Source organism: Malus domestica, chromosome 17, assembly GCF_042453785.1.
Source record: "Malus domestica chromosome 17, GDT2T_hap1".
NCBI lineage: Eukaryota > Viridiplantae > Streptophyta > Magnoliopsida > Rosales > Rosaceae > Malus > Malus domestica.
In genome coordinates, this window is record NC_091677.1 from 16,371,174 (window position 1) to 16,443,262 (window position 72,089).

Here is a 72,089-nt window from a genome sequence, read left to right on the forward strand (position 1 = left end):
TTGGCATCCTTGAACTTTCCTTCATCTAGGTCCAATGTTCAAATATTAACTCAAACACCACAATTGGCAAATAAGCCACAACTTCTTTACAGCCGTCATAATCTATAATCCACCACTGGCCATGTATAAAAATTGTTGCCAAATAAGCCACATCTATAAACACAATCCTAATATTGCTGGATCCATGTACACAATTAAATATCATTCAAGGGGAAAACAGTAAACCCTAAGCCTAATTAGTCATATTGATTGATACACCCTCACCTTCACAGCTGTCATAATCCATTTTGTCATAATTTTACAAGCCTTCATCAAAATCCCCTAAACCATCATTGTAGTCTTCAATCATGACCGTTGTGCTCTCCACCGTAACCAAAATCATCACGTTGGAGTATTCTTCGATGTTAGCCATGTCACAAAACAAAATTAGAACGAGATGTGAAGAGAAAGATGATCTAAAGAGTACAATTGCAGACCAAGAAGAACAAACGCATGCACGTACGACAAAATCTGGAGAAGTTGGCATCAAATGTGGGAACTCGATTTGGAGATGAAGAAACAATTTATTGGTTATAACTGGTGAATTTGACGCACAAAAAAAAAAACGGACATAAAATGCCACATAGGTATCTCGTCTATAAAAAATAAAAAAATTAAACAATGATATAAGATAATTCATTGAGCTTAATCTTTGGTCTAAGATAATTGTTAACGTTTAATGTTTACGGTTTACGTAATTTCTTTAACCTAATCAATCGTCTGAGATAATCTTCAAATTTTTATTAGGCTTTTTATCCAAAATGGCCTCTAAGATTGGTACAACTCTTCACTTTGGTCCCTAAGAAATGGAAATGGTTCCTGAGTTTGTACATTATCAATCATTTCGGTCATTCCTTGAAAATCTCCATTAAACAAGGATAGAATGACAAAATACCCTCAATTTGGTCATTGTTTATTGAGGGTATTTTTGTCATTTTGATCATTATTTAACAATTTGTTTTGAAGAATGACCAAAATAATTAACAATAGACAAACTCAGAAATCAATATGATAGAATCTCAAGAATCATTTTAACTAGAAGCCTTTTTATTAATAAAAAAATTGTATCTAACCGTCAAGATCATTCATCGAACTTAATCAATAATTTAAGATAATTTTAAAAAATTATTAAAGGCTATCGATACATTATTTTTTAACACGGTACCGTAGAATCCTCCTTACTGATTACTGGCAATATGCAGAAATGGATTATGGATCCAAATCTCATTGATAGAAATAATAATTACAAAATTTAAGATGGAAGAATAAGTTTTGCGCATAAGGACAGGAAATCATAAGCCTCCACCCTATATATAATAGTAAACTCAAAATCTAATAAAAACTGCGAGCCAATTATATCTCTATAGCCTGAGCTCAAGCTGCTTTGAACTTTGGTCTTCTGCCCTCGAACTCGTTTGCTCGTCACTTTTGGCAGGAGATGATGCTCTCTGGTTGTTCAGTTGATATGGTGCTATTGCTGCCACCCTGAAAAATTAAAATAACCTAATTAGGTAAATATTCAACCATGCATGCATGATTTGATTCGCTTTTTGCTCAAAAATTTTCAGAAAATAAATAATTTTGGAAAGTAGCTTCACCTTTCTTTTCTCTTAGCCAAGAACTTGTGAAGCGAAGCTCTTCTAGCAATAGGCAAATCTGACGCAGCTGCTTGGGGTTGCACCTTCTGAATTTCCTGGTAATTATTTTTAGCGACAACATTCGACTGATTCCCAGAAGCCAATTTCTCCACAAACCGACCAGAACTCTTGGAGCTTCCAATTGTAGCCAAATCCATAATCTCTTTTGCCTTCTCAGCCTGCAGATCATTGAAAACCAGCACCTGCCCACCGAAAAAAATAGTCATCGGGGCAGCAGATCCAGGCTGCTGATCTCCCAAAACCGCTTCTGGGCCTTTGGTGAAGTGCTGAAACAATTCCATATTGGGTTTTGATGATGGAGTCTGAGCCGCCTGATGGGCTGGGTTCGAATCAGCAGCCTCCATGGTCGTCAGCAAGTTCATTGTTGTGGGAGGGACGACTTGCAGGGTTCTCTTCTCCCTCAAGAATTGGCTCAGCAGGTTGCATGTCTGTGAAAAATTCAACTTTTCAGCTGCCATATCTGATATCTTTTGCGACGGAAATTTTCGATGAAAAAAATTGAGAGCGAGATTTGATGAAACACCTTGGTGATCGTTGCTTAATGGTGGGATTAGAGGGGTGGGAGGAGGAGAGGAATATATATCATATATGGGGAAGTCAAGTAAGGCTGCCTCACAAATTTCTTTGAATCTTTACAACCACCATTGCCTTTGAATATAATAAGGATTTAATTGGCTAATGGGTTTCGTTTTGTTTTTTTTTATTGGGGGTTTTTCAAGCACGTTTTTTAGGCATTACAAAATTTAGAGGAAAGAACATGGAAAAAGGATAGGATGATAGGAGACAGGATTCAAACACGTGGAATAGGCGGTCAGACCTTCTATATGTTTTTTTTTACGAAAAAGCCCTTTAAATTATATTTCATAATAAAAATAAGGGTATATATTTACAACTTCGACTCTGAGTCGCGCAATAAACTCATATCTCATCTTTGAACATTGTAATGTTATACATTAATTTATGAATTAGTTACAATGTCAGAACTCCCTCTCAAGTTGTTAGTTTTCTGTTATCTATCTACATGGACATCATGAGACCACAATATTAGTGCCACATGAATAAAGATAAAAACTAAAAATATCCATTTTAAAAAAAAAAATGTGTGGATAATAATAAAAATCAATTTAAAAGATTTTTAAAATTTTACAAACCAAAAGATTTTTTTTTTTTTAAATAAAAGATTTCTGTTTGGCAACGACCTCACCGTTGAAGTGGGTCACCACTCTGTCGTCTAATACGAGCTCCGCACCACTCAGAAACACTATTTTCGCTGTCCTTAATCCAATGATCCTCTTGCCCTAAAATGACCTGACCTAATAAGAAAATCTCAATTCATTGGGTCTTTTGATACACTCAAATAGAAAGCTCAAGGGCGCAATATGCTTGGAGCAAAAACTATATGATCAAATAAATCATCCTCTCTCTCTCTTTCCTTTTTTATGCCCTCACGTCACCACACGGAAGGGACATGAGAACGTAAAAAATGGGATCCTATTAACTTGTTCAAACTTAGGATAATAAGCTCATGAGCTTAGTCTTACTTCACCGTCGAGAAACGAAAGAAAACTTCCATCTCCAATTTAACTTAAATGTGTGATTTGACCAAAATTTTGTTTTTATTGATTTTGATTGAGAAATTGTCGTCCCATTCAATCAAATTGGGATTCCCTAGATCTAACATGTATCTTAGTAGGAGGAAAAGTAACATGAAACTCATAATTCTTGACATATTTAGTTGTTCCAGCCAATATCTAGTCAACAGCTACCATCCCAGCCCACCCCACCCACGACCTCGATTTCTTCGTCACCCTAGCCAAGTGCAACTATCAGGTCGAATATGTGACCCAACTTAGTATGCATCTCCTCCTAGACTCGATTTTGAATCGAAATCCCATCTTATTCTTCATCCATTGAATCTCTGATTCAAAAGTTTTAGTTTTGTTAGAAGAAAGAACATATTATTTTGCATCAGAGGCGCTTTCATTCTTAAATCGGTTGAAATCTGATTTTGAGGAGGTTAGTAGAAGTAGGCCGATCTTGATTCGGGATAATTTGCCTCCAGCTGCTTGTGAGTTCAGTTTGATTCGCTTATTATAAAGTAATGGCCTTGGACTTGCCCAATTTGCTTGCAGCAAGGAATCTACGCTTGGGTGCGAGTAAAAGGAAGAAAATGGTGCTGAAACAGCTGCTTGGGAAGAAGTCGAGCGAAGGGTTGAAAAGCCACTAGTACAACAGTTTGGTGATATACTTATGCACTTGTAAGTAAGACATGTTAAGTCAAAATCATAATTCCATTTTATTATAGCTAGCTAATTGTGCAATTTAGCCTAAATTCATCTCTAGGTAGTAAAATAATATCGTTTTACCAAAAAAAGTACAAGACTAGGTTGTTATAGCACCATATTGTTATTGCGCTACAAATGAATGATTTATTTTCTAATTATAAGTACGGATAATGATAGGTAAACTAAAATTTTAAATCAAATTTTGTAACCAAATGATGTAATTGTTGATAATTGGAATATTACTTAAGAATTGATTAACGTGCTTATTCCTTATTTGTGATACGTCATTTGATTTGCAAATTTAGTTTGAAAATTTGATGTACATAGCATTATCTTTCTAAGTATATTGAGAAGTGGTTCCACTGAAATAAAATTAAATTTAGTTAATCAAAAGCATTTTTAATTATTTAAAAGAGATAAATCCAGAGTAAATAAATTTTACTTCAACACTAGGACCAATTCAATTACAATATAACGGTCTAGTGCGGTTCAAACCAAACCACATATAGATAACAAAAGGAATTTAAAAAAACAATGGCAATTTTTGTAGCCCTAGGAAAATGTGGGGTATATCGGTCATTTCATCACAAACAAGGGTTTGGTGGAGACGGAGAGTTCGGTTCCTCGTTTCTGTGCCGACAGCGACCGACATGTTGGGGGGACCACGTGTGACAACTGAGAGCTGGGGCTGTTCCTCTTCCTCGAGATTCGAGACTTAGGCTCTCCTCCAGCAGCACGTGATGCAAAGACAGTTTTAAATTCAATTCGGGTTTTTGCGCAGTTTAGTCAGGTTACCATAGTGGCGCATCGCGGTTGCCACGTGTCGAAATAGGACAACATTCGGCGGATGGTCGCAAACTAGTTGGTAGTCGTCCTGCTTTCCCGTCGTCACAGATTTTTCAGTGTGACCGGTACACGGAATAATACATCACATGTTACTATATAAATGGTGTGATATATGTGTAAAAAAGTTAATAACTTAAAAAATAAAATTTTTCATTACTTCTATTAAAGCACATGGTGTACCACTTATGTTCCCATCATAATGAAAAATTTCTCTACAATATGAAATTGTGATTATAATAAGATAGAAATTGCTACTTGCAATGAAAGACGACCCCGATTCTGTTTTGTCTACGAAAGCTACATGAAGAGTTCAATTTTGGCTCAAGATAAATGTTGGCAGTATTACCTAACACATGCAAGTTGGACAGAAAATGGTGTCTTCAGTGGCAAACGGGTGAGTAATGCGTAAGAACCTGCCATTGGAAAGGACAACATTAGGAAACACGTAAAATAGTTTAGAAAAAAATTTATTTAAACCCATGTAACCTTTTTTTACACTCAACTTAAATTTTAAATGTAAATTATCTTTTTTGTCCTATTGCATAATTACCATCAAGTACAAAATGAAATTTATAATAAAATTAAAATTTATCAATAAACCCACACTATAATTAAATTTTACTATCACTCATTGTTTATCCTGTGTTCATTATGACTAAAACCCTAATAGCTTTTATAGAGAAAAATAAGTTTTTTTTTTATTAATGGATGGTGATTTTTAAATTTTAAATTCTCCAAAAAAGATATGACTCGATTTATGGAAATTTTTGCTCATCTTATTTCAATTTTTTTTAGAACGTAGAAAATGAATATTTGGGTTTCAATTCTTTTTTCGTCAACAGGGCTGCACATAATTTGTTAAACTTTCTACAATAGTCGTAGTGAAAGTATTGATATACAAGACCTTTTTGTATCAAAAGTAGAATTATTTGTAATTTGTTTGGGAAATTTGGAAAAGTAACCAAATTTTGGACCTTAAATAGAATTCTAGCCCCTTTTTAAATTTATGATAATTATAACCAGAAGTTGATATGAAAGTACTAATACACCATTCAAATAAAGTTTTCTCAAAAAAAAAAAAAAGTCATCCATGGAAATTAAACAAAGCAAGATTCAATTAAGATCAGGAGATTCGAATTAGAATTGAATAAGTTCAAAGCCACCTGTGCTCCTTGAAGTTCCTTAAACAACCCAAAACCTCAATTCAATCGTACAAGAAAACAAAATCCAAAGTTCAACCTTTGGAGAAAATGAGAGAAAAAGAGAAGGGACCATCGCATTTTGGGCTTTTCACCAACGATTTGGTTTTGGAGCTGATCTTAGAAGTGGAGGTCCTAATTGAGGGGCTGAGATGTTGAAGAAGGGCAGTGGACACTGAAGTGAGTGAATACCTCGTTGTAAGCTTGGTGGTGCAAGTGCTCGAACTCAAGGATTACATCGTCATAGTTGAAAATTAGAAATTGAAGAGCAGAGGAGGAAGCTGACCGAGATTGAGAGTGGAGTCGTCTTCATGTGGAGGAGGTCGAAAAAATTTTGGGGATTTGGAACTAAACGAAGGTTGTGTGGGAGAGTATAAAAGAGGAAGAGAAGAAGGAAGATAGAGGGATCGTGTTGCATGCCATGGCTGGTTGTGCTTGGGTTGGATTTATGTGGTTTTGGATTATCGTCTAGAAATGACAAAGATGATGGTAAAAGATAGTCGAACCTTTTGTTTTTTGGTTTTTTTTTTAGAAAACTTTATTTTAAGGGTGTATTAGTATTTTCATATCAACTTTTAGTTATAATTATTAAAAATTTAAAATGATGGTTAGAATTCTATTTGGGATCCGAAATTTGGTTATTTTTCCAAATTTCCCAATTTGTTTGGCTTTGGCATATCAGAAAGCGAAAGTTGTTGCCATGCTAGTCTGTCCTCCTATACAAAACCCTTCACTTCAACTTCATATTACAATTTGTTGTCGTTCTGGTTAACATTTGTTATCCTTCTAATAAATTGCTTGGGATATTGCATGTTAGTGAGTGCAGGTTTGATGAATTTCTTTCATCAAATAAAATTCAATAATTGCAGCAGAAAAACAAACACACAAACACCGAAACACACATAAACAAAAACAGCAGCCATGAAAAATGATATAATGCTATACGCGGCTCCAGTAGAAATTTGAAACTTTACCAAAAAATCAAGTAAGATGCAGTGAAGCAAAAAATTGCAGAGAGACATTTGAAAAACAAAAAGCTCAGTTTCTAAAGAGCTCAAGGGGGAGACAAAGGACTCAAAAGTTCTTTTACTTTCAAGTTTCTTCGAGATTTTATTTTATAATGGGTGTAAAGATAAATATACTTTTTAATTGGGTTTGATAGGATACTTTTTGTAATAAGGTTTAAAGAGATATTAATTCTTTAGTTAAAAATAATATAAGTATAGAGAGTAAGTTGGATGTAGAAAGATGTTAGATGGGTTCAAATAAAATTTCCCAATAGTTTATATCTTTTATTTTTGTCCAACACGTAAAATAGTTTAATTAAATGTTTATTTGTTTGCTTCTTTGTAACCACAATACATTTAATTAAACCTATATAACCACACAACATTTCATTAAAATAGTTATATAGGTTTGTCTTTTTGTACAAACGGTAGTACCTACGCTATGGGGATGGAGACTGAGTTAAATCTTACAATGGGATTGGTTCAACTTCGCTTTTAGTGAGAATTATACCTAAAACTTCTTACTTACATGTAAAGAGGAATGTCACTAGACCATAATACTAAGTTACAGATTTACCTTTTTCTACGTAAATTACAATGTTCATTTCATGTTTTATTTGTTGGATTTGGTGTTCACGAAATTTGGTTTAACCACATAGTAGAAATACGTATTTTTATTCTCTCTTGAAAAGTCAATCATCCTAATACTCATTTGTTTTGAGTTATATGATTTCAAGAGAAACTTAAAACATTATTCTCTAGATTTTGGTCTATTGGGAACTTTGGTTGTAAACTAAAACTTAGTAAGTATTGGTCATGACTTTGTTACAATGTTGAGAGTAATGGTAATTTTAAGCAACGCCATTACAAATTTCAATCAAAGTAAAGTAATTAAAGGAACAAAAAAATGAAAGAAAATTCCAACAGAATTAGTTATAAGGATCATTACTACACATTGTAATAAGTTGAAAGAATTAATACTTAATGATGTTTAGTTCAGGGACCAAAACATTCAGAGACTATTGCTCCATTAACACTTCAATTAACCATTTCATACAACTTTTCGTTTTATTATTTAAAAAAGACGATGAGTTAGTGGCTTCATCATGGTAGTCCACCATTTCGGGGGTCATGATGACTCAAATAGGCATTTCAGCCTCTTCCTGACCATCATCGTGCGATTCACTGTTACCAAGAATCGAACCCAAGATGTGTTGTGTGTAATAGTGACTTGGACTTCGTTCTCAACTACTAAACCATCCCGTGGTGGTAAGAATTTCATACAATTTAACAACGGAAAAAACACAAACACAATAAAACATGACGTGTGTACATATTTACTTTGTCTTTTGTACATTTTAGTCCATTGGGTCTATCCGGTTGATTATCTTTGAAGTTTCTTCGAATATTCATCACCAACCATTTCTTCCTAAGAGGAAGTTTCCCGTATGCTTAGACTTAATCACTTAATCAAAAGCCTATTTCAATTTTCTAACCACACCATTTGACTGGTTTAAAGTATGATTTTTAAATTAACTCACCTTATTTTCTTCATGCATATTAAAAAAATGGATTATCCACACCATTGGACTGGTTTGAGGTATGATTTTCAATCAAAATCCTATTTCAATTTTCTAAACCCTATATATTGTGATTATTTCTTAACAAATCACATCAAAATAATGGTAACTCTACTAATGGTTGTCCACAAGCTCCTGTTTCATACAACTTCATATCCTTTCACTACAACCAAAGAGTAAATCAAGCAATTACATTGACTACTGAATGTGGATAGAGAAAATATTTTGAGAGCTTGAAGCAAAACAATCTAATCATTGTTCTAAAAATCGGCTTAGGCGGACATCTAGACCGTGAACGAACGATGAGGTTTTGGCTAAAACGTGTAGAAAGACTAGGCCTGACTACGCAGCCTAGGCAGTAGCTAGGTGGTTCATTGTTTAGGGGACTTGGATTCTCTGCCCTCCCAATTCGGTGCCCTCTCCGTGCCCTCCTGTTTTTGTGGTCACGGTTAAGCCACGTCAATATTTTATATTACTATTTTTTTTTTGTCTTATTATTTTTATAAAAAACAATATAAAATGTTAGCATGGATTAACTGTGACCACACAAAACAGGAGGGCACGAGGAGGGCACCGAAATGGGAGGGCAGAGAATCCAAGTCCTTGTTTAGGGTTCCATTGGTTTTTATTGTTTTAGTTTAATTAAGTTAAGAGTTTTTTAGGAACCTACCCAAAAAGAAACCATATTTCTCTCGCCATTTCGTATTTCTTTTCTCCATTCTCTCCGCATGATTCCATTTACATATATTGATTCATTGAATCATTGATTAATATGTGATGCAAGATTATCTCAATTTAGATTATGAATTATTGAATTATTGAATTTTGTTTTGGGTTTTGGTTTTTATCTTACTTTGTGTTGCATAGTCTCTGATAATGCCAATGTGAGGTGTATTAAAAACATAATTTTCTTTTTAAAATATTATGTGGCATAAATAGTCATTATATATTTGGGTACATAAGTTATTTAACAATACAATATGTGAAGGAAACTGTTATTAGCACTTCCTAAATCTCATTTTATACTCCTCACAAATGTATTTTTCTTTCTAATTATGAAAATTTTGTGTCAAATGAGATTTTTAAAGTGACTATAATCTCTATGTGAAACCTCTAATAAAACCCAAAAAAACAAAATTATCTAAAACTTGCAACGTAGTATGTTGTTGGATTTGGATCCCATCCAGATTCAAATTGTGAGGATTCTAAGGATCTTCACATCTTAATCATTTATCATATATAGTGCAATCAGAAATCATTTAATTTTTTTATTTAAAATTAAATACATATAATATTTAACGAAAACTACATATACGTTATACGATAAAAGATTAGAGTCTAGAGATTCTTAGAATCCCCGTAAAGTAAATTCGGAGAGAATCCTCTCACCAGTCTTTTAATTAAATGGCCTAATTTCCATGTTCATGCATGTTGATCGACATTGACAATTCGGGCCAAAGAAAAAAGAGAATATAAAACTTAAAACGTCACGTAATTCCACAGTTTTCTCTTTGCCGAGTAATTGGAATATTATGGACAGGTATTGTTATAATTCATTTGAATTATAAAACATGTATTTATGATTTTGTTGTTATAAATAAATAATATTATCTATATTACTGAGAGATGGATGTAGTCTCGTAATTGACTAATAATAATATGATTTAAATTTATCTTTGTCAAGAATCAAGTTAAAGACCTCTTACTTACAACTGAGAAGAAATACCGCTAAATCGTAATACAAAATGATTATTTTTAAAAACACATTAATTTACATATATTTATTCTTTTATTTATTAGATTTTAAAAAGACACATTAATTTTAATGTTTATTTATCTTATAACCCGAAAAGTTATCAGGCATTCTAAATACATGCAATTTTTTTTCTAAATACATAAAAAAGTTTCACCTCCTGAACGTTTGTACGTATTATTATTAAGTAGTATTATTTGGACACATATTTTTTCTTTTTGTATATTCTTCTTAATTTTTAACGTCAAATCAAACGAATTAAATAATACTAATGCTTAACAAAAAAATATAAAAAGTAAAATTTAGCAACAAAGTAGCAGCCATGCATATTATAAACGTGGTACCTTTCATATCATTGTTTAGTCTTTGTTGGAAGGTCAGGTCACCCATCACCATAAATAATGCTGAAAAGGTAAAGAAATATGTTAATTTTTTAGTTGGGAGAATGTGGTGGTAGGACAGAGAAGGATGGACTAATGGTAACGGGGAATCATTCAATTTAGAGTAGACAGGTCAAAAAAGTTGAGAGTTTGACTGTTTGAGGGCCCATGATAAATGTTTCCTTGTTTGTCTTTGTACTAGTTTTATTTATTTATTTACTTATTGGCAATTATTTAGTGCCCGTATCAGCCAGCAGGCATGAATAATTGGATACTGGTATGGTTGGTTAGTGGGAACTTGCCCGAAATTTACGTCGTCGTATATTATAGGGGTGGACTTGGTATGATTCGGTGTGATTTCGAGTAAAATTGTAACAGAAATTGAATTTTTTTTTGCAATGCAGTCCGGTGCAGTTTTGAAACCAAAACCGAAATGAAACAAAATTGCTCGGTGCGGTTTCAAATGGTTTCGATTTGGTTTTTGAGAAAAAAAATGTACAATTGAAACTATACACCTATTTACACATAAGAGGGTCATATTTTCTTCATATATTAATTAATAAACCTGCAGCAAAAACAACAACAATAATGCAGCAAAACTGCAGCAAAAACAGCTGCAAAATTGCAACAAAAAATAGCATCAAAACAACATAAAAAATGCAGCAAAACTACAGAAAAATAGCAGCAAATGACAACTACTAAAATTAAGACAACATCCAATACATCAATTAGTTTAAATCCTTACGCATCACATCTACTAAAATTCAACTTGATCACCAATCACAATACTTTACTACAACTCAATTGAAAAGTTAAGTTTGCTATAATACAACTAAAGTTCAAACTTCAAAGTTTCAAACAAAGTTCAATGTCAAAATGTCTTATGGCATTAGTACAACAAAAAATAAATAAATGATTCATGGAATTCAACAAAGTCTTGGTTTTCAACTTACTTTGCATCGTTCAAGTTTCAAGTTTTTGCCTTTCATTTTCCTTTTGGACACTTATTCTTCGAAGATTAATGAGGCATTTGAGCTTGTAAACGGCCTTGAGAAGGCACTACTTGTGAAGTTGCACCTTGTAAACGCAAAAAATGGAGGTTTTTGTGAACTAGAACCTTGAGATTGCTTTGGAGCTTGTTGTGGTTGCGGATCAAGAGTAAGAGAGGCAATGCTTGAAGTTGAATTGGCCAACTCTACAAAATACAAAACACAAAAAATATAATTGATGTTTAGTTGAAAAAAAAAAGAAAACGAAGAAAGTTCTTTTACTTCAAATGATATACTTACCTGATTCAACACTTTCATAGAATTCAATGTGGTCAATCGAAGGTGCATCATCCTTCAAAGTAATAATGTTATCGCCCCTCAACCAATTTTGCATGCATATCAAGGCCTCCACCGATTTAGGAGTTAAAGAACTCCTAAAATCCGAAATCACTCGACCACCGGTGCTAAAAGCACTCTCTGATGCCACGGTCGAAACTTGAATTGCAAGAATATCTTTTGCAATTGTGGCCAAGATAGGATACTTGTTACCATTCACCTTCCACCATACGATTCAATACTTACCCAATTTGTCTAACCATATGCAACAGTAGCACCAATCTACAACACAAGCATTAAAGAAAGTATATATGTATACATCTTTCATAATGCACAATTTGTTTAAGTTATATATCAAGATAAGCATTGTTAAGCTCCTAGCACATCTATTTCCTTAAATTATTGACAGGTCATGCACTCATACAGATTCTATCATGTGTTTAAGAATACTTGCAGATTTTAAATATACTACATTTTAATTACGATACTTGGCAAACTCCAAAGAAGACAATTTTGAACCACATCAAGGCAATATAGTACAATACAAACTGGTATGAGGATGTGAATAAATAAAGAAAACAAAATCCAAAAAGAAGCAGGTGAAGACAGTGGAGGGTGGTTCCTAAAAAAAATTAATAATTTAGAACTTAAATTGATACTTGGGTGGTTCCTAATCTAGTTCCCCTTTTGATTCACAAACCCTATCCCTAAAATTAATTATAAACCCTAACCCAGTTCCCCTTTTGAATCTTTGATTCAAACGAACCCTAACTCTAAAATTAATTTAATTAAAATTTATTAACTAAACTAACTGATACAAGTTCTAAGTTCTTACCATATTAGTTGGAATGAAGAGTGGGTGAATGATTTGCCAAGTCTGTTTTGCAAAGATTTTGATTTGCAGAGTTCAGGGCTTAAGGGGATCTGAGGATGCAATGTCACATCCCAGCCTGGGGTCCACCACATCCTGGGCCCACTCCACCACCGTAGCACGATATTGTCCGCTTTGGACCCTGACTACACCCTCACGGTTTTGTTTATGGGAACTCATACGACAACTTCCCAGTGTGTCACTTATCATGGGATTGCTCTCGCGCACTACTCGCTTAACTTCGGAGTTCCGATGGAACCCGAAGCCAGTGAGCTCCTAAAATGCCTCATGCTAGGTAGGGATGAGAATATACATATAAGGATCACTCCCCTGGGCGATGTGGGATCTTACAATCCACCCCCCTTAAGGGGCCCGACGACCTCGTAGGCACACCATGGCCAGGGTTAGGCTCTGATATCAATCTGACATGTCCCGACCCAGATATTCCCCGAATACCCGGATAGGCACATGTTGGCCAACACCTGAAGGTGACGAAAGCCATTTGTTGAATACAAGAGTAATGATTAGGAGGAAAATACACATGAATGATCATTAGAATCTAAAGGTAATAAACATAGTTTAAGGAAATGTCTAGAGTGCACATAATACGTTCAAATTTAAGATCACAAAAGGAAAGATCATTATAAGATATCACACAAATGAGTGATAGACGGTTACTGGTAGGGGAATACCTCGTATGTCGTGTTGTAGTCCTCATTTCTAAGACCTGAATGAGGGCACAAAACAAAGGTGAGTGGACCAAGTTCATAAATAAAATAATAATAAAACAGTTATCAAGATACTAATCCCCACAGTTTATATAAAAAAAACTACTAGCATAATAAGTGATAGTTTTACTGAAAACTCTAGCATGCCAAAAATATCTCAAAAGACATATCATGGAAAACAAAATATCAAACGTCTCACAGATTGTCTCGTAGCGTGATGTACTGCTAGTAACATCACTGAATAAATATAACTCCCGGCCCTATGCCAGCATCGTGGTCTCTACGCCCGTAGCCAGAGATTACCAACTCCCGGCCCAAGACAGACATAAAAGAATTGCAGACAAACACTCCAAGGATCGTGAGTTTACAATGGGCGACTTTGTATTCTTGAAGTTGTCTCCCTGGAAGGGTGTTATTCATTTTGGTAAGAGAAGGAAGCTGAGTCCTCGATATGTCGGTCCCTATCAGATTATTGAGAGAATTTGTGCAGTTGCTTATAGGTTGGAGTTACCATCGGAGTTGTCACTGATCCATAACGTTTTCCATGTTTCCATGCTTCGAAAATATGTACCAGATCCTTCTCATATCATTCAGTTAGAGCCATTGGAAGTAAATCTGGATGCTAGCTATGTAGAAGAACCAGTGGCTATCCTTGAGAGACAGGATAAGGTGTTGCGGAACAAAGTTATTCCTTTGGTAAAGTTACTGTGGAGGCCATGCAGTTGAAGAAATTTCTGTAAGGGGGTAAATTGTTACACCCACCCCTACATTTTAATTATATTTCTATTTCCTCCTTGAAACTTGTTTAAATCTATTAATTTAATCCCTTATCTCATTTAATCCTAGCCGTTGATCTAGATTCCTCATTTATCCTAAACTGCGAAGTGGCAACTCTCTAACTCTTTTCTCTTTTCTCTCTTCTCGAACCCTCCATCTCAGACGTCTCTATCTCTCTCCTCTAACATCTGCAACTCACCCTCACTATTTCTAACTTACCGAGAACATCTCCCTTACCACCCTTAAATTCAACCAAATTAGAACTCTAATATTAAGAAATCTTTCTTCACCATGACTTGGGAAACCCAATGGTGATCTTGCATGTCGGGTTTGGAGTTAGGATGATACTGCATGGAGAACACCATGGTTTCCAGTGAGCTGGGGATGGAACTTGATGTTCCAGTCCTTATTTCAACCTATCAACCCTTCCATTCAATCTCTAGTAACGTTTTCATGCCCTGCATGTTAAAGTTCAGGTCGAATTTGAGGGTTGTAATCTCTATACTATTTATGCTCTCTGTACCAGCTCTGGCAAGGAAATCAGGTGAAGTTTAACGAAATCTGAGATGGGTTCGACTTGAGTTCGCCCATTTGGTGTGCTGGTGAGCTATCTAAAACTTATGATGTGATTTTTGGGTTAAGTTTCAAAGTCAAATTGAGGCTCTAACCTCTACTGGTGCTCTGTGCGTTTTTTCCCAGAAAAAACCATGACCTTTGAGGGTTTTTTCGAACACTCACGGTCGTTCACGGTGAAGCTAGGGTATGAAAATACTCCATTCTCTTCTCTCTTCATTTTAGTACATGGTTTCGGTGTTGGATTACGTGCTCACCGTTGACCGGAGCTATAACAGCTCCTGTGTTTTTCCCCGACACCCCACATGCCATCAGGCCATTTCAAAACACCCACGGGCCTTAGCCCATATTTGGACCAGCCCAGTTTTCTTTCTTGGTTAATTGACCTGCGGGCCGTGCCTTCCATGGGCTGATTGTATGTGTGGTGTGTGTGTGTTATGTCGTGCGTGTGTGTGGGTGTGTGCGTGTACGTGTATGTGTGTATTGTGCTGTGTGTGAATGTGTGTGGTGCACATGTGTGTGTGTGTGTTTGTGATGTGTGTCCATATGTGTGTGCAGGTGTATGCTGTGCAAGCATGTGTGTATGTGTGCTGACGTGTGTGTGTGTGTGTTATGTGGGTTTGGGCTCAAGCCTAAACCACCCCTTTTGTTCCTAAATTATTCAAACCCTAAAACCCAATAGGTCCTAACCCTATTTAACCTAAACCTTAATCTGGATCCAAACCCAAGACCCATTTCCATTTCTTGAAATTCTATAGTTGGGTTGTTGTTGGGTTGTTTGATAAACTGTACATTTTTGTGTTTAGGTGCAGTTGCTAGTGGGGATTTCTTTAATCCTTTTCCGCATAACTCTGCTGCTACGGAGTAACTGTGAGTGGACCCCTTCTAAAATTTGCATAATGTTATAGTTTATTTGCATAAATGAAATGCATGCCTTACGAGTTTATGAATTGATTTTATGTTAAGCATGTTTACTGAAATGTTGATTATCGTCTCGTTATTTTGTAAAGAATTTATTGTTGGCCTATATTGAGCTATATTTTAATATATATCGTATTTTCTATCAAAACCATGAACTGGTAAACTATCTAATGGATGACGATAGGATGCTATAACATGTTTTAGAAACCCTTCTTTATAGTATAGATGATGGATGACTTTATACTATGTAGTGGTTATTTATGAGAGGCGTACCTATTTGTGCGTACCTAGTGGACACTATGCTGCCTAGGGCGAGGATCTGATGTTGGCAAATAGGCCGGGAGAAATAATACCTAGCTACAGACTGAGGGACACGGAGCAGGCATTGGGCCCGGAGTTGGTAATCTCTGGCTACAGGCGCAGAGACCACGGTGCTGGCATAGGGCCGAGAGTTATATTTATTCAATGATGTTATTAGCAGTACATCGCGCTACGAAACGATCTGTGAGACGTTCGATAGTTTGTTTTCCATGATATGTCTTTTGAGATATTTTTGGCATGCTAGGGTTTTTAGTAAAACTATCACTTATTACGCTAGTAGTTTTCTTTATATAAACTATGGGGGTTAGTATCTTGATAACTGTTTTATTATTATTGTATTTATGAACTTGGTCCACTCACCTTTGTTTTGCGCCTCCATTCAGGTCTTAGAAACGAGGACTGCGACATGACGTACGAGGCATTCCCCTACCAGTAACCGTCTATCACTCATTTGTGTGATATCTTGTAATGATCTTTCCTTTTGTGATCTTAAATTTGAACGTATTCTGTGCACTCTAGACATTTCCTTAAACTTTGTTTATTACCTTTAGATTCTAATGATCATTCATGTGTATTTTCCTCTTAATCATTACTCTTGTATTCAACAAATGGCTTTCGTCACCCTCAAGTGTCGGCCAACACGTGCCTATCTGGGTATTCAGGGAATATCGGGGTCGAGACATGTCATGCAAGCACCGAGGGTACTGATGTCGATTGTGGAAGAGATGAAGATGAGTTTTGAGAAAGAGAGAGACAGGCTGATATATCATGTATGGACTCAAATAATGGTGCAAAATTGGATTACTAGTGTAGTTGAACTAATTAAAACATAACATTCAATATATGGTGCTGATTCTACGGCTCCAATGCTATTAAGACTACTTGAGGTGTCGCCGATTGTCAACCACAGTGTTGTTAAGACTAACTGAAGATGTGCTTGACGAAGTTAGAAAGGTCAGTGGTTTCTTAAAAATGAGAGGGTTTCGCGTAGAACGAGAGTTTGTGCAAGGCAGAGATAGAATCCTACTAGGACTAGATTTCCTAGGCATATTTTTCTTCATACAGATTGAACTCGACTACTCCTACTAGTCTGGGTATTCTGAACTGTCTGTCTTCCAATATCCAATCCATTTCTTTATTTTTACCAAACTCTCGAGAATTCAAAGAATATTATCAATTGTCTTGCTTATCGAGGACTCCTAGTGGAATCAAACCTTGATCGAACCCATCTAGAAAATCCAAGTATCCTTTATTAACTCGGACTCGACCATAATATTCTGGACTAGGCTGAGATATCTAATCATGGGCCGAGCACATAACTCACTCAGCCCAAATTTATTAATTTGGGCCCAAACAAAAGCTAAATATAAACAAAACCATTCTTTAGTCTAGAAATGCATTCTGGCTTATGGGACTGTTGTCTTTAAGGGTGGGCACTTGAAACCGAAACACAAATCAAATTGGACCGCATAAAATAGTTTGGTTTTATGGTTTTGAAACAGTTCGGTTAGGAAAACGATTTGGTTTCGATTTGGCTTTTGAAAACTGCACCAAAGCTGAACTGCACTGCAAATATAATAAACATTTAATTAAATATCCATATTAGATGTCATGTTTTAATTAGTTGTTTGTTAGGTCCATACATTTAGGTGGACTCAACCACACTAGCATATTATAATTAATCATTTGCTGCAAGTTTGCTATTGTCCTAATTTTAGATGAAAATAAATTATCAAAATATCCTCACTCAACGCACTAATTGTTGACATGGGTTCATTAACTAATGTATTGTGTAGAAAATGAGACCGTCTTGTGCTTAGATAAGTGTATAGTGTCAACTGTACAATTTTTCTTAAGAACCGAACCACAAACCTTAGCCAATATACGAAAACGATAGATTCAGCCTTCGATCGCCGCAGCAATCCAAGAGCTCTATTGCCTGGCTGAGCTCCTCGAGCATTGCCAACAACATGGAATTAATGAAGTCACCGAGAATGATGTGGCTTAGTGGACAATTTTTCTATTCGGTGAGTTCTCATTCTGGTCAAAAGTCATAATTGAGTTCTTCAAGTTACAGTCATGTGACATCAAAGGCAGTCAAAGGCATTAAATTTTGGACCGTGATCGAAGCTCACCCATTAAAATATCCAAAGTCCAAAGCTTATGTCTCGATTTTATGAATGCTACTATGGTGGATCCATTGAAGGGCTATAAGGCATAATTTCCTCAACCATTCGGCTTACGGGCCGAAGTTTAAGGAAATTGGGGGCAATGTTTGGATCCGATTTTTTTTTTATCGGCCCAAGCAATCGAGATCGTTGAGTGAGTAGAGTTCTAGAGGATGAAAAATTAAGATAATCTTGTTATTTTAAGAGACAATATTATGGTTTTTTAATCATAAATTATCTTTTAATATTAATTATCTTGACATTTTCTTCTACAAGATAAGTGGGATGCAAAATATATATCTAACTGGGAAGCAAGCAGTATAGGGTTGTGTTTCCACGTTTATATGCCTATGGTGCATATTTTTTAAGGAAAACTAATAAAAAGAACTTTAAAACTTTGCATTTTAACCAAAAACCACCTAATTACTTTATTTAATGATAAGTGTGACGACCTGTCCCTAATTTTCCTATGTAATTTCTCCCCTAGTATGTGTATTGACGGTAATACCCTTATTGGCAAGTGACATGGACATATTCATATCACTTTTATTTTATTTCTTGCTATCGCATTTAAATTGTACACGTTGTTATGAGTGTACGTAAACTTTATCAGTGTGAAAACACTATTCTGGATAGATTTTCGATACTTTTTTCTGTACAAAATCCAAAACCCTATCCCTAGCTTTTATTTAGCCCATCCCGTGCACCCTCCTCCATTATTTTACTTTCTCACCAATCCCATCCATTCCTTCATTTCTGTCCCCCAATCAGAAAAAGAGAAAATGAACTCTTTCTCTCTCTTCTTTCTCTCTGTCCCGTATACTCTCTTCTTCTCTGCAAACCCTCAAACGAGCTTCAAAGCTCACAGATTGAACCCAATAATCTCATTTTCATGTTCATCTCATCCTCACGAACATAACCATGTTCTTGAAACCTGAAATGGATGAGTTTTCAATGTCGAACTTGTGAGGTCCGAACTCGGGCAAACTGAGTTCAACGTGTTTTTGAGCGAGTTAGGAAGTTTTGAAGCTTGGGGAAGCTTCTACGCAACTTCTCGAGGCTCCTACAACAATTTAGGAGAAATTTGGAAGTGAAACGACCGAGTTTCGAAGAGTTCATTTTTGGCCAGAACTTTCGAGGCTTTTTTTCAGTGATCTTCGTCCACTTTTTGGACTCCAAACAGGTATAACGCGATTCTACTCTTCACGAGCTTAAAATCCATATAAAGTGCGTAAAAAATGGTTGAGAAATGAATGAGAATAGTGAGTTTGAAAATTTTCCAAAAATCCAGCGAAAAACCAAGTTTCAGATGGCGGTGGACGGCGGCGACGGCGAGGAGAACCGGAGAAGGAGACAGAATATTCCGTCAGAGTTGATGGAATCCTGACGGTTTCAGGTAACGCCGTTAACTTCTGTTAACTTTTAACGAAATATTCCTGACAGCGTCAGGCTAACTGACGGCACTGGCCTGCTCGTAGGGGCACGTTGGCCGTGCCATTACTGGTGTGTGGGGTGTGTGAGCCGTCCAAAAATTAATTTAAAATTTTGATGATGTTCATGACGTCGAGTAGGTCACGATGGTATATTTAAACCCTAGGTTTGAGCAAACTATGGGGGTTTTATTTAGGTTTTCGTATATGTGCTTTAATTAATTATATTTTAGTTATTTCACATATAGGGGAAACGTATCGCGAGGACGTTCGAGGCCAAGCTAGACTTGAGGGTTACGACCCAGCGACGTACTTGTGAGTGGGCAGTTTGTTTTTATACCTATACATAATTATAGTTTCCATAAATGCGTATCTACTTCACTTTTACGCTTATATTGCCAAAAAATTGATAACTGCAATATAATTGTGATAAATGCTACTATATAGTTGAGATATTACTGTCATGACATTCATACATATTTGTACATGCTCATCTTGCTGCACCGGTGTTAGTAATCGCCCTAGGGCCAGAGTCAGTCTTTCACGTGTATGTTCACATCGCACCGTTTGCTCTCCTTGGATCCAAGTTCGGTGCCAGTCCTGTCGGGTAGATTGCATTAGGCAATTTGACTTGTATGTGACATGCCTTTGCACCAGTCTTCACATGATCGCAGTACTATAGCATATTGATTACACCCAGTCATGTTCGTGTCAGAAATTATCTGTTTGAACTCGTGTGTCAGCTTAGATGGATGAGCACTTAGTTATGCTTGTTTATCACATGATTATATTATTGTGGCATTCGATACATCATAACTTGACATATTTCTGGTTATAATATTATTACAATGCTGTTGATTTATTGTTTACATACCTACGTAGTATGTTTTAAGGAAACTATACCTGTTTTAAGGCGAGGGGTTAGTATATTCGAAAATAAAGGATTTCGTAGAAGCATTGTTTTGTTGACCCACTCAACTTTGTTTTTCGCCCCTCCAAGACCTAGATAGCTGTACTCTTTGTGGCACTCGAGGAATCACGGTAGTTCTGACATTCTCTTTTGTTTAAACGTACGAACTTATCACAGTTATGTAACAAGTGTACTTAGTTGTTTTGACTACTCTTATGTAGTCTCAATATCTATTACGCTCTGAATAATTGTAGTAGGTTCTTCCCACGATTGCGCACTCTTTCACCATTTAGTATAATTAGTTTCCATTAGTCTTGAAATTATTTACTTTTACATCACTTACCCTTATGGTTACGTCACCTCACGGTGATGGCCAGCATGCTTCGACCTACCTAGGTCAGGGTGTGCCAATAAGGACTAGAGAATTTAAAATTGAAAAAAAAAAAAAAAAAACATTGGCCCAGCACCTCCCACCAATGCACCCCCTTCCCCTTCCCCCCCCCCCCCCACCAAACCAAAAACCTTCCTTCCTCGTCATTGCAGCGATCAAATCTTTGATAAAAATCAAATATGATTAGTAAAGATGATACTCCCCACCACAAATGATGATCAAATATCTACATCAATCTCTAAGAAATTGGCTTGCTTCACATATTACAGGATACAAACTTCCTCAGTGGGCAAGCTTTTATTCCAACATCATGGGCGCTTGACCATCTAATATCCTTCAACAATACTTGGAATTAACTTTAATCTTGCATTGCCAAACATGTCACTTCCATTCACAAACTTAGCCTTTGACAAAGCAAATAACACAAACACACGTCTAGTACTATAATCTCGTAAGGTGTATTTTCATGTGTATAATAAATAATATATATATATGTAGATTTCACTCGTACCTACTTAAGGCAAAAGAAATAATATATGTATATACATAGTGTAGTACCGTTAAGTTTCATAAATAGTGCAGTACTGTTAAGGTTCATAAACAGTGTCGTTAAGTTTCATAAACAGTATAGTACCGTTAAGTTTTATAAACAATGAAGTAAATTTCATAAACATCAGTTTTTTTTTATAAATTTTTTTATTAAAATAAACTTAGCCCAATCCTTTTTCATGAAGTTTCCCTATTTTGTATGGAGCTGAAAGATAGGTTTGTGTAGAATTATTAGAGAGATGGGCCAAATGCCAACTTCCAACAACACCGATATTGTCTCCAACTTGGTGGTAAGATATGTTTGTGTAGAATTATCAGAGAAATAGGCCAAAGGCCTACTTCCAACAACGCCGATATTGTCTTCAACTTGGTAATTACCACTTGTACAATCCTTTAAGTGTAGGGTTTTATCACAAAATGTCTCAGTATTAGTTAGAGCGAGATTACTATATTTAAACTCTTCTTTTCTCAAATCTACGGTCGATGTGGGACATTTCAACAATTTGTTCCCTCTTTGGCTTTGTCATTTGACAAAGATGGCAAGTGATTGGATGGAAGAAATCATGGAATTAGTGCATGCATAAATGTAGGGCTGGGCACGGGCCGGGCCGGGCCCATTTTTGAAGGGACCGGACCGGACCCGGAATTAAAGGAGGCGGGGCGGGGCGGGCCGGGCATTACAATTCTGAAAATAGGAACCGGACCTTACCTGGCCCAGTTGAAACGGGCCGGTTCGGTCCGGGTACACCGGTCCTTTTTTATTTTTATTTTTTTTTCCTGTTTAAAAATGTTTGCTGCACACAGATTGTAGTTTGAAAAAACTGCACAGATTGCAGTTTTTTACACATAATAGATTTCACATATTGCAGTTTGAAAAAACTGCACAGATTGCAGTTTGAAAAACCGCACAGATTACTGCACAGATTGCAGTTTCTCAAACTGCACAGATTGCAATTAAAAACTGCACAGATTGCAGTTTGAAAAAACTGCACAAATTGCAGTTTGCATTTTGCAGTGCACAGATTGCACAGATTGAAAAAAACTGCACAAATTCCACAAATTTCACAGATTCCACATTCCACAGATTGCAGTTTGAAAAAGCTGCACAGATTCCACAAATTGCAATTTGAAAAAACTGCACAAATTGCAGTTTGCATTTTGCAGTGCACAGATTACACAGTTTGAAAAAAAATACGAGCAAAGAAGCTACAGAAACCATTATAGTTAAGTATAGTAATTCTTTAGTAGCCCAGACGGGTAAACAATCATATCATAGAAACTTGCTAATAAACAACACAATGAATCAAAACCATTGATACAACTCACAAATGTAATCTTTAATGTTCACTCTAAATACACTAAAAAATTCTGCTCTTTATACAGAAATCAAATTTGTCAATGTTGTGGAATTGTAACAAACAATTAGTTATGCAATCTAAACTTGCCAATTAATTAAAAATCGCAGATTAGGCAAGGGAAAATGTAATAATCAGCCAATTCGATAACGGTATTTAACCGGCTTGAAACTGTTTACCAATCAACACCAGAAACCCCACAATTATGCTTCTGGATAGATGCTGCAAATCACTAACATTTTACGGTTCTCATATCCCAAAAACCGAAAAGGCTAATTCCGATTCTTTTTCCGTTCTCTCATTTTCCTGCATTTTCTCATCAACCAAACACTGCCTAACGGCATTCCAAAAATTACACAAAAACAATTTGATATTTCTCAAGTTGCACAATCCCAATTTTGCCCAAATGAGAAATCAGATGAATTTTTGATAGAAAATGACGAAACAGAGAGAGATACTTACATGCTAGAACAGCAAAGATGATGGCCCAAGATTTGTTCAGGGGAAACGACGCCGTATTGTGGTTCTCTGACTCGCTAGGATTTCGAAGTGTGAGGAGTGGGGAAGGTGTGCACAGAGAGACTTCCAGTTCCTACTTCCTAGAGGTTTATGGCGCGCTTGATTTCCTCAATTTTACGACGGAGGTGGTGATGGAGGGTGATGATGTTGGTCGCGACTCACAACAGCGCTGTGAGAGTGGTGAGGTGAGCACTGTGAGTCGGAGTCGAGGGAAGGGATAGGGAGAGGGACTCAGGGAGATGGAGTCGAGTGAGAGTCTGAGTCTCTGAGAATCCGAGAGACTGAGGTCTGAGGCTGCTGAGGCTGAGGATGCTTCTGGAACTCGGGACTCGGGGAAGGTTGGCTAGGGTTGAAAGTTGAAAACTTGAACTGACGGTTGAGATTGGATGGAGAGATGATATTAAATCTCGTCCGTCCAATCTAACACAAACGGGTCGGTCCGGGTACCCGCGGATCCTATAATTTTGGAACCGGCCCGCCCCTAAAACTTCAATTACCCGCCCCGCCCCGATCTATTTTTACAAAACTAAGAACCGGCCCGTACCCGCCCCGTACCCGTATTACCCGCCCCTACCCGCGGGTCCAAGACCCATTTGCCCAGCCCTACATAAGTGTATGCAAATAGGATCAACGACAACAATAAATTGGATAGGACAGGATTTGCAACGTGTAAGGCATATGGGCATTGAAGAAAAAAAGCAAGTGATTGTTTTGGAAATGAAAAGGGTTGTGTATGACTATCAGAAATGGATCATCTCCGGATCTCTTTCTTCTAATTCATTAAGTTCGGAGATTCGAACCGTTGAAATTTGATTAAACGGCTACAAACAAGGGTCACTTCAAAAGAGCGTTGGATCAAATTTCAACATTCCGGATCCCCGAACTTAGTTGATTAGGAGGAAGGGATCCGGAAAGGATCCCTATCCCTAACTATCCAACCAATTTGGTTATGGGATAAAGTCTATAAGTCAGTCAGGAAGAGATGGATTAGCATGCAGAGTTATCACGTGGGCTCCAATTGCATGAAAGTGTCAAAGCACCTACATATCAAAAGAAAGGAGGAACAAAGTGAAGAAACAAAACCCATTTTCTCTTTTCTACATGTTTTATACAGTTTCAAAACCCTCAAGTTATATACAGTTTCAAAACCCTCAATACCGCTCGGGCACTCTTTGTAGTAATCCCTACTTGTTATCCAAATATGCATGTGGTCGGTGCTTTTCTCAGAATATTTCCATTACAAAGTCTCCAGGTACAATCAAAATTGTTTTGCTTATCATCCAAGCCGTGCCTTGCCTATCAATAAGAGATGCTTGGCAAACAGTGAACCCCTTCAAATCAACACATAAATTTACTCTGCGCAAACTCTCGCACTATGAATCCTCTCAAACCCTCCTCCCTATTTCAAACGCAGAACAAACAGCTGACCGTAAAAGGAAAAGGTAAAAAACAGAAACTACAACCTACAAGAAGAAGCCTAAGTCTACAGCAGTGACACTAAGATTCAATTTAAATAGATTTCCATGCGAACCCAGTAGCTTTATCTAGGAACAATAGGAAGGCAAAGCATGCACCATAATAATTTCGTTGTCCCTCACAATATAAACGACATCGTTTTAAGGGTTTACAGGTTTGGTTCGGTTTCATTTCCGAATCACTTAAACCAAATCAATAGATTTCAGTTCAATTCGGTTTTCCTACTTTGATTTAGTTTTCTCAGTTCGATTTTTTTTTCGATTTGGTTCAATGTTTGGTTTGATTTTTTCGGTTTTTGGTTTTTTCAAAAATGAGGCAATATGATTAATTGTTTTGTGGGTCCAAAAATGAGGCAACTAAATTGTACAGATTTTGATGGGCTTAGAAGATTTCCATGTATAGTTGTTGGGCAAGCAAAGAAAAGTGAAATCAAACCCAACTCAACGTTTGGGTGGTCCACCCAAATTTTGTTTCCAACCTCTCAATGTCTTGGATCATCAGCACTCAATAGTGGGCTAGCGTTTCCTAAGATAAAAAAACAAAAAGTTGAAAACTTGTTTAATAACTTGTTCAATTTTCAAACAACATGAGATCAAAATTGACAACAAAATAATTATCAAACGATCTCTAAGTAAAACGCAACTTTAGAATATTGTCATTTATTTCTCTGAACTATCATCTAATTGCCAATTTATGTCTCTAAACTAATTTTTCAATGAATTTATACCCACAACTATATAAAAAAAACAAAAAAAACAAAAAAAAACTTCAACCTTATTGTAAAAAAATACGGTTTAACAGTATTTATTTTCACTTATAAATAAGAGATTTTAGATTCGATTCTTGTTAATAACAAGTTTGAACCAAATTATTATATCAATACCTATTGTCGAATTTTATACTAATCACAATTAATAATTACTTGATATACAAAACGATAATGAGGAAGTAGGATTCAGAGTTGAGAATTGTATTCTAACACATTCGTAGTGACCACTAAGATGGTACGATCACCCAGAGTTATATTAGCAATAACCAATTCTGTGCTAATTTGAAGCTAGATTCCATATGCTTATGTTAAACTTTATCTTCCAAAATTGAATCATAGTTTACTCAAATATAAACAAATATTTTCATATTTCCACTTAAGTCAACCCTTCTCTTGCAAAACAACAAAAAATAAATAAATAATAAAATGAACGTCACACAGCTGGAAATATAGGTTTGCCAAATAAAACCCACAGTCCAATTAAATATCTGTACTATTACTATAATTTTTGTACTCTAATTGACATTTATCAATGCTAATACATTGAACCAAGATCGTAATTTGCCGCTGGAATTATATAACAATCCGAGGTTTATTATTAAATATAACATTAATTAATAAAACTGTATAGGAATTGTCACCATGACAGTTGTAAGATCAGAATTTAGTCATTCTATGACATAAATATTAATTTTTATGTTCATACACGAAGGCCCAATAGTTTATAATCAATCAAGGTCCTAAATCCGGTTGGCCCAATTTCAACTGGGTGGGGTGGGGTGGGGTGGGGTGAAGGACAGTAAGTTACACGGTTTATTTGTATCATCTCTAGAATATAGGCAAAATCTACGAATACATGTTGGTTCATCTCTGTTAGAGTTATAGTACAAATTATAGTACAAATATGTGGTGATGAAATACATTTGTCAAGACAATTTTGATTGCAAAAGAAAATCTCGACATTGTTATTATTATTTTTTTTAACAAACGATATTGTCTACTCTAAGAGGGTGGGGAAGTGGGCTAAATCTCACATTAAGCTAATAACGTGGTTCAAATTTGTCTTTGGCGAGAATTAAACGTAAAACCTTTCACTTACAAGCCAAGAAGAATACCATTAGATAATAATACTAAATGGCAAAATCTCCACAATATTAGAGTAACATTATGAAGTGACTAACTATTCATTATTTGCAGTCAAATTTAACTAAACTTAACCACCCTTCCAGATTGTTCCTAGCAAATTATAAGGGATAGTGTGCTGTACTTGTTGTAACCTACCTTAGCCACATACCATACACCATATTATTATTTTTTGCACTCCTCCTAAAAGTAAGAGGATCCGTCAAAGATCATTTTCCTAGGGATCTTGTGATCTTACCCGTCTATCGTATATCGTGCGGTCAGTTTTTATTAGGTACTATTCATAGTTAATTTTAAATTTTAAATTTTAAAATAATTTCTAACCATACGATTTACGATGAACGAGTGAGATCACAAGATTCCTATAACCCCTAGAAAAAGGATCCGGCGATGATCCTTTTCCCTCCTAAAATACTAAATTAATTAATTATATTATTTTTTTAAGAGACAAAACTGCACAAAAATATGCTCGCATGATCTTGTTACAGCATAAAGTATTGTGTTATGCTCCCTACCAATTCATTAGTTTTTATTATATTATATTAAGATTAATAAGATAATACCAACTAGTACCACATTCAAGTGATATTAATCTTTATTTGTAAGTGAAAGATCTCAGATTTGACTCACATAGATTGATGACGAAGTATGTTGAGATCGATACTTAATCAGTAATAGACACATTAGAGCATCTCCAAATAAGATGTCAAAAAGTTCAATCAACAATAACGGTGAAAAAAGACATCAATGGTGTTTTCCAACCGAAATGTAAATTCCTATGTGGCATGACATGGAATGGTAGCAAAGGGAGTTGCTGCCATATTTGACAGTAACTTCAAATCTATTCTTAGTGAGCAATAAATGTTTTTTATAATTTTAATTGTTATCTTTTGTTTTAAGAATACTAATTACAATTAAGATAAGTAAATAAGGTAATAAATAATAATTTAAATTTGACATATATGGTGGAGAATGAAATTGGAAAGAAAAAAAAATCAATTTGCCACATAAACTCTCAAATTTAAATTTTATGTAAAATTTGACATCTTCTTTAAAGATAATCTAATATGATGATGTTCAAGTTCTCTCATTTAGAATAGAATATGGTTGTATAGAAAAAAATTAAATTAATATGATTTAATGCGTTTATACGAGTAATATTCTCAAAAGAGGTGCAAAATGTTGCATGTGTGCGTGCAAAGCATGCATGCACGTGAATGTCGGCCTATTTTGGCAGTAGATTAGTTGACTTCATTAATTTCATAATTAAATTCTTTAGTAGTTTAATTGGGTGTTGTATGTGGCCGAGGCAACAGAAATCTTAGGAATATTAATAATAATTGGCTAAATAATGCTAATTAGTATACTAATTGTCTATATTAATTTTAGACAACAGAAAGCATAGGCCAGCCAGGAAATCATGTTCTCTTTCGCTGGCATAGCACCGTACCATATCATGAAGGGCTTGCTATGTCTTGTGGTTACAAAGCCTTTGGGCCGTCCAAGCCCAAATTGTACTTTGGGAATCAAGAATATTCCAAGTATTTTGATTTGGGGTCTAAAACAACCTTTCCGTCATGCAGTTGCGAGTTTGTCACTGATGCCTGGTGTGATACCTCCTTATCTTCAAAAACATAAAAAACGAAGGGGTTTCTCCATTTTAATCCTTGATAAAGATTGAAATTCAATTAAAACCTTATGTTAGATTATATATTCATTATAGTCCTTTGACTAAATTTCCATATCAGCATAAATATTAAAATTTATATTTTCTTGTTTTTAAATATTTAATGCGTTTTTTTGGTTCCTATAATGCCCCTATTAAATATTTGATTTTAATTTGCTCCATATTTTTTGGCATTGATTATTGTCTGACTTTCTAAAATGATAAACATAATTCAAAAAAATATTAGTGATACGTTACAAGAATTAACAAATACCTAATTCAAATTATTCATTATCACCATTCAAAGCCTAGAGGAAATATAAATAGCCAAATCATATATTTTACATAATCGAATGCACTTAAACCATGTCCTAATGTGCTTAAATCATATAACCTAGTCGAATGCACCTAAACCATGGTACTTATATGAATGCACCTAAATCATGGTACTTATGGGTGCGTTTGGTACGCAGACGGAACGGAACGGAACGGGACGGGATGGGACGGAACGGGACGGGACGGAACGAAGGTGTAATTTTTGAAAAAGACATGGGGTATATTTGTCTTAAAATGGTAAAACATTGCGTTCCACAAACGTGGAACAAACCCGTTCCAGGGGGGGAGGTGGAACGCAAAAACACTCAAAATCTGTCCCGTGGAACAGCCCGTTCCACCCATTTTTGGCGCACCAAACGCGGGACGGAACGCCTCGTCCCGTTCCGTCCCGTCCCGTCCCACGTACCAAACGCACCCTATATGAATGCACCTAAACCATGGTACCTATATGAATGCACCTAAATCATGGTACCTATATGAATGCACCTAAATCATAGTACCTATATGAATGCACCTTAATCATTTAGGTACTATCAATTAGGTCTTATCCATTCGGTATGGTCGGTTAGGTACTATATAGTGTATGTCCGATTAATTTGGTACGGTCAATTAAGTTGTGATTTCACATTCTATTTTCTCAATTTGTATTTTTTTTTCATTTATCTCTGGATTCACCGTCAATTTGGCATCTAAAAGCCCATTTTTCTTCTTTCTTCCGAATACAACGAGATTTTTGGTTTGTAAGTTTTATGGCTTTTTTTGTTTGATCATGGTTTCTGAGTTTTCTGGGTTCTTTGATTGGAATAACACATGGAGATTTATGTTATAACAAACATGTTAATTATGGATCTAGTTAATTAAGCATTCTTGAAAAATTAATTATATATTTGTTTCTCTAATTGGTTTTAAGAGAGTAATAAGGGTAAATAGGGAAACTAAAAATGCAATAAATTTATTAAAAAATGATTGAATGTGACATGGAATACTATAATCTGACATGGAGGACTATTTTTAGTTTTTAATCTTACATACGGTATTATTGAAAAAGTAATCTTATTTAGGGATTAAAATGAAGTTTTCTAAAAAACGAATATTATGAGTATAGCACTGTAGGAGAGGATTCAAGGAACTAAATATTAATAACCAGTACTAGAGAAACTAGTTTTTAATATACTAGTTGCTGTTGTAGTGTTTATCATATATAAGAAATTGTCACATTAATTGGTAACTAAAATGTAGTCGCGGAGGAAGTGATCTAGACCAATGTTCTAAAAGATGGTAGGCGTTAGTTGGACGGCAGGCTAGAGCCTAGCGGCTAGGCGGAGTCCTAGATGTACTAGACGGGTTTAAGAAAATTTATTATACATCGTATAAACAAGTGTATGCTGATACATAAAAAATACATAAGTTCATTAGGATATATAAACTGCAAAATAGAGTAATATATATCAAGTATTAGAGCATAATGATTAATGAAAATAAGGGCAATAAGCATGTAATGTGTGATCACCTAAGTATTTAACAAGCCTTACAATTTATTAAAAATAAAATAAAATGCAAGATGATATCTATTTTTTGTCTATCGGGAGTTACGACCTAGGCAAGTGCCTAGGCGGGTTTGGGTGGGTTAGGATAGGCGTGTGCCTAAGCAGGTCTAGACGGCCTTTCTTAATTTTTTTTTAATTGCCTAGGATTAATCAGGGTGGTGGCCAGTCGCCTAGCACCTAGACAGGGCCTAGGCGGTGCTAGGTGGAGCATAAACGGCGCTAGGTAGGGATTTTTAAAACAGTGATCTAGACTAAACCTTCACTTCTTATCGCTCCCTTTCTCTTCTTCCCCTATGCCCTGTGTCAATCCCTGGATGACGTCTTCTAAATTTTCAGTTGTTTTCTCTAATGTAATGTAGAGTTTAATTGTTTTTCGACCTTCCTTCTCCTTTAATATTTTTTTTCTCATACAAGCGATGTTTTACATTAGTTGATCGATAAGTATCAAAACATGAAGCGAAGCATTTCCAAACTGCAGGTTGAAAACGGAAGAGCAATTTTTGTTTGATTGCTTTGAATGGGATGGTCAAAATTCAATCCCAATCGGCTCCTAAGTCTAAAATAACGACACATCACATCCTATATATACCATCATCCTTTTTCCTTTCTTTCTTCTTCACTCTTTCTTTCTTGTCTTTTTGGGTAACGTCTTAGCATGACCTTCTCATGTTGGCCCTTCCCCTCTCCCCAACCCAACACAAACATTTCCCCCATCTTCACATCGGTCAATCGATTCCCATCTTCACTAGTCCGTGTTCTCCCGACGCTTTGGCATTGGTTGCAGCGTCCTTCCTTCTTGTATTCCCTTAAGCTTTATTTATAGGGAGTTTTAACGAAAAACCCACGGTACTGTTCACTTTAACGAAAAACCATATTTTTACACTAAAAAGTCAAACATGGTACTATTCATTTTACCCTTTATTTTGTCCTTATCATTAAAACTCAAAGTTTTCAAGCCCTTTTCGTTAGTTTTCCTTTATTTTTATTACTTAGTTTGATGCATGCTTCTAAGTAGGCATTCATTGTATGTTTGACATCTTTATCTTGGTAATGAAATTTCCAGTTCACCAAAAAAAAAAAAAAAAAATAAATAAATAAATAAATTCCCTTCCCAATTTTACAATAATAGTTGGGAGGATTACATAATGGATCGAAAATATGATATCAAGTTCCTTATTTACGAGAATCAAATTTCAATGGTCTCATTTACAATTAATGATGACTACCACTCAATTATAGTACTCGCGACATTCAATAATTTAATTATTTAGCAAAGAATAAAATAAAAATTTGATCATGTATTATACATCTCCTTAGTACAACTAAAATTCACGCCGTTCTTAAGTAAGTCCTACCTCTCTTAAAAAGTGAAATATTTACTATTAGTCGCGTGAGCAAATGATCGATTTCTAACCGTAAATTCATGTAGGTGCACTAGCGGATGCAGTGGGGATCAACCCCTTTGATGTTTAATCTTTATCGTGGAAGCTGTATATTGACTCCTTGGAATTTCAACTGGTTGATATTATATGCATGGAGTTTTATTTTGGGTTTCCACTAGGTGGATGGTCACTATTCGGACTAATTCGGTGATATTTGAAAATTAAGAAATGACGTTTAGACTTGCCTAGGTTGTAACTTTCATTTAGACAAAAAATCAATAACTTTATTTTGAATATTTTTTGTTCAATAAATTGTAAGAGACTTGTTGAATATTTAGATGAATACTCATTACATGCTTGTTCTCCATATTTTCAATATGTTCTAATACTTTAATTTCCAATACAATTATGTATTTTTATACGTATAAATAGATTTACTTAAATCTGCCCAGTCCGCCTAACTACTCCAGCGCTAGGCTCCAGCTTACCACCTAACTAGCACCTAACGTATTTTAGAACTTTAGTTTTGATTAATTGGTTGCGCTTTATTTTGGTTACTTGGTATAAGGTTTGTGTCTTCATTTTGGTTACCTTTTAAAAAAATAATTTTAGCTTGTAATCTTATTTTTAAAACTTTTTTTAAGTAGCTTAGAAAATGACGATGAAGATTGACCCTAACAAATTAATGGATGTCTCTAAGAAATCGAATGGTGAAAATTGTTTTAAAAGTCAGAGTAGTACATGATAGTTTGAACTACAGAAGACAAACCCATATTTTCAGAACTTTTACGCTGTGTAGGCGGGTTTATTAAGCCCATGCACATTTACAATCAGTAATCGATCATGAATCAATTATGTACGACTAACTGTGACAAAATTCCCAGTTTGTACAAGGAGAACTTATACGCACACCTTAGACGACGCCATTTCGAGGTCTTAACAAATAATGCAATCACACGTGCCACTCTCTCTCTCTACTTAAACATAACGCAGATTAACTTGTAAGATAAGGGATAATGCTAGCAAGACCAAAATTTTCATATAAATTTACAAACTAAATCATGTATTACTAATAAAAAATAAGCACATCAATCGGTAATTAGTTGATAATACAATTATCAACGACCACATCATTTAGTTTAAGCATTTGATCTCCTTAACATTACTTTAACACTCTGTTTGGATGAAGAATTTTAAGATTACTAAGAAATTTTAAAAGAATTTGTGAATTTTCTTGTTCGGTTAACCTAAAAGAAGAATAGAATTTGAATACATAATTTTTTATTTTAAACTCTCAATCATAGAAAGTTGGAATGAAACATATTTACATGAAATATAAACTTAGGAATTTGAGGTTCCAAATTCTGATTTTTTGCTACATGAAAATTATAAATTTCTATATTTATGATTCTAGAAATTGATGCATATCAATTTATAAATTTTAACTTTGATCAAAATTTTAGGTTTATTTATCTCGTCCAAATATAATGTAACTTATAAGTGATACATAGATGATTATTCATGGTATGCGATCGAAATAATCAATACATATCGATCTGCCAAACGAGGCCAAGTGTCTCCGACAGTCACACTACAAAGTAACGAAAAGTCCCGAAGTGTCAAAAACAAAGTCCAGCTTGCATTGTTGCTTCCGTTTTACCCTCCTTCCATTTCTTTTCATTTTTCCATTTTCCACCAGAACTGACAAAAATCTTGGAACCAAAAATTTAGCAAAATCCCACAGCTGCCTTTTTTGAAAGACCATCACCCTATTTCCCTCAACTTCCCCATTCTTTCCCCAAAATTTCAACTCCCCCCACCACCACCAGCGCAACCTCTTAACGCAGCGTTTCATTTCATGGAATCTCCACCGCCGCCGCCTTCGCTTCAAGAGCTAGACGCGGCGGAGAAGATTATTCTCCTCTGGGACTCCACGGCTTCCGAGGAGGCCCGGGAACGAATGATATTTGACGGCCAACGCGACGAAGTCGATCGCTACTTACAGGCCGTCGATGAAATCCAACGCTCCTTGTCCTCCGCCACGCTTGCCTCCGAGGATGACCAGTCCAAGCTCAACTCCGCCATCCAGATCGCCATGGCTCGGTTGGAGGACGAGTTCCGCAACATCCTCCTCAACCACACCACTCCCATCGAGCCCGACTCTCTTTCCTCCGCCGATCCGAGCTCGTCAACTCACTCCGGCATCGCTGATTCGAGCCCCGAGTTCGAGGACTACTCGGCTGAAGATGACGGCGGTTTGACCACACCTAAAGCCTCCTCCGTCACCGCCGTTGACGTCGACGAGCTTCTCCAGCGCGGCGATTCGTCGAACACTAGCAGCTACAGGTCCACCAGCAGCATCCGCGAGCTCGATCTCATCCCCTCCGATGCGGTCTTCGATCTCCGCAACATCGCCGAGCGGGTGATCGCCGCCGGCTACTTACGCGAGTGTATCCAGGTGTACGGCAGCGTAAGAAAGGGGGCGGTGGACTCCAGTTTCCGGAAGCTAGGGATTGAGAAGCTGAGCATCGGAGACGTTCAGAGACTTCAGTGGGAGCAGCTGGAGACCAAGATCCGACGGTGGATACGCGCCGCCAAGGCCTGCGTGAGGACCGTCTTCGCCTCCGAGAAAAAGCTCTGCGAGCAAATCTTCAACGGCATCGGCACCGCCATTGACGATGCTTGCTTTATGGAGACAGTCAAGGGCCCCGCGATTCAGCTGTTCAACTTCGCCGAGGCCATCAGCATAAGCCGGAGGTCTCCCGAGAAGCTCTTCAAGATTCTTGACTTGCACGATGCTCTGATGGACTTGATGCCAGATATTGAATCCGTTTTCGATTCAAAATCATCGGAGTCGATTCGGATTCAGGCGGTGGAGATACTGTCGAGGCTGGCGGAGGCGGCGAGGGGGATTCTATCGGAGTTTGAGAACGCTGTGCTTCGTGAACCCTCTAGGGTTCCAGTCCCGGGCGGAACGATTCATCCATTGACTCGGTACGTGATGAATTACATCAGTTTGATATCGGATTATAAGCAGACTTTGAATGAGCTTATTGTGTCGAAGCCGTCTACAGGGTCGCGGTACTCCAGCGACCCCACGACTCCGGATATGGAGTTCGCAGAGCTAGAGGGGAAAACCCCTCTGGCTCTGCATTTGATTTGGATTATTGTGATTTTGCAATTTAATTTGGATGGCAAGTCTAAGCACTATAAGGATGCTTCAATAGCTCACTTGTTTATGATGAACAATGTTCATTACATTGTTCAAAAGGTCAAGGGGTCCCCGGAATTGAGGGAGATGATTGGAGATGATTACTTGAGGAAGTTGACCGGGAAGTTCCGCCAGGCAGCCACTAGTTACCAGAGAGCTACTTGGGTCGGGGTGTTGTATTGTTTGAGAGACGAAGGGTTACATGTGAGTGGGAGTTTTTCTTCGGGGGTGTCGAAGAGTGCATTGAGAGAGAGGTTCAAGTCTTTCAATGCTATGTTTGAGGAGGTTCATAGGACTCAAGCTACTTGGTTGATACCAGATACTCAGCTTAGGGAGGAGCTAAGGATATCTATTTCAGAGAAGTTGATCCCAGCATACAGGTCGTTCCTTGGGCGGTTTAGGAGCCATATAGAAAGTGGGAAGCATCCAGAAAATTACATCAAGTATACGACCGAGGATTTGGAGACCGCTGTATTGGATTTCTTTGAGGGGTACTCAGTATCCCAGCACTTGAGGAGGAGATCTCAGTGAATGTGATCAATTGAAGTTAAGTTTTGCAAGTTTAGAAACTAGGACACATTCTTTGAATTTTTTGGGAGTGTTTGGGTGATGACGGAGCTGGTCGGTCTGGGATTCATTGAGCTTTCCATTTCATTAAAAACCCTATATAGTTCAATATTCTGTTGATTGGGGGAGGTCAGAATGTTTTATGAAGATTGCGGTTGGAGCACTACAGAGTGGCCAAGTCTACACGCCCGAATGCTCCTGCCCTGTAAGCATGTTATTTATTATTACTACCACGGTCTAGATTGTGTTTCATTTGTTCATACTCGAATTGTCTTGTGTGTGCTTAGTTCCACTCTTTTTTTAGTATCAAGAAGCCGTTTCTTATAGTAGCTCCAGGTTACTTGTATACCATGTCATATTTTTTTAGCCTTTGATAAGCAAATTGGAAAATTGAATTTTAGATAAGTTTTGCAAAATATTAGCAATTTCTGAAACGCACTTGTGATTATGTCGTTACCATATGATTGTTTCTAAATTTAGCAAGTTGAATGCCGCGTATTTAGAATCACGTTCAATAAAAGTTCGTGTAAAGTCACTCAAATTTCCAGAAATGAATGGGTGAGTTTTATGTTAACCGAGAGCTGTTTGTTGTATAGATAGTTGCAAGCACTGCATACGCATACATTAAACTAAAAGTTCATATTAAGGTTATTGACATCTCGGTAAAAATGCGTATTTACAGTTACTTGGTCCATTTATCCCTTCTTCAGAGAGACATGCTTTTGTAACAAAGGTGCCTGTGCTGTCTCCCTCTTTCAGTTTTCGGTATGTTAAACGAGCCAGCTTTATTTATATTGGTTTTGTTTCTCATGTAATTAGGAATCGTATGTTGATATGTTCGCTTGATGTATCTCTGTACCGTACAAAACTGACGATTACAGATTGAACTTCTCTCTGTAAATGTATTTTATAGCGGAGAGTCGTCTGTGATTAACTTATGCTGTAGCTGGATTTAGAGTTTGTTTGGAATCCTGGGTCAGGTCATTCTATCTGCTGCTTTTACGATCAACTAGCTCTTAGTATAGCAATATTCGTCTTGAAACAGTTGCCAATGGATAGTGTTCAAACAATGATCCATTATCCGGGAATATATCTCATGGCGAGGACCCCGTACCTGCAAACACCAGCAAATCTAACTAATTTTATAACCTCAACAACATACTATTTTATATGCCATGATCCTTGCTCCTCTGTGTATCATATGTTCCCTGTGTCGTGTTGGAGCAGCTGGATATTGTTGCAATGCCAACAAATATTCCAGCAGGGTTCTGTTCTTACTCTATCTTGTCTTCTTCATCGCCGCCATTTGACGCCCCATTACTGCCTTGAAGCGGTCTAGTTTCAAGAGCACTACCGGCATCCTTAGCAGGTGTTAGGGCCGGTTTTACGAGTGTTAAAGTCGTATCGTCCTTGTCAAACTCTTCGCTATCTCCGGAGTACGCATATCTAATAAAAACAAGAAAAACAGGGCGGGGATATGGTCACTAGAGTTCAAGTAAACTATGGGAGATGTCCCGTGAATTTACCTTTTTAAACACGAACAAAGTTTTGTAAGTGAGGAGGATGAAAGAAGAAGAATCATGGAAGCCAGGTGTTTACCTTGTTGAGGTCTGCGATGGCGCCCAAAGAATGCAGACGACAAATAGAAGAGTGAAAGATAAAACTTGCCAGAAGGCAGGGATGATCCATGCGTTCTGCCACTGCTCATTGTAAACATCATTTGATTTGAAATATAGCTGCAAGTACAAAGCCGAAAAACATCAATGTGAAATAACTGACTTCAACAAATTAAAAACAAAGAGAGTTGCACAAAAACGCATTCAACATACACAAATCATTTTGCGCAAGTAAAAAGTATCCCAAGGATGCACGAGATTACCTCATAGCATATCCAACCCACAGATACAATAACAGTTACTGCCAAAGCGTTCGTAAACTTTCTGTAAATGTCTAGTTTAACCATCATTCGCCTAGCCTGTCACAACACACAAACAACAACAACAACAACAACAACAAAGCCTTTTCCCACTAAGTGGGGTCGGCTATATGAATCCTAGAACGCCATTGCGCTCGGTTTTGTGTCATGTCCTCCGTTAGATCCAAGTACTCTAAGTCTTTTCTTAGAGTCTCTTCCAAAGTTCTCCTAGGTCTTCCTCTACCCCTTCGGCCCTGAACCTCTGTCCCGTAGTCACATCTTCGAACCGGAGCGTCAGTCGGCCTTCTTTGCACATGTTCAAAATCACCGGAGCCGATTTTCTCTCATATTTCCTACAATTTCGGCTACTCCTACTTTACCTCGGATATCCTCATTCCCAATCTTATCCTTTCTCGTGTGCCCACACATCCCACGAAGCATCCTCATCTCCGCTACACCCATTTTGTGTACGTGTTGATGCTTCACCACCCAACATTCTGTGCCATACAACATCGCTAGCCTTATTGCCGTCCTATAAAATTTTCCCTTGAGCTTCAGTGGCCTACGACGGTCACACAACACGCCGGATGCCCTCTTTCCATCCAGCTCGTATTCTATGGTTGAGATCTCCATCTAATTCTCCGTTCTCTTGCAAGATAGATCCTAGGTAGAGAAAACGATCGCTTTTTGTGATCTTCGCTAGATTGCTCCGGTCATTAGTGTGGATAAGTATATAAATGGATAGAGATAGGAAAGCAAACACAAGATGTACGTGGTTCACCCAGATTGGCTACGTCCACGGAATAAAAGAGTTCTCATTAATTGTGAAGGGTTTACACAAGTACATAGGTTCAAGCTCTCATTTAGTGAGTGCAAGTGAATGATTTAGTACAAATGACATTAGGAAATATTGTGGGAGAATGATCTCGTAATCACGAAACTTCTAAGTATCGGAGTGTGGTGTCGTCTTGACTTGCCTTATCTGTCTCATAGGTAGATGTGGCATCTTCTCTGGAAGTACTCTTCCTCCATCCAGGGGTGGTATCTTTAACTGGTGGAGATGCACAAGGTAATGTATCAATTTCACTTGAAGCTTACTTGTAGTTTCAGGCTTGGTCAAGCGCGATACAAACCATGTAGTAGGAGTCCCCCAAGTCGCCGAGCTAGGGGGTCTGCTGAAAGAGGTGACAGACAAGGTAAGCAATCAGAGCTCCGACTGATTGTTCACCTTCTCCCCATCTTGCAGCAGCATGAAGGATAAAAAGAAGAAAAATGAGAAGAGATGATATGAGATACTTTTGCTTTTGAAGAAGTAACTTTCCACAGGCTTATTCTTGAACTGAGCTGGAGGGTTTTCTGGTTTCCTCCAGAGTATAAGGCCGACTGAAGAATTTGAGGGTCAAAACAAGTCCATCAAATCTAGAGTACGTTCCACCCTGCTGATATGGGATACTTTTGCTTTTGACAGAGTAATGAATGTATCGGCACGTGTGCTGTTACGCTTGTCTCCACATGCTTCCTTGTATCCTTCGCACTTGCCCTATCTGTTCCTCAAGCAGATGCGGAATCTTCCCTGGAAACATAAGATGTTGAAGATGAGTACTCGAGAGCAATGCCAGGTAAGTAATCAGGTAAGGGGTTCCAGGCAGTCAGTTCTTGGCTGGAAGCTTGATTCCAAGTGCTGACTGATTGCTCTCTTTCTCCTTGTCTTGCAGGTAAAAACAAGGCCAAAAGAAAAGACAGGGAAAAAGCATGATATGGGATACTCTTGCTTTTAACCCTGATGATATGAGATATTCTTGCTCTAGTATAGCTTGTTTGCAGAGGTATTATCGGGGGGAAAGAAAGCTGAATATTTTGAAAGGCTTCGTTGGGAGTGCCCTCTCAGATATGATGAAGGGTTGAGCATTTTTGCAGGTCTGCCTGTCCGTTGGGGATGGAGGTCGACATATATAGGAGTCTCCCTAACAACAAGTAGTAATGCTATTCCTTTACCCTGCTTGGTCATAGCACGGTAGTGGGAGCTGCCAGTTTCACATGTTTTAACTCTGTCAGAGCACTTTCAAAAAGTGGTCTGTGGTATCTGGCTCTCGAGATTCGGAGAACGATGCCTCTTCGATTTTTGAGAAAGCAATCATGCTGGGGGTATGACTCTCGAGATTCGGAGAGCAGTGTCTCTTCGATTTTTGAGGAAGTAATCATGTTGGGAGTCTGGCTCTCGAGATTCGGAGAGCGGTGCCTCTTCGATTTTGGAGCAAGCAATCTTGTTGGGAGTGTTGTCTCGAATGTGAGTAAAGGTTGGGCATGTTTGCTAGTCTACCTTGCCACGAAGCACAAAGGTTGACACACAGGGACTTTCCAATTATCCAGCAATGGTACTGTTCCTTTACCCTCTCTTCGATTTTGAGAAAGTAGTCATGTTGGGAGTCTGGCTCTCGAGATTCGGAGGACGGTGCCTCTTCGATTTTGGAGCAAGCAATCTTATTGGGAGTGTTTTCTCGAATGTGAGTAAAGGTTGGACATGTTTGCTAGTCTACCTTGCCACGAAGCACAGAGTTGACACACAGGGACTTTCCAATTATCCAGCAGTGGTACTGTTCCTTTACAGTTGTGGGTAATAATATGGTAGCTAGACCTTCAAAATTTATGTGTCTAAACTTTTGTTAGTGCTGTTTCTTTGCTATTCTTTTACCTTTCTTGGTCAGAGCGATGTAGTGGGAGCTGCAAGCTTCACGTGCTCAACTTTGGCAGAGAACTTTGGCAAAGTTATTTGTGGTACCCATGAGCTATTGTTGCGTGTGGGAAGTGGGTGATTGAACAGTAAGATTCATGTGCTTTCTACTTCATCAGAAGTCTTTGACAGAATGCCCATAATTTCTGCAAAGCTGAGTGTGCGTGTGACAGGTGCTGACAAGGCTAGAAAAGTAGGTGCCTCTTCGATTTCTGAGATCGGCCCTCGTGGTCTCTGAGCAGCCCAGCTTTTGAGAAAGCGAGCGCCTCTTCGATTGATTCGGAGAACGATGCCTCATCGATTTTTGAGAAAGCAATCATGCTGGGGGTCTGGCTCTCGAGATTCGGGGAGCAGTGTCTCTTCGATTTTTGAGAAAGTAATCATGTTGGGAGTCTGGCTCTCGAGATTCGGAGGGCGGTGCCTCTTCGATTTTGGAGCAAGCAATCTTGTTGGGAGTGTTTTCTCGAATGTGAGTAAAGGTTGGGCATGTTTGCTAGTCTACCTTGCCACGAAGCACAGAGGTTGACACACAGGGACTTTCCAATTATCCAGCAATGGTACTGTTCCTTTACCCTCTCTTCGATTTTTAAGAAAGTAGTCATGTTGGGAGTCTGGCTCTCGAGATTCGGAGGACGGTGCCTCTTCGATTTTGGAGCAAGCAATCTTATTGGGAGTGTTTTCTCGAATGTGAGTAAAGGTTGGGCATGTTTGCTAGTCTACCTTGCCACGAAGCACAGAGGTTGACACACAGGGACTTTCCAATTATCCAGCAGTGGTACTGTTCCTTTACCCTTGTGGGTAATAATATGGTAGCTAGACCTTCAAAATTTATGGGTCTAAACTTTGTTAGTGCTGTTTCTTTGCTATTCTTTTACCCTTCTTGGTCAGAGCGATGTAGTGGGAGCTGCAAGCTTCACGTGCTCAACTTTGGCAGAGAACTTTGGCAAAGTTATTTGTGGTACCCATGAGCTATTGTTGCGTGTGGGAAGTGGGTGATTGAACAGTAAGATTCATGTGTTTTCTACTTCCCCAGAAGTCTTTGACAGAATGCCCATAATTTCCGCAAAACTGAGTGTGCGTGTGACAGGTGCTGACAAGGCTGGAAAAGGCTGGAAAAGTAGGTGCCTCTTCGATTTCTGAGATCGGCCCTCGTGGTCTCTGGGGAGCCCAGCTTTTGAGAAAGCGAGCGCCTCTTCGATTTTTGAGATCGGCCTTCGTGGTCTTTGAGCAGCCCAACTTTTGAGAAAGCAAACGCCTCTTCGATTTCTGAGATCAACCCTCGTGATCTCTAAGCAGCCCAGCTTTTGAGAAAGCAAACGCCTCTTCGATTTCTGAGCAGGCGCCTCTTCGATTTCTGAAGCTTCGTCGAGTGCAGATTTTTATAGGGGCTGGCATTAAGTTCCAAAGCACACTTGAATCTCCACCAGTAGAAGCTTCATTCTTCCACTTCTAAGATCTTGATTTGTCCGACCTCTTCTCTCTTCAACACCTTTGAAAATGTCTGGCCCCTCCGACCGTCGTTTTGACTTGAACCTTGTTGAAGAGGCAGCCCCGCCTTCTCCAGACAACATATGGCGCCCATCCTTCGTCTCCCCTACTGGTCCTCTTACCGTTGGGGATTCCGTGATGAAGAATGATATGACCGCTGCGGTGGTGGCCAGGAACCTTCTCACTCCCAAAGATAACAGACTACTTTCCAAACGGTCTGATGAGTTAGCTGTTAAGGATTCGCTGGCTCTCAGTGTTCAGTGTGCAGGTTCTGTGTCTAATATGGCCCAACGCCTATTTGCTCGAACCCGCCAAGTTGAATCATTGGCGGCTGAAGTGATGAGTCTCAAACAGGAGATTAGAGGGCTCAAGCATGAGAATAAACAGTTGCACCGGCTCGCACATGACTATGCTACAAACATGAAGAGGAAGCTTGACCAGATGAAGGAAACTGATTGTCAGGTTTTACTTGATCATCAGAGATTTGTGGGTTTGTTCCAAAGGCATTTATTGCCTTCGTCTTCTGGGGCTGTACCGCGTAATGAAGCTCCAAATGATCAACCTCTGATGCCTCCTCCTTCTAGGGTTCTGTCCAGTACTGAGGCTCCAAATGATCCCCCTCCGGTGCCTTCTCTTTCTGGGGCTCTACCGACTGCTGAGACTTCTCCTAAGCAACCTTTGTGAAGGCTCCCTCTTGTGTGTTTATTTTGACTCATGTATATGTACATATTTGTAGCTTATCGGGGATATCAATAAATAAGCTTTCCTTCATTTCAACGTATTGTGTTAAATACACCAAAGCCTTCTTCGCTAAGTTCTTTGAATTTTCTTTTGTTAAAGCTTGTATGTTGAAGCTTTCTGAGTGGAGCATGTAGGTTGGGGTAGTGTTCCCTTAATTTCCCGAGTGAGGAAAACTTCTCGGTTGGAGACTTGGAAAATCCAAGTCACTGAGTGGGATCGGCTATATGAATCTTAGAACGCCATTGTGCTCGATCCTGTGTCATGTCCTTCGTTAGATCCAAGTACTCTAAGTCTTTTCTTAGAGTCTCTTCCAAAGTTTTCCTAGGTCTTCCTCTACCCCTTCGGCCCTGAACCTCTGTCCCATAGTCGCATCTTCTAATCGGAACGTCAGTAGGCCTTCTTTGCACATGTCCAAACCACCGTAACCGATTTTCTCTCATCTTTCCTTCAATTTCGGCTACTCCTACTTTACCCCGGATATCCTCATTCCTAATCTTATCCTTTCTCGTGTGCCCACACATCCAACGAAGCATCCTCATCTCCGCTACACCCATTTTGTGTATGTGTTGATGTTTCACCGCCCAACATTCTGTGCCATACAGCATCGCCGGCCTTATTGCCGTCCTATAAAATTTTCCCTTGAGCTTCAGTGGCATACGGCGGTCACACAACACGCCGGATGCACTCTTCCACTTCATCCATCCAGCTTGTATTCTATGGTTGAGATCTCCATCTAATTCTCCGTTCTTTTGCAAGATAGATCCTAGGTAACGAAAACGGTCGCTCTTTGGTATTTCTTGATCTCCGATCCTCACCCCTAACTCGTTTTGGCCTCCATTTGCACTGAACTTGCACTCCATATATTCTGTCTTTGATCGGCTTAGGCGAAGACCTTTAGATTCCAACACTTCTCTCCAAAGGTTAAGCTTTGCATTTACCCCTTCCTGAGTTTCATCTATCAACACTATATCGTCTGCGAAAAGCATACACCAAGGAATATCATCTTGAATATGTCGTGTTAACTCATCCATTACCAACGCAAAAAGGTAAGGACTTAAGGATGAGCCTTGATGTAATCCTACAGTTATGGGAAAGCTTTCGGTTTGTCCTTCATGAGTTCTTACGGCAGTCTTTGCTCCTTCATACATATCCTTTATAGCTTGGATATATGCTACTCGTACTCCTTTCTTCTCTAAAATCCTCCAAAGAATGTCTCTTGGGACCCTATCATACGCTTTTTCCAAATCTATAAAGACCATGTGTAAATCCTTTTTCCCATCTCTATATCTTTCCATCAATCTTCGTAAGAGATAGATTGCCTCCATGGTTGAGCGCCCTGGCATGAACCCGAATTGGTTGTCTGAAACCCGTGTCTCTTGCCTCAATCTATGCTCAATGACTCTCTCCCAGAGCTTCATTGTATGACTCATTAGCTTAATACCCCTATAGTTCATGCAATTTTGTACGTCGCCCTTATTCTTGTAGATAGGCACCAAAGTGCTCATTCGCCACTCATTTGGCATCTTCTTCGTTTTCAAAATCCTATTGAAAAGGTCAGTGAGCCATGTTATACCTGTCTCTCCCAAAAGTTTCCACACTTCGATTGGTAGATCGTCTGGGCCTATTGCTTTTTTATGCTTCATCTTCTTCAAAGCTACAACCACTTCTTCCTTCCGGATTCGACGATAAAAAGAGTAGTTTCTACACTCTTCTGAGTTACTCAACTCCCCTAAAGAAGCACTCATTTCATGTCCTTCATTGAAAAGATTATGAAAATAACCTCTCCATCTGTCTTTAACCGCGTTCTCTGTAGCAAGAACCTTTCCATCCTCATCCTTGATGCACCTCACTTGGTTTAGGTCCCTTGTCTTCTTTTCCCTTGCTCTAGATAGTTTATAGATATCCAACTCTCCTTCTTTGGTATCTAGTCGTTTATACATATCGTCGTAAGCCGCTAACTTAGCTTCTCTGACAGCTTTCTTCGCCTCTTGCTTCGCTTTTCTATACCTTTCACCATTTTCATCAGTCCTCTCCTTGTATAAGGCTTTACAACATTCCTTCTTAGCCTTCACCTTTGTTTGTACCTCCTCATTCCACCACCAAGATTCCTTTTGGTGTGGGGCAAAGCCCTTGGACTCTCCTAATACCTCTTTTGCTACTTTTCGGATACAACTAGCCATGGAATCCCACATTTGGCTAGCTTCCCCCTCTCTATCCCACACACATTGGGTGATTACCTTCTCTTTGAAAATGGCTTGTTTTTCTTCTTTTAGATTCCACCATCTAGTCCTTGGGCACTTCCAAGTCTTGTTCTTTTGTCTTACTCTTTTGATATGTACATCTATCACCAACAAGCGATGTTGATTAGCCACGCTCTCTCCTGGTATAACTTTGCAATCCTTACAAGTTATACGATCCCCTTTCCTCATTAGAAGAAAATCTATTTGTGTTTTTGACGACCCACTCTTGTAGGTGATCACATGTTCTTCTCTCTTCTTAAAGAAGGTGTTGGCTAAGAAGAGATCATATGCCATTGCAAAATCCAAGATAGCTTCCCCATCCTCGTTTCTCTCCCCAAAACCATGGCCACCATGAAAACCTCCATAGTTGCCTGTCTCCCTGCCCACGTGTCCATTTAAATCTCCTCCTATAAATAACTTCTCCGTCTGAGCAATTCCTTGCACCAAGTCTCCAAGATCTTCCCAAAATTTCTCCTTCGAACTCGTATCCAACCCTACTTGAGGTGCGTACGCACTAATCACATTGATAAGTTCTTGTCCTATTACAATCTTGATTGCCATGATTCTATCTCCTACCCTCTTGACATCTACAACATCTTGTACCAAGGTCTTGTCCACGATGATGCCAACACCGTTTCTCGTTCTATTTGTGCCCGAATACCAAAGTTTAAACCCTGAGCTTTCTAGATCCTTTGCCTTACTACCAACCCACTTAGTTTCTTGTAGGCACATAATATTTATCCTTCTCCTCACCATAACTTCCACTACTTCCATAGATTTTCCCGTTAAGGTTCCTATATTCCACGTTCCTAAACGCATTTTGCTCTCTTGAACTCTACCCTTCTGTCCTAGCTTCTTCACCCTCCCCCGTCTAATAGGATCAAAGTACTTCTTTTGTGTGTCCCGGGTAAAGTTGATAGGAGCATATGCTCCCAAACAACTTTGAGTGGAGTCGTTCGAAAAGAAGTTTCTATGGCCCCCTTGCTCATTTAACACTGCATCCGGGTGCCGATGGAGATACAGCGACCCTTGCTCACTTATCACTGTGCTCAGGCCACACAGCGCGCCACTTACGGGTGACGCCCTAGCTTTAGCGCGATTTTGTTCTGGATTCATTTTCATAAGGATTCGACGTGATCATGGAGTGCCGGCTGTCGACTACCTGACGCCCTCCCCCTCCTCCTTTATCCGGGCTTGGGACCGGCCATGTAAGACATAGGCGGAGTTCTGTCACAACACACAAGCAAGAAAAAAGTTATCAATAAGGTCTTCGCATCACATTATTTATGCCCTTCCGTAAGCCACACACACGAAAATTACAGGATCAACTGTTGGGGCCTGATGGCAAATGATCGGATAAATCAGAATCAAGTACATGTAGTTGGCATATACCACATCTCGAGATGAATAGTTCAGGTTGGTTCTCATATTCCTACATATTCAAGCACCTTTATTCTTCATTTTGGTGAAATGGAATACACAAATTGAGAAGATTTTATTTTATATCCTCATACCCTAAGAGCCTGTTTGGCGGGTTGGTTGGGATAGGTTGTGACCAATTAAAATGGACTTGAGTCCAGTCCATTATTTGTTGTGTCAAAATGTGAAATTGACAAGACTGGACATGAAGGGTTATGATTCCACAATAGAGTGGGTATCTAACCTACCCTTATACTTGGATTTCAAGTCATGTCTTACTTATCCCTGTCAATCCAATCCTATGCCTAAGGCCCAACACCATCCAGTCCACCAAATAGGCCTTGGAATAGGTTGTGGCCAATTAAAATGAACTTGAGTCCAACCCTTTGTTTGTTGTGTCAAATGTGAGATAGACAGGACATGACATGTTGGGTTATGAATCCATAATAGTGTGGATTATCTAATTTATCAGTAACATGGGTTACAAGTCCTGTCTTACATGTCCCTACCATTTTAATGGTACTCTTAGGTAATTTACTACATAGAGAAATAACATTTCAAAGATCTGCACATTCAATAAGAAGCAACTAGTGTGAAACTAGTAAACAAAGCTCTTAAATGAAAATTAATTCACCAAAATCCTTGGGACGAAAACCAAAGTACCTGAAGCTTATTTAAAGTTGCGGAGAGGGAAGTAAATATCCAAAGAATGAAGAACGCGTCCAATATTGCCACAGGAAGAACCAAGAACAATCTCGCCTTTCCGGAAAGATCACTTACTGCACCAACATTTTCTACCATCTCAAGAACTTCTGATGCCAAGAAGAAGGTCAATCCAAGCAAAATCACCTTTGATGTAAGCCCACCAAGGGAAGGCCTCACAACACCATAACCCATGGAGACCATTAAGAGTATCACCCGGGCTACCGTACGTTTAACTGTCCCAAACGTTACTGCCCATGCAGTTGTCCCAGTTGGCCTAACCCCCGTCTCATTGAATTCAGCATACTCAAAATACCAGAGAGCCATCTCAAACATACCGAGGGTTATTACCAGAGTGATGCAATTCTGCAATGGGAACACTTCTCTCCAAAATCTTGCATACTGCGAGAACCAACTGACCCCAAGTATGACAGAGGCAAGGGACATAAACCCATAGAAATTCATAAATGGAGCCATTCTACCAGGTAAATACCCACTAGGATTTTTCCATATAGTTTTCCCCTCCACAACCACATCCTTAATACTCGGATCACAATGAATGAAATACAAATTGTACATCCCGGTTTTCATAATCTGTATCGATTTGGACGGCAATGTGGCAACCTCCTCATTTTCTTCAAATGATACACCAAAAACCTGGGGCCAACCTGGATTCTCAGTTGACGGGCGGTGAATGATCTCTCCTTGTGCACACACCCCGAGTTTTGCGAGATCCCCCGAGCAACATACTGCTCTTTGACCACTGTAAGCTGAACCGCCAATGGTCTCTCTATCTTCCACCTCAAAAACAATGGCATGGACTGGCCATGAGCTCAAGTTTGCTGATTCTCTGCTTCTCCGAAACGTAACCTTTTCGAAGCTGGTTCCAAATTACAATAGCAAACAAGATACTTTTTGTACAAACAGGGTTTAACATATGTAAAAGAAAGACACAAGAAATGGGCTAATCACTTTCAATTTCAAATGTTGCAGTAAAACAGCTTTCGGCTTTTTAGTTTTTACCAAGCAAGCAATTTATCAACCAGAATTCATGAACCCCATAAATCAAATATTCAAATGAACACAAATGTGCATCAGATCTTAGCCAAATGCAAGTTAAACTGCAAAATGGGGAAATGGAATTCAATGATGTACTTTACCGTATGTAGAGTCGCCGCTGGCGGAGACGGAGGCGGACTGGGTAGATGCGGAAGAGTAAATTCCCTCGCTTCCGCCGTGGACGGCGAAGGCGCTGCCTTTGGTGGCGAATCTCTCGGCGGCGTACTCGTGGACCGAGGCTTCCGAGCTCAAAACGCAGAGCAGAAGAGCAAGTAGAGCAGGAGCTGAGAGACAAGTGGATGCTTCTCTCTCTTAGTCTCTGTGGTCGGTGAAAGGAAGTCTGACCGTTTTTGTCTCTACCTACACTCACGAATCCAGATCCTGGTCGAATTTTTTTGTAATGATCTCAGAAATTTGTGTATTGTGTATGTGCATAGTACAATTAGAAATTATTTTAAATATTTTTATTTAAAATTAAATACAATGATACCTGATAAAAATTAATCACACAATACACGATAAACGGACAAAATTCTCGAATCTTCAAGATCCTCACCAAATAAATCCGGAAGATATTGTTGGTACACTCACAGACACTCTGTTAGGATTATGTTAATATGTTTAATTAATTACTATTTTAATATTATCATTCAGTACAACGATCTGATGATATTGCTCTTAATTATAATTGAAAAGTCTTATTGATTTTCTCTTTCTCATTCCGTGCATGGTTTATGACCCTCAAAAATGCTTTTCGAACTGAGGTTGAGAGTTATAAACTTTTGCCCCTTTTTCTAAACCGACCCTAGAACATGCATGATTGATCTGTTTTTATACAAACATGATTATTAATTTGTTTGTTTTGGACGGTTATGTGACGAATGCCATGAAAGTCAATGCGGTTGGTGTCTTGGTGATTATATTTTTCATTAATTTTTGGACACTCTAACTAAACTTCAGAAAGTATAAATTAGAACCTAAATTATCATATGAGTGAAAATTAGGTTTTTAAATTATTTTTTAGAAAAATCAGACATTGAATTATAAAAATTTACCAATTACAACCCTACTATTAGATTCAAAACTACTATATTTAATTTTCCGTCAATTTAAGTTACGATACTATCATGTGATACATATTGGAGGGTAGAATGATAATTTTTCATAAAGAAATAATGTATAGTGTTAACTTTAGAGGGTAAATTAGACGTGAGATTTGCAACTATATGAAATTTTAAGGGCTTATATGCGAGAAAATGACGGTATTACACTTTAAAGTATGTCAAGTGACTTAAGTTGACGAAAAGTTAGATAAAATAGTTTTAAATATAATATTATTGATCAAATTAGCAATTTTTAATGAATTTAAGGACTTATTTTACAGAACAAATAATTCAAGAACCTAACTTTCACTTAGGTAATAATTCAAGAACTAAATAAACATGTCACCCATTAAAAAAAATGCATTATGTGTTGTAGTATAAAAAAAATTGCTATCATCGTATCCTCTATGCATTATTGCCAGTACACTCGGCCTGGACTCGTAAAAGCAGCTAGATTGAGTCTATATTTCCAGCATCAGTGATCAATCTCTGAAGGGTCCAGGCCGAAAACACAAGCATTTTTCATCTTAGAAGGTTTCCTGTAAAGTGACACCAAATCAAATCTTCGATGTGTCAAAAGACAAATATTCTTGCTGTCTTGTAGACTTCTTTGATGGTCTTTATTTCGTCAAATGGTCTATGAACAAGCTATATTAGGGTTCCCTAGAACTTTTGAATCCACAAAAAATAGTGAAACTTTTAAAGCAAAGGGATACTTCTATCAATTCAGCCAAATATTACAGAAAGAAATTTGAATTGCTGTTCGTTGAAATTCTAATTTCTGGAGATTTGACATCTACCATGCACGAACATCAGCTAACTACCGGAAGAAGAGAATGAAAAGCACTGCCATAATATTTGCAGAATGGGCAGCGAGTAAGTCCACGAACTTGGCAAAACTCCGTTAATCCATATCAAGGAACTCCATTCTTTTTCTCATTGTACCTTTAAGATCAGAAGCTTCCCTTTCTGCTTTCTGTGCCTGCCCAATTACAAAGCAAATCATCACTGCAGGTTTCCCACCAAATAGTAAAGCGACGTACATCCAAATATAACAAAGTGGGAGCCAAATGTCACAAAAACACTGTCAAAGAACAAATGACAAACATGCAAACCGAAAAAGAAATGACACACTCAAATTACATAAAATCTTGACTGAAGTTAAACCACCAATTGCTGTGCCCCAGCATCAAAAAAGCCCTAATTCTGTTGAAATATCCCACATCAACCGTATCTCTAAGAAAAGAAAAGTTTACATATCCTAAACCCACCCCTAATGGATTGTATAAGTGGTAATTCCCAAATTTGGGACAATATCGGTGTTGTTGGAAACTTGGAAGTGGGCCTTTGGCCCGTCTCCCTCTGATAATTTCACCAAATTCAAACCCGCTAGGAACCAACCCATTGAAGAAATTCTGCCTCAACTTCAAATAATTACTAAACCGCAGTTTTGGTTGACCTAAAAACAATTTTCTGTTTCACCTAGTGATTCCAATCAATGTATTAAAAGCATGAGGCGTGGGCGAGGTGAAACCCGGCCTAGGCGTGAGGCATGAGGCGAAGCCTTACGGGATTAATTTTTTTTTTATATATATGTTTTATATAAGAGGTCGCACTTGGTGCGATGGCAAGTGCCTTCGCCCATGAGCGGTAGGTCTCGGGTTCGAGACTTGGGAGCAGCCTCTCCATAAATGGGGGTAAGGCTAGCCGACATTCACCTCTCCCAGACCCTGCGTAAAGCGGGAGCCTTGTGCACTGGGTACGACCTTTATATATGTTTTATATATTAGAGGTCGCATTTGGTGTGATGACAAGTGTCTTCGCCCATGAGCGGTAGGTCTCGGGTTCGAGACTTGGGAGCAGCCTCTCCATAAATGGAGGTAAGGCTAGCCGACATTCACCTCTCCCAGACCCTGCGTAAAGCGGGAGCCTTGTGCACTGGGTACGACCTTTTTATATATGTTTTATATATTATACATATAATTGTATAAAAAATAATACTATGTAAAATAAGCATCCATTCTCAATTATTCATTCAAATCCATAGTCATTCAAAAGATAATATCATCTAACTTCATCATTCAAAGGTAATATCACCCAAATTCATCATTCAAAAGTTAATACAAACAAAAAAAAAACAATCATTCATCCAAATCCTCTTCATATAAATCAAAATACAAACAAAGATATACTTTTCTGTCTATTAACCCCTCTACACTTTCTGACCTACTAGCACCTTCCATTATTATCCCCTTATCTACACTTTCTGTTTTCTATCTAATACCAACTATTCAAACATTTCTACAAACAAGGCAGCACGCAGAGGTAGAGCTCTTCCCCAGAAAACTAAATCCCTAACTTTTTCAGAATTTTAAAAACCCTAACCTTTGGGATCTTGCTAACGACGCTGGGCTGACGGTGCTGCTCCAAGCGGTGACGTGGCGACCGATGCTACTCCAATCGGCAGCTGTGTTCTTTGTTTTGGGCTTTTAGCACGCAGGAGAAGAAGCAAGAAGGCGAAGAAGGCAGAGGCAGACAAAGGTGATCGAAGGTATGGTATGAAGAGGATGTTTAAAACTGAAAATCCTTACCCAAACGGCATCGTTTTGGGTTTGGATGGTTTTAAACAAAAAAAAAAAAAAAAAAAAAAAACAAGGGCAGAGAAGGCGCCTGGACGCCTTGAGGCGCGCCTCCGCCACCTCGGTGTCGCCGGCAAAGCATTTCGCCTACTCCAGCAAAACAGAAGCGTTTGCCTCACCGCCCATCCTCAAGGGCGCCCTAGGTGCGCCTTGAGGTGAGTTCTTTAAAACATTGATTCCAATACATAAGAAAGAAAAAAGGAAAGGAAACATTTTTCCAAAAACCATTTTGAAGAATTCGTATTTTCCTTAACAGTATTTAGAATTATCCCTACCAACACAAACTTTGGGCTAATAATCACCGTAGCCTTACTCTGGTACCGTTGGATATTACTTTTACCGCTGGAAATGCGTGCTTTTTTATATTTATTTTGTATTTTACGTATACTTAACTCTGCCTGTATAAGTTTATCTTACATTGCCGGTCTCAAGCTCGGATAGAGGAGGGAGAGGGCGTCAGGTAGTCTACAGTCGGCACTCCTAAGTTACGTCGAATCCTTATGAAAATGAATCCAGAACGAAATCGTGCTAAAGCTAGGGCGTCACCCGTAAATGGCGCGCTGTGTGGCACAAGCACAATGATAAATGAGCAAGGGTCGTTGTATCTTGATCGGCACCCGGATGCAGTGTTAAATGAGCAAGGGGGTCATGGAAACTTCTTTTTGAATGACTCCACTCAAAGTTGTTTGGAAGTATATGCTCTTATCAACTTTACACAGGACACACAAAAGAAGTACTTTGATCTAGGGGTGGGCACGGGCCGGGCCGGGCCCAAATTTGAAGGGACCGGACCGGACCCGTTTTAAAATACACCGGGGCGGGCCGAGCCGGGTAGAAGGATTCTAAGATTTGGAACCGGACCTAACCCGACCCGTTTGAAACGGGCCGGTTCGGGACGGGTTCACGGGTCCAAGACGGACGTCTTTGTTTCTTCTGCAAATCCATTACAAATCCACCTTTTTCCTTCCTCCCAATTTCGAATGGACCACCTCTTCTACAACAATAAAAATTCATCCAAATCCACCCTTTCTCTTCCCAATTTCGAATGACCGCCATAACCTCCGGAAAAAAAAACCCAGAAAACCCAAAATCGCAAAATCCCAATCCATATCATAAAAACCCAAAATCGGCAAATCTATGTCGGCTAGGCTTAATCTTCAAACCAGAAGCTTCTGGAAGTTCGGTGATGATGAAGGATGAACGGCAGATAGAGCTGGGTTTGAGAGAGATGAGAGAACGAGTCAGGGAAAGTGAGAGTGGTTTCGTCGACGGCAGCGATGGTCTCGGTGACTTCTGTGAGAGTGGTTTCGTCGAGGAGGAGAAGAGTGGGTGGGAGGGAGTCTCAAGGCGAGCGGGACAACAGTGGGACTGGAGTCTTCTGGACAGTACCATTTAATCCTGAGGCTGGGTTGGGTCTCGAGGCGAGACTTTAAACATTTGAGAGAGACGGAGGGATATCTGCTGCTGCGGCATACAGCTTCACTGCATGTGGAGCTCTGTTTTCAGTGTTTGTACAGATGGGTACTTTGCTCTTTACGGAAAATGGGTAAGGGTATGATGGAAAGAAAGGTGCAATTTGACATGCGTATTTGGAAGGGTACATGTGGAATATGATAGTAGGGGATGGGGTTCGGTAAAGGCAGTGGATAAGATCGGACAAGTGGGAGGACGTGGAAAAGGTGTTGATGACTTAAATTAGAAACGGGCCTTCGGGGCCCCGTTGTTCTAAATATTAGGACCCGGCCCGCCCCTTACATACCATCGTCCCCGCCCCGCCCCGCCCCGTTTAGTATTCAAAAAATTTGGAACCGCCTATTACCCGCCCCGAACCTGCATTACCCGCCCCGACCCGCGGTTCCTATACCCGTTTGCCCACCCCTACTTTGATCCTATTAGATGGGGGAGGGTGAAAAAGCTAGGACAGAAGGGTAGAGTTCAAGAGAGTAGAATGCGTTTAGGAACATGGAATGTAAGAACCTTAACTGGAAAATCTATGGCAGTAGTGGAAGTTATAATGAGGAGAAGGATAAGTATTATGTGCCTACAAGAAACTAAGTGAGTTGGTCTTAAGGCAAAGGATCTAGAAAACTCAAGTTCTAAACTTTGGTATTCGGGCACAAATAGAATGAGAAACAGTGTTGGCATCATCGTGAACAAGACATTGACACAAGATGTTGTAGATGTCAAAAGGGTAGGAGATAAAATTATGACAATCAAGATTGTAATAGGACGATAACTCATCAATGTGATTAGTGCGTACGCACCTCAAGTAGAGTTGGATATGAGTTTAAATTTTGGGAAGATCTTGGAGACTTGGTGCAAGGAATTGCTCAAACGGAGAAGGTATTTATAGGAGGAGATTTAAATGGACACGTGGGTAAGGAGACATATAACTATGGAGGTTTTCATGGTGGCCATGGTTTTGGGGAGAGAAACAAGGATGGGGAAGCCATCTTGGATTTTGCAATGGCATATGATCTCTTCTTAGCCAACACCTTCTTTAAGAAGAGAGAATAACATGTGATCACCTACAAGAGTTGGTCGGCAAAAACACATAGATTTTCTTCTAATGAGGAAAAGGGATTGTATAATTTGCAAGGATTGCAAAGTTATACCGGAAAAAAGCTTGGCTAATCAACATCGCTTGTTGGTGATGGATGTACATATCAAAAGAGAAAAAAGAACAAGACCTAGAAGTGCCCAATGACTAAATGGTGGAATCTAAAAGGAAAAAAATAAGTCATTTTCAAAGAGAAAGTAATCACCCAATGCGTGTGGGATAGAGGGGGAAGCTAGCTAAATCTGGGATTCCATGGCTAGTTGTATCCAGAAAGTAGCAAAAGAGGTATTAGGAGAGTCCAAGGGCTTTGCTCCACACCAAAAGGAATCTTGGTGGTGGAATGAGGAGGTACAAATAAAGGTGAAGGCCAAGAAGGAATGTTGTAAAGTCTTATACAAGGATATGACCGATGAAAATGGTGAAAGGTATAGAATAGCGAAGCAGGAGGCGAAGAAAGCTGTGAGAGAAACTAAGCTAGCGGCTTATGACGATATGTATAAGTGACTAGATACCAAAAAATAAGAGTTGGATATCTATAAACTAACTAGATCAAGGGAAAAGAAGACAAGGGACCTAAACCAAGTGAGGTGCATCAAGGATGAGGATGAAAAAGTTCTTGCTACAGAGAACACGGTCAAAGACAGATAGAGAAGTTATTTTCATAATCTTTTCAATGAATGACATGAAAGGAGTACTTCTTTGGGGGAGTTGAGTAACTTAGAAGAGTGTAGAAACTACTCATTTTACTGTCGAATCAGGAAGGAAGAAGTGGTTGTAGCTTTGAAAAAGATTATTCATAGAAAAGCTGTGGGTCCAGATAATATATCAATCGAAGTGTGGAAAGTCTTGGGAGAGATGGGTATAGCATGGCTCACAAACCTTTTCAATAGGATTTTGAAAACGAAAAAGATGCCAAATGAGTGGCGAAAGAGCACTTTGGTGCCTATCTACAAGAATAAGAGCGACGTACAAAATTGCATGAACTATAAAGGTATTAAGCTAATGAGTCATACAATGAAGCTCTGGGAGAGTCATTAAGCATAGACTGAGGCAAAAGACACGGGTTTCGAACAACCAATTCGAGTTCATACCAGGACGCTCAACCATGGAGGCAATCTATCTCTTACGAAAATTGATGGAAAAATATAGAGATAGAAAAAAAGATTTATGGTCTTTATAGATTTGGAAAAAGCATATGATAGGGTCCTAAGAGACATTATTTGGAGGATTTTAGAGAAGAAATGAATACGAGTAGCATATATCCAAGCTATAAATGATATGTATGATGGAGCAAAAACTACCGTAAAAACTCATGAAGGACAAACCGAAAGCTTCCCCATAACTGTTAGGTTACATCAAGGCTCATCCTTAAGGCCTTACCTTTTTACATTGGTAATAAATGAGTTAACATGACATATTTAAGATGATATTCCTTGATATATGCTTTTCGCGAACGATATAGTGTTGATAGATGAAACTCAGGAAAGGGTAAATGCGAAGCTTAACCTTTGGAGAGAAGTGTTGGAATCTAAAGGTCTTCGCCCAAGCCGATCAAAGACAAAATATATGGAGTGCAAGTTCAGTGCAAATGGAGGCCAAAATGAGTTAGGGGTGAGGATCGAAGATCAGGAAGTACCAAAGAGCGACCACTGTCGCTACCTAGGATCTATCTTGCAAAAGAACGGAGAATTAGATGGAGACTCAACCATAGAATACAAGTTGGATGGATGAAGTGGATGAGTGCGTCTGGCGTGTTGTGTGACCGTCGTATGCCATTGAAGCTTAAGGGAAAATTTTATAGGACGACAATAAGGCCGGCGATGCTATATGGCACGGAATGTTGGACGGTGAAGCATCAGCACGTACATAAAATGGGTGTAGCGGAGATGAGGATGCTTCGTTGGATGTGTGGGCACACAAGAAATGATAAGATTAGGAATGAGGATATCCGAGGTAAAATAGGAGTAGTCGAAACTGAAGGCAAGATGAGAGAAAATCGGTTACGGTGGTTTGGACATGTGCAAAGAAGGCCTACTGACGCTCCGGTTAGAAGATGCGACTACGGGACAGAGGTTCAGGACCGAAGGGGTAGAGGAAGACCTAGGAGAATTTTGAAAGAGACTCTAAGAAAAGACTTAGAGTACTTTGATCTGACGGAGGACATGACACAGAACTGGGCGCAATGGCGTTCTAGGATTCATATAGCCAACCCCACTTAGTGGGAAAAGGCTTTGTTGTTGTTGTTGTTGTATTTTACCTATACTTAAGTTAATACCAATATAACAAGTGACACTCTTATCCCGCCACTCATCAGTACGCTTACCTTTGAACATAATGCTGAAGCCACAACTAAGTTGGCCGATTAAATCATCCTATAAGTTATAGAATCAACCTTCCTAAATTGTGATGAAGCTATGCTTCAAACTGCACCATTAACCTACTAATTTTCATTGCAGATTTTCGTCTCAAATCTTCATAATATTTGTGTTCAAACCAGGTGCTTTTAAACTACACAACATAACACTAGAGTTACAAACTCAATCTAAAACAACTCAGTAACTTGAACAATTGGAGACCAAAACAGATATTAATTCAACAAAGGAAAAAGAACGAAATCGAGATAGTTTATATCAACACACCATTTATAAAGATTATGAGCTGATAACACTTACCCTTTTAATTTCTGCAGCTGAAACACGAGTCATGTGCGGTGGAAGTTCCTCCCTCTCTGAATCCTAAGACATCAAGTGCAGATATAAACATTATTCAAAGATGCATATTTTGAGTTATAGATGACAAAGCAACAAATAACGTATCATACCAGCTCGCCGATTAGAACAACATTCTCCCCACGGATTACGTACAGACCCAAAGGGATATCACAGTAAAGATCGCCAACAATGACTCTCTCACAAGCACCCTCAAGAACAGCATTGGCTGCAAATCAGAAACAATTATTACTTCAGAATCTTCAGCGAAATTACAGTATCTTTTGCCCTCAACAACAGAGGAAATAATGTTAGTACCGAATTGATCAAACGATCGAAGTATCCCCAAAAGTTTTCGACCATCTCGGAGCAGCACAAGAAGTTTCTCTGCAGCATGAAAGCATATGACCACCACACCTTTAGCAGTAAGAAATGAATGGTTGACCCACCATTACAAAACTCCAGACTCTTTTCACTAGTACTCAACTCAAAAATTCAACATTGAAACCGAGATTTAAAGGAATACTCAGACAGCAAAACTTCAATACAAGAAAACAATTTATTCTGCAGGACCCTACCTGCAAATTATCTGAAATTAATCAACAAATACGAGAAAAATACTCAAATGGTAAAAAGACCAAATGTTTCAACTATGCAAGAACACAATTAGTAAAAACAACTAGAAACTAGAAAGAATTACCATTAACTTCATGTAACTAATGAAAATTCATAACCCCAGAAAGAAAAAAAGTATAAATTAGAGAGAGGGAAGAGAGAGAAAGAGAGAGAGAGAGAGAGAGAATACTGTCAAGATAGCTGGCCAGAGAAGTGGAAAGGTAGACATCTTCTGGGCCTGCCCAAGACATTGATGCTGCTTCTTCTCAACTCTAAAAACTCAAACTTTTTCGGTTTCTCAAAAATCACCGAAAAATTCACCAATTTCCAAACCAACAATGGCATTGGAAGCTCAGCCTTCTCCGTGTTGCCTGCCCAAAACCCTCCAATTTTTTTGGAGAAAAAAGATCCTAACTTTGACGAACTGAGCAAGAAAATCCTAGCCTTTTCAGATCCAAAAACCCTAGAATTTGAGGAGAGACAGAGGATTAGAGGCCTCTCTTCCGGATTGATGGGAACGGATAGAGTTTTAATAAAAAATACTCAGATCCAATCGCCCCGGAAGAGTTTGAGAGGGGGATTTAGTCCCATACCCTTCTTATATTCTCCTATTTTATACGATCACAATTAAACCACGTTAATATTTGATTTTTATCTTATTATTTTTATAAAAAAATTAATATAAATATTGACGTGACTTAACCACCACACAAAATAGGAAAGCATAAAAAGGGTATAAAAAAGGGACGGCAGACAATACATCTCCTAGAAAAAAACAGAAGTTCATTGTACATAGGCCTGGCAATTCCTGACACGATCCGATAACCCGACACGACACGACATGAAATTAACAGGTGTTCGGGTCGACACGATAACGAAACAGGTCGTTATCGGGTAACCCGATAAGCACCTGTTAATAGTAAATCGGTTCGGTTTTTTGCCAAAATCGAAACCAAACCGAAATTTTGGTTCGGTTCGGTTCGGTTCAATTTTTTTTCGGTTCGGTTTTTTCTGGTTCGGTTTCGGTTTTTTGTTTTTATTTTTTTTTCAAAAAATGAAAAACATTGAAATTTTAAATTTTAACATATCCAACACAATCATAACATAAACATTCTAACTAGAATCAAAGACAATGAAAATAAACATTTAAAGTTGAACTAAAAGCATCAATCAAGTCTTCCAAAGTCCAAACTAACAACCTCACAACACAAAAATCACACAAAAATCGTACAAATGACTTAGAAAAGTTAAATTGTATGATGTTGTTGAAAGATCAGTGTTGTTTGCTTGTAACTGCATGTTGACAACTTGATTAGTAAAGGTAATGCGTGGGTGGATTTATTTAGTGTGTGTTGGATTCTTTTCCATCACAAATTACCCAAGTAATCTACCCGAAATAAATGTTTATGGATTATGTTACATGTTATATGAGAGTAGATTTGGAAAAGAAAGCTGGCACAGAAGTAGACAGTGCTATAGAGATGGATGTAGGTACCTCGAGAAGAGGTTTGGTTCCGGAACCTTATATGGGGGAGAAATAATAGGTTAGGGTTTAGAGTTTTTATAGGTTTTTTTTTTATATTTTGAGCTTAAAGTTTGGCAACACATTGGGTTTAGCATATTTTAACTTACAAATTGGGTTTAGAAAATAATACCCGAAACAAATAATTAAATAAAAAAATTAATTTAATTAATTCGGTTCGGTTCAGTTCGGTTTGGTTCGGTTTCTAGATCACTCAAACCGAACCGAACCAAAAGAATTCGGTTCGGTTCGGTTTTTTCAATTCAGTTCGATTTTTTCGTTCGGTTCGATTTTTTCGGTTTCGGTTCGGTTTGGTTTTCGGTTTTTTTCGGTTTTCGGTTTTTTGAACCCACCCCTACCTGTTAAGATAACGGATTTGTTCAGTATACACGTGGGTAACACGATACACGATAAGCAGAATATTAATTTAATAATTTATAACCCTAAAAAAATACTATAATAATTATATATATATATATATATATATTAATTTAACAATTTTATACCCCTAACTCCGCCGTGTAAGTTTATCTTACATTGCCGGTCCCAAGCCCGGATAAAGGAGGAGGGGGAGGGCGTCAGGTAGTCGACAGCCGGCACTCCATGATCACGTCGAATCCTTATGAAAATGAATCCAGAACGAAATCGCGCTAAAGCTAGGGCGTCACCCGTAAGTGGCGCGCTGTGTGGCCCGAGCACAGTGATAAGTGAGCAAGGGTCGCTGTATCTCCATCAGCACCCGGATGCAGTGTTAAATGAGCAAGGGGGCTATAGAAACTTCTTTTCGAACGACTCCACTCAAAGTTGTTTGGGAGCATATGCTCCTATCAACTTTACACGGGACACACAAAAGAAGTACTTTGATCCTATTAGACGGGGAAGGGTGAAGAAGCTAGGACAGAAGGGTAGAGTTCAAGAGAGCAAAATGCGTTTAGGAACGTGGAATATAGGAACCTTGACGGGAAAATCTATGGAAGTAGTAGAAGTTATGGTGAGGAGAAGGATAAATATTATGTGCCTACAAGAAACTAAGTGGGTTGGGCGTAAGGCAAAGGATCTAGAAAACTCAGGGTTTAAACTATGGTATTCGGGCACAAATAGAACGAGAAACGGTGTTGGCATTATCGTGGACAAGACCTTGACACAAGATGTTGTAGATGTCAAGAGGGTAGGAGATAGAATCATGGCAATCAAGATTGTAATAGGACAAGAACTTATCAATGTGATTAGTGCGTACGCACCTCAAGTAGGGTTGGATACGAGTTCGAAGGAGAAATTTTGGGAAGACCTTGGAGACTTGGTGCAAGGAATTGCTCAGACAGAGAAGTTATTTATAGGAGGAGATTTAAATGGACACGTGGGCAGGGAGACAGGCAACTATGGAGGTTTTCATGGTGGCCATGGTTTTGGGGAGAGAAACGAGGATGGGGAAGCTATCTTGGATTTTGCAATGGCATATGATCTCTTCTTAGCCAACACCTTCTTTAAGAAGCGGGAAGAACATGTGATCACCTACAAGAGTGGGTCGTCAAAAACACAAATAGATTTTCTTCTAATGAGGAAAAGGGATCGTATAACTTGTAAGGATTGCAAAGTTATACCAGGAGAGAGCGTGGCTAATCAACATCGCTTGTTGGTGATGGATGTACATATCAAAACAGTGAGAAAAAAGAACAAGACTTGGAAGTGCCCAAGGACTAGATGGTGGAATCTAAAAGAAGAAAAACAAGCCATTTTCAAAGAGAAAATAATCACCCAGTGTGTGTGGGATAGAGAGGGGGAAGCTAACCAAATGTGGGATTCCATGGCTAGTTGTATTCGAAAAGTAGCAAAAGAGGTATTAGGAGAGTCCAAGGGCTTTGCCCCACACCAAAAGGAATCTTGGTGGTGGAATGAGGAGGTACAAACAAAGGTGAAGGCTAAGAAGGAATGTTGTAAAGCCTTATACAAGGATAGGACCGATGAAAATGGTGAAAGGTATAGAAAAGCGAAGCAAGAGGCGAAGAAAGCTGTGAGAGAAGCTAAGTTAGCGGCTTATGACGATATGTATAAACGACTAGATACCAAAGAAGGAGAGTTGGATATCTATAAACTAGCTAGAGCAAGGGAAAAGAAGACAAGGGACCTAAACCAAGTGAGGTGCATCAAGGATGAGGATGGAAAGGTTCTTGCTACAGAGAACGCGGTTAAAGACAGATAGAAAGGTTATTTTCATAATCTTTTCAATGAAGGACATGAAAGGAGTGCTTCTTTAGGGGAGTTGAGTAACTCAGAAGAGTGTAGAAACTACTCTTTTTATCGTAGAATCCGGAAGGAAGAAGTGGTTGTAGCTTTGAAGAAAATGAAGCATAGAAAAGCAGTAGGCCCAGACGATATACCAATCGAAGTGTGGAAAGTTTTGGGAGAGACAGGTATAACATGGCTCACTGACCTTTTCAATAGGATTTTGAAAACGAAGAAGATGCCAAATGAGTGGCGAATGAGCACTTTGGTGCCTATCTACAAGAATAAGGGCGATGTACAAAATTGCATGAACTATAGGGGTATTAAGCTAATGAGTCATACAATGAAGCTCTGGGAGAGAGTCATTGAGCATAGATTGAGGCAAGAGACACGGGTTTCGGACAACCAATTCGGGTTCATGCCAGGGCGCTCAACCATGGAGGCAATCTATCTCTTACGAAGATTGATGGAAAGATATAGAGATGGGAAAAAGGATTTACACATGGTCTTTATAGATTTGGAAAAAGCGTATGATAGGGTCCCAAGAGACATTCTTTGGAGGATTTTAGAGAAGAAAGGAGTACGAGTAGCATATATCCAAGCTATACAGGATATGTATGAAGGAGCAAAGACTACCGTAAGAACTCATGAAGGACAAACCGAAAGCTTTCCCATAACTGTAGGATTACATCAAGGCTCATCCTTAAGTCCTTACCTTTTTGCGTTGGTAATGGATGAGTTAACAGGACATATTCAAGATGATATTCCTTGGTGTATGCTTTTCGCAGACGATATAGTGTTGATAGATGAAACTCAAGAAGGGGTAAATGCAAAGCTTAACCTTTGGAGAGAAGTGTTGGAATCTAAAGGTCTTCGCCTAAGCCGATCAAAGACAGAATATATGGAGTGCAAGTTCAGTGCAAATGGAGGCCAAAACGAGTTAGGGGTGAGGATCGGAGATCAAGAAATACCAAAGAGCGACCGTTTTCGTTACCTAGGATCTATCTTGCAAAAGAACGGAGAATTAGATGGAGATCTCAACCATAGAATACAAGCTGGATGGATGAAGTGGAAGAGTGCATCCGGCGTGTTGTGTGACCGCCGTATGCCACTGAAGCTCAAGGGAAAATTTTATAGGACGGCAATAAGGTCGGCGATGCTGTATGGCACAGAATGTTGGGCGGTGAAGCATCAACACGTACACAAAATGGGTGTAGCGGAGATGAGGATGCTTCGTTGGATGTGTGGGCACACGAGAAAGGATAAGATTAGGAATGAGGATATCCGGGGTAAAGTAGGAGTAGCCGAAATTGAAGGAAAGATGAGAGAAAATCGGTTACGGTGGTTTGGACATGTGCAAAGAAGGCCTACTGACGCTCCGATTAGAAGATGCGACTATGGGACAGAGGTTCAGGGCCGAAGGGGTAGAGGAAGACCCAGGAAAACTTTGAGAGAGACCCTAAGAAAAGACTTAGAGTACTTGGATCTAACGGAGGACATGACACAGGACATAACACAATGGCGTTCTAAGATTCATATAGCCGATCCCACTCAGTGACTTGGATTTTCCAAGTCTCCAACCGAGAAGTTGTCCTCGCTCGGGAAATTAAGGGAACACTACCTCAACCTACATGCTCCACTCACAAAGCTCCAACATACAAGCTTCAACAAAAGAAAATTCAAAGAACTTAGCGAATAAGGCTTTGGTGATTTAACACAATACGTTGAAATGAAGGAAAGCTTATTTATTGATATCCCCGATAAATTACAAATATGTACATATACTTGAGTCAAAATAAACAAACAAGAGGGAGTCTTCACAAAGGTTGCTTAGGAGAAGTCTCGGCAGTCGGTAGAGCCCCAGAAAGAGAAGGCACCGGAGGGGGATCATTCAGAGCCTCAGTACTGGACAGAACCCTAGAAGGAGGAGGCATCAGAGGTTGATCATTTGGAGCTTCATTACGCGGTACAGCCCCAGAAGACGAAGGCAATAAATGCCTTTGGAACAAACCCACAAATCTCTGATGATCAAGTAAAACCTGACCATCAGATTCCTTCATCTGGTCAAGCTTCCTCTTCATGTTTGTAGCATAGTCATGTGCGAGCCGGTGCAACTGTTTATTCTCATGCTTGAGCCCTTTAATCTCCTGTTTGAGACTCATCACTTCAGCCGCCAATGATTCAACTTAGCGGGTTCGAGCAAATAGGCGTTGGGCCATATTAGACACAGAACCTGCACACTGAACACTAAGAGCCAGAGAATCCTTAACAGCCAACTCATCAGACCGTTTGGAAAGTAGTCTGTTATCTTTGGGAGTGAGAAGGTTCCTGGCCACTACCGCAGCGGTCATATCATTCTTCATCACGGAATCCCCAACGGGAAGAGGACCAGTAGGGGAGACGAAGGATGGGCGCCATATGTTGTCTGGAGAAGGCGGGGCTGCCTCTTCAACAAGGTTCAAGTCAAAACGACGGTCGGAGGGGCCAAACATTTTCAAAGGTGTAGAAGATAGAAGAGGTCGGACAAATCAAGATCTTATAAGTGCAAGAATGGAGCTTCTACTGGTGGATATTCAAGTGTGCTTTAGAACTTAATGTCAACCTCTATAAAAATCTGCACTCGACGAAGCTTCAGAAATCGAAGAGGCGTTTGCTTTCTCAAAAGCTGGGCTGCTCAGAGACCACGAGGGTCGATCTCAGAAATCGAAGAGGCGTTTGCTTTCTCAAAAGCTGGGCTACTCAAAGACCACGAAGGCCGATCTCAGAAATCGAAGAGGTTTGCTTTCTCAAAAGCTGGGCTGCTCAGAGACCACGAGGGCTGATCTCAGAAATCGAAGAGGTTTGCTTTCTCAAAAGCTGGGCTGCTCAGAGACCACGAGGGCCGATCTCAGAAATCGAAGAGGCACCTACTTTTCCAGCCTTGTCAGCACCTGTCACACGCACACTCAGCTTTGCGGAAATTATGGGCATTCTGTCGAAGATTTCTGGCGAAGTAGAAAGCACATGAATCGTACTGTTCAATCACCCACTTCCCACACGCAACAGTAGCTCATAGGTACCACATATATCTTTGCCAAAGTTCTCTGACAAAGTTGAGACTACTTTTCCAGCCTTGTCAGCACCTGTCACACGCACACTCAGCTTTGCGGAAATTATGGGCATTCTGTCGAAGATGTCTGGCGAAGTAGAAAGCACATGAATCGTACTGTTCAATCACCCACTTCCCACACGCAACAATAGCTCATGGGTACCACATATAACTTTGCCAAAGTTCTCTGACAAAGTCGAGACACGTGAAGCTTGCAACTCTCACTACATCGCTCTGACCAAGAAGGGTAAAAGAATAGCAAAGAAACAATACTAACAAAGTTTAGACACATAAATTTTGAAGGCCTAGCTACCATATTATTACCCACAAGGGTAAAGGAACAGTACCACTGCTGGATAATTGGAAAGTCCCGGTGTGTCAACCTCTGTGCTTCATGGCAAGGTAGACTAGCAAACATGCCCAACCTTTACTCACATTCGAGAAAACACTCCCAACAAGATTGCTTGCCCCAAAATCGAAGAGGCATCGCCATTCGAATCTCGAGAGCCAGACTCCCAACATGATTACTTTCTCAAAAATCGAAGAGATGGTAAAGGAACAATACCACTGCTGGATAATTTGAAAGTCCCTGTGTGTCAACCTCTATGCTTCGTGGCAAGGTAGACTAGCAAACATGCCCAACCTTTACTCACATTCGAGAAAACACCCCCAACAAGATTGCTTGCTCCAAAATCGAAGAGGCACCGCCCTCCGAATCTCGAGAGCCAGACTCCTAACATGATTACTTTCTCAAAAATCGAAGAGAGGGTAAAGGAACAGTACCACTGCTGGATAATTGGAAAGTCCCTGTGTGTCAACCTCTGTGCTTCGTGGCAAGGTAGACTAGCAAACATGCCCAACCTTTACTCATATTCGAGAAAACACTCCCGACAAGATTGCTTGCTCCAAAATCGAAGAGGCACCGCCCTCCGAATCTCGAGAGCCAGACTCCTAACATGATTACTTTCTCAAAAATCGAAGACACCGCTCTCCGAATCTCGAGAGCCAGACCCCCAGAATGATTGCTTTCTCAAAAATCGAAGAGGCATCGTTCTTCGAATCTCGAGAGCCAAATCCCCGACAGGATTGCTTGTTCGAAAACCGAAGAGGCACCACTTTCCCAACTTCAAGAGCCGGATCTCCTTGGATAAAGCTTGTCTGTAATCTTCACACGCAACATCAGCTTTCCAGATACCACAGACCACTTTTTCAAAGTGCTCTGACAGAGTTAAAACTTGTGAAGCTGGCAGCTCCCACTACCGTGCTATGACCAAGCAGGGTAAAGGAATAGCATTATTACTTGATGTTAGGGAGACTCCTATATATGTCGACCTCCATCCCCAACGGACAAGCAGACCTGCAAAAATGCTCAACCCTTCCTCTTATCTGAGAGGGCACTCCCAACGAAGCCTTTCGAAATATTCAGCTTTCTTTCCCCCCGATAATACCTCTGTAAACAAGCTATACTAGAGCAAGAATATCTCATATCATCAGGGTTAAAAGCAAGAATATCCCATATCATGCTTTTTCCCTGTCTTTTCCTTTGGCCTTGTTCTTACCTGCAAGACAAGGAGAAAGAGAGCAATCAGTCAGCACTTGGAATCAAGCTTCCAGCCAGGAACTGACTGCCTGGAACCCCTTACCCTGGCATTGCTCTCGAGTACTCATCTTCAACATCTTATGCTTCCAGGGAAGATACCGCATCTGCCTGAGGAACAGATAGGGCAAGTGAGAAGGATACAAGGAAGCATGTGGAGACAAGCGTAACAGCACACGTGCCGATACATCCACTACTCTGTCAAAAGCAAAAGTATCCCATATCAGCAGGGTCGAACGTACTCTAGATTTGATGGACTTGTTTTGACCCTCAAATTCTTCAGTCGGCCTTATACTTTGGAGGAAACCAGAAAACCCTCCAGCCCAGTTCAAGAATAAGCCTGTGGAAAGTTACTTCTTCAAAAGCAAAAGTATCCCATATCATCTCTTCTCATTTTTCTTCTCTTTATCCTTCATGCTGCCTGCAAGATAGGGAGAATGTGAACAATCAGCCGGAGCTCTGATTGCTTACCTTGTTTGTTACCTCTTTCAGCAGATCCCCTAGCTCGGCGACTTGGGGGACTCCTACTACATGGTTTGTATCGCGTTTGACCAAGCCTGAAACTACAAGTAAGCTTCAAGTGACATTGATACATTACCTTGTGCATCTCCACCAGTTACAGATACCACCCCTGGATGGAGGAAGAGTACTTCCAGAGAAGATTCCACATCTACCTATGAGACAGATAAGGAAAGTCAAGACGATACCACACTCCGGTACTTAGAAGTTTCGTGGTTACGAGATCATTCTCTCACAATATTTCCTAATGTCATTTGTACTAAATCATTCACTTGTACTCCCTAAAGGAGAGCTTGAACCTATGTACTTGTGTAAACCCTTCACAATTAATGAGAACTCCTCTATTCCGTGGACATAGCCAATCTGGGTGAACCACGTACATCTTGTGTTTGCTTTCCTATCTCTATCCATTTATATACTTATCCACACTAATGACCGGAGCAATCTAGCGAAGATCACAAAAAGTGACCGTTTTCGCTACCTAGGATCTATCTTGCAAGAGAACGGAGAATTAGATGGAGATCTCAACCATAGAATACAAGCTGGATGGATGAAGTGTAAGAGTGTATCCGGCGTGTTGTGTGATCGTCGTAGGCCACTGAAGCTCAAGGGAAAATTTTATAGGACGGTAATAAGGTCAACGATGTGGTATGGCACAGAATGTTGGGCGGTAAAGCATCAACACGTACACAAAATGGGTGTAGCGGAGATGAGGATGCTTCGTGGGATGTATGGGCACACGAGAAAGGATAAGATTGGGAATGAGGATATCCAAGGTAAAGTAGGAGTAGCCAAAATTGAAGGAAATATGAGAGAAAATCGGTTCCGGTGGTTTGGACATGTGCAAAGAAGGCCTACTGATGCTCCGGTTCGAAAATGTGACTACGGGACAGAAGTTCAGGGCCGAAGGGGTAGAGGAAGACCTAGGAAAACTTTGGAAGAGACCCTAAGAAAAGACTTGATTACTTGGATCTAACGGAGAACATGACACAAAACCGAGCGCAATGGCGTTCTAGGATTCATATAGCCGACCCCACTTAGTGGGAAAAGGCTTTGTTGTTGTTGTTGTTGTTGTAACAATTTTATACCCCTAAAAACTATAATAATTATATATATATATATATATATATTAAATTAACTATAATAATTATATATACTATAATAATTATACCCAAAATATTAACTATAATAATTATATATATATATATATATTAAATTTTATACCCCTAAAAACTATAATAATTATACATACAAAATAAATAGATTTAAATCTACTTAATAAATATATATATATACACACACACACCATTGAACTTCATGGGATACAAATTATACGAAACTAATTTCAACGATCCAACCGTCAAACATGTTTGTATATACTTCGAGATCGCATACGCCAAAAATTGCAAAAAAAAAAACATTCAGAGAGCAAGTAACGGGACAAAACTTTTTGACGGTTATAAACAAAAAATCACGATTTAACGGTCATTTTAACTCCGATTTTGATGATTTTTTACAACCACACTCCTTGACCCTATATGAATACAATGATTGAATTCGATCTTCAATTTAAAATATTTACACTAGTGGATACCACAAAATCTTATGTTATACTTAATAAAAGTATGAATAAACTCTTAAGTATTAGTAAATCTATTGTTTTGATGGGATACTCATTCTACAAAACTAGTTTCAATGATCCAACCGTCAAACATGTTTGTATATACTTCGAGATCGCATACGCCAAAAATTGCAAAAAACAAACATTCAGAGATCAAGTAATGGGACAAAAGTTTTCGACGGTTATAAACGAAAAATCACGATTTAATGGTTATTTTAACTCCGATTTTGATGGTTTTTTACAACTACACTCCTTGACCCTATATGAATACAAGTAATGAATTCGATCTTCAATTTAAAATATTTACACTAGTGGATACCACAAAATCTTATATTATACTTAATAAAAGTATGAATAAACTATTAAGTATTAGTGAATCTATTGTTTTGATGGGATACTCATTCTACGAAACTAGTTTCAAAGATCCAACTGTCAAACATGTTTGTATATACTTCGAGATCGCATACGTCAAAAATTACAAAAAACAAACATTCAGAGATCAATTAACGGGATAAAACTTTTCGACGGTTATAAAAAGAAAAATCACGATTTAACGGTCATTTTAACTCTGATTTTGATGATTTTTTGCAGCTACACTCCTTGACCTTATATGAATACAATGATTGAATTCGATCTTCAATTTAAAATATTTACACTAGTGGATACCACAAAATCTTATATTATACTTAATAAAAGTATGAATAAACTATTAAGTATTAGTGAATCTATTGTTTTGATGGGATACTCATTCTACGAAACTAGTTTCAAAGATCCAACTGTCAAACATGTTTGTATATACTTCGAGATCGCATACGTCAAAAATTACAAAAAACAAACATTCAGAGATCAATTAACGGGATAAAACTTTTCGACGGTTATAAAAAGAAAAATCACGATTTAACGGTCATTTTAACTCTGATTTTGATGATTTTTTGCAGCTACACTCCTTGACCTTATATGAATACAATGATTGAATTCGATCTTCAATTTAAAATATTTACACTAGTGGATACTACAAAATCTTATATTATACTTAATAAAAGTATGAATAAACTATTAAGTATTAGTGAATCTATTGTTTTGATGGAATACTCATTCTACAAAACTAGTTTTAATGATCCAACCGTCGAACATGTTTATATATACTTCAAGATCGCATACGCCAAAAATTTCAAAAAACAAACATTCAGAGATCAAGTAACGGGACAAAACATTTCGACGGTTATAAACGAAAAAGCACGATTTAACGATCATTTTAACTCCGATTTTGATGATTTTTTACAACTACACTCCTTGACCCTATATGAATACAATGATTGAATTCGATCTTCAATTTAAAATATTTACACTAGTGGATACCACAAAATCTTATGTTATACTTAATAAAAGTATGAATAAACTCTTAAGTATTAGTGAATCTATTGTTTTGATGGGATACTCATTCTACGAAACTAGTTTCAATGATCCAACCGTCAAACATATTTTTATATATTTCGAGATCGCATACGCCAAAAATTGCAAAAAACAAACATTCAGAGAGCAAGTAAAGGGACAAAACGTTTCGACGGTTATAAACGAAAAATCACGATTTAACGGTTAATTTAACTCCGATTTTGATGATTTTTTACAACTACACTCCTTGACCTTATATGAATACAATGATTGAATTCGATCTTCAATTTAAAATATTTACACTAGTGGATACCACAAAATCTTATGTTATACTTAATAAAAGTATGAATAAACTATTAAGTATTATGAATCTATTGTTTTGATGGGATACTCATTCTACGAAACTAGTTTCAAAGATCCAACCGTCAAACATGTTTGTGTATACTTCGAGATCGCATACGTCAAAAATTACAAAAAACAAACATTCAGAGATCAATTAACGGGACAAAACTTTTCGACGGTTATAAAAAGAAAAATCACGATTTAACGGTCATTTTAATTCTGATTTTGATGATTTTTTGCAGCTACACTCCTTGACCTTATATGAATACAATGATTGAATTTGATCTTCAATTTTAAATATTTACACTAGTGGAAACCACAAAATCTTATATTATACTTAATAAAAGTATGAATAAACTATTACGTATTAGTGAATCTATTGTTTTGATGGGATACTCATTCTACGAAACTAGTTTCAAAGATCCAACCGTCAAACATGTTTGTATATACTTCAAGATCGCATACGTCAAAAATTACAAAAAACAAACATTCAGAGATCAAGTAACGGGACAAAACTTTTCGACGGTTATAAACGAAAAATCACGATTTAACAGTCATTTTAACTCCGATTTTGATGTTTTTTACAACCACACTCCTTGACCCTATATGAATACAATGATTGAATTCAATCTTCAATTTAAAATATTTACACTAGTGGATACCACAAAATCTTATATTATACTTAATAAAAGTATGAATAAACTATTAAGTATTAGTGAATCTATTGTTTTGATGGGATACTCATTCTACGAAACTAGTTTCAAAGATCCAACCGTCAAACATGTTTATATATACTTTGAGATTGCGTACGCCAAAAATTGCAAAAAACAAACATTCAGAGATCAAGTAACGGGACAAAACTTTTCGACGGTTATAAACGAAAAATCACGATTTAACGGTCATTTTAACTCCGATTTTGATGATTTTTTACAACTACACTCCTTGACCCTAGATGAATACAATGATTGAATTCGATCTTCAATTTAAAGTATTTACACTAGTGGAAACCACAAAATCTTATGTTATACTTAATAAAAGTATGAATAAACTCTTAAGTATTAGTGAATCTATTGTTTTGATGGGATACTCATTCTACGAAACTAGTTTCAATGATCCAACCGTCAAACATGTTTGTATATATTTTGAGATCGCATACGCCAAAAATTATAAAAAACAAACATTCAGAGAGCACGTAACGAGACAAAACTTTTCGACGGTTATAAACGAAAAATCACGATTTAACGGTTAATTTAACTCCGATTTTGATGATTTTTTACAACTACAGTCCTTGACCTTATATGAATACAATGATTGAATTCGATCTTCAATTTAAAATATTTACACTAGTGGATACCACAAAATCTTATGTTTATACTTAATAAAAGTATGGTATAGTACTATTGTTTTATTTTTTTTCATAGTTATTTTGGTAAACTTCTCATAATTTGAATGATTTTTAATATTTGGTTTATCTATGCTTAGTTTATGCAGAAGATAGTTATGACGTGGAAAACCTTACTGAAAACATCATCAACATAACTCTTGAAGGCAATAGATCAAGCCAAAGTTCCAATGCAATTTCATGATGATCGATGTAAATCGAGGATTTTGTAAATTGAGGTTTAAACTTTTGAGAAAGATTTCACAACCTTGAAAACAAAAACTGTTTCATTTTGCATATCCTTGCACATTTAAAATTTGTAATAGATTAGTAGTGTATGTATTATTTTTTTATTAGGCTCTTATTTTCGAGTGTAGATGTAGTACTTAAACGGCAAATGTATTTTAATGTTTTGAAGTAATATTTATGTGGCAATGTGTGGTATGTGCAAATTTAAGAAAAAAAATATATTTTTCTTAACGGGTCATAACGGGTCATAACGGGTCGGGTCACTTTACCCGTTGGGTAAAGTGACACGACCTGTTAAGGACCCGTTAAGATAACGGGTGTGACACGACACGACCCGTTAAGATAACAGGTGTTACACGAACACGACTGACACGATCCGTTTGCGAGGCCTAATTGTACATCATGATGTGAAGTAAATAGAGGCAGGGTGATTTTATTTGTTGGGTGGAGAATTACCATTCTAGGGTTTGGACTTTGGAGGGTGACATGGTGGGAGGATCCTTTTTACGGGGATTCTAGAAATTTCGTGATCATGATTGTTCATTGTACATCG

At 38.4% G+C, this 72,089-nt stretch overlaps 3 protein-coding genes and 1 pseudogene across 3 annotated transcripts; 1 reads left to right on the forward strand and 3 right to left on the reverse strand.

Annotated features, from left to right (window-relative positions):
• Positions 1 to 1,236: 1,236 nt before the first annotated feature.
• LOC103417085 (jasmonate ZIM domain-containing protein 1-like) lies at positions 1,237 to 2,409 on the reverse strand. Its single transcript, XM_008355289.4, has 2 exons — positions 1,638 to 2,409; positions 1,237 to 1,524 (listed from the first exon to the last, which is right to left on the reverse strand). The coding sequence occupies exons 1-2, from the start codon at positions 2,153 to 2,155 to the stop codon at positions 1,401 to 1,403; spliced, it is 642 nt and encodes a 213-aa protein (XP_008353511.1). The 5' UTR covers positions 2,156 to 2,409; the 3' UTR covers positions 1,237 to 1,400.
• Positions 2,410 to 33,557: 31,148 nt separating this feature from the next.
• LOC103404662 (exocyst complex component EXO70A1-like) lies at positions 33,558 to 36,671 on the forward strand. The gene is made up of 2 exons (XM_008343595.4): positions 33,558 to 35,887; positions 36,365 to 36,671. Exon 1 carries the CDS (start codon positions 33,763 to 33,765, stop codon positions 35,644 to 35,646), a length of 1,884 nt encoding a protein of 627 aa, XP_008341817.3. The 5' UTR covers positions 33,558 to 33,762; the 3' UTR covers positions 35,647 to 35,887; positions 36,365 to 36,671.
• An 8-nt stretch (positions 36,672 to 36,679) lies between these two features.
• Positions 36,680 to 49,883, reverse strand: LOC103404661 (uncharacterized; annotated as a pseudogene).
• Positions 49,645 to 58,204, reverse strand: LOC103404663 (sm-like protein LSM1B). Its single transcript, XM_008343597.4, has 5 exons — positions 57,793 to 58,204; positions 57,306 to 57,374; positions 57,101 to 57,216; positions 56,952 to 57,014; positions 49,645 to 50,062 (listed from the first exon to the last, which is right to left on the reverse strand). Exons 1-5 carry the CDS (start codon positions 57,851 to 57,853, stop codon positions 49,985 to 49,987), a joined length of 387 nt encoding a protein of 128 aa, XP_008341819.1. The 5' UTR covers positions 57,854 to 58,204; the 3' UTR covers positions 49,645 to 49,984.
• Positions 58,205 to 72,089: the final 13,885 nt, after the last annotated feature.

Excerpts from the sequence above, each read along its gene's own strand:
- LOC103417085 (XM_008355289.4), bottom strand. The coding sequence starts at position 2,155 with ATGGCAGCTGAAAAGTTGAATTTTTCACAGACATGCAACCTGCTGAGC. Across the intron at positions 1,525-1,637 it reads TTGGCTAAGAGAAAAGAAAG|GGTGGCAGCAATAGCACCAT; the intron begins GTGAAGCTACTT and ends TTAATTTTTCAG.
- LOC103404662 (XM_008343595.4), top strand. The coding sequence starts at position 33,763 with ATGGAATCTCCACCGCCGCCGCCTTCGCTTCAAGAGCTAGACGCGGCG.
- LOC103404663 (XM_008343597.4), bottom strand. The coding sequence starts at position 57,853 with ATGTCTTGGGCAGGCCCAGAAGATGTCTACCTTTCCACTTCTCTGGCC. Across the intron at positions 57,375-57,792 it reads TCTGGCCAGCTATCTTGACA|AGAAACTTCTTGTGCTGCTC; the intron begins GTATTCTCTCTC and ends TTCATGCTGCAG. Across the intron at positions 50,063-56,951 it reads CAGCTGCAGAAATTAAAAGG|GCACAGAAAGCAGAAAGGGA; the intron begins GTAAGTGTTATC and ends GTAATTGGGCAG.